Raw genomic sequence first — 68,012 nt, forward strand, 5'->3', positions numbered from 1 at the left:
CACCGGGCTAAGGTCAAGGTGTGGGCACAGGGCCAGTTCCCGGGAGGCTCCACGGGAGAGTCTGTTCCCACAGAAGCCAAACTGGATGGGCAACAGCCCAGAGATTAGCAACAAGGAGCCACCGCCAGCGCAAGCGGCTCGAGGAGAGGCTCAAGCAGAGGCCACCGGGAGCAGGCAGGCCCACAGGAGGCTCACGAGGACGAGGGAGGGCCCAGAGAAGAGCCAGCAGCTCCCACCTGCTGCGGGCAGGGACCGGCCGACTGTGTTGGGCCCAAATGGGCAGCGACCCACACACCAGGCCAGGAGCATCAGCCACTGGAGGGGCGTCTGAGAGCCGTTTTACGTCCTGAATCCTTCTGTGCATGGCAAGATGTATTAGTCATAATAATTAAAGTAGATATGCCCCCACCATGCCAGAGTTTCCAAAGCCGTGTGACCGAGAGAGACTGCACGAGGGGACCAATTGCTCACCATCCTGGGCCACGTCCTTTGCTCTGTGACTGTGGGGTTCGTTCCCTGAGGCAGGCTTCCTTCTCCACCAGGACTCACCTGGACAAGCAGTGAGGTGGGGAGATGGCTGTGCCCGTGTCAGCCCTCACGCTTGGGCCGGCCTGCCCCAGACACAGGTTGGGCCCAGCCTAGCTGGCGGTGACACTCGCACCGAGGCGTCTTGCCTCGTCCTGCTGGGACGACATCCGCCACCTCGGGGAAAGGAGGTTCCAGAGGAAGCATTGGCAAGGCTTTTGAGTATCAGAATCCTCCACTTTTGAATTTGGAAAGAACAGTCCAGTTCCTATGGAGATGCGAGGAGTGGCTCCTACACGAGCAAAGCTTCCCTGCCACGCCCTCGCCCGGGGGCTAAATTGAGTTCTCCCCAGGGAAGGAGGTGGCAGGAGGGAGTCAGGAAACCAGCTGGGAGTAGGTCCACACAGGGGTCCCTGAGAAAGGCTGACCAGGGCCCACCCCTCCACGGTCTGAGTTCAGCTGGTAAAGACGACAGAAGACCGGAGGGCCCGTGGACGGAGAGTGGGGTGGAGGGCGCCTCGGGTCTCAGAAGAGCCCTGGGGCAGGCGGCGTGGGCACTGTCCGTCTGCCGTGTGTTTCGTTAGTATCTGGCAGGGTTTCTGAACCTTGACACTGTTGACATTCGCTCATTCTCTGGGGTGGGGCATCTTGGGCACTATAGGTGCCGAGCAGTGTCCCTGGCCCCACCCATCCCATGCCAGGAGCACCCCCAGTCTTGACAACCACAGATGTCCCCAGACGTCACCCCGTGTCCCTGGGGGCAGGGTCACCTCCAAGTGAGAAAGACCGATGTGCAGGCAAGTCTTGGTGTGGACGTCCCACCAGCTGGCCTGCAGGACCAAGTGCATGCCACCTGCTCTTGTCTGCAACAGCGAAACACTCTTTGCTCACATCTAAGTCGCTTTGACTCTGAAAAGGCCAAACCCTGGGGTCTGAATTCTCTGGCTCTAGTGAGGGGAGTCTATCTCTTTCCCACAGCGGCAAGACCCCCAAATGAGGAATGGCTGAGGGTCCAGGCAGAGAGATTTCTTGAGCACCAGCAGGTTGTGGATGAGGTGACTATTTACTCCCGTAACTCCCGTAGCGGGGAAAGGGCCTGGAGTTGCAGGGAGAGCCAGACCGCAATGGCCTAGAGCATTTGGGATTTTGGCTTCACGGCTGCAGCAGAGACCCAGAAGGGTAGCGGCTTCCTATTATGAAACAGAAGTTTGTTTCCTTCTTGCAGAAGTCTGGCATGTGCAGTCCACGCCCAGTCCAAGATAGAAGCAGGGGTGGTGTTTTTTAATTTGTTAGCGTCGAGTAGCATCTCTCCAGTGTGGAGCTGGGTGGGTTTTCACAGCCGACCACACCGAGGGGCCAGCCCCAGCCCGGGAGCAGACCCTCCCCTCTCTGCCCTCCCAGCCCCACCCCCCACGAGAGCAGCCACTGTCCTGGCTACTGACAGCATAGATTAATTTTGCCTGGTTTTGAACTTTATATAAACAGAATTTTTTATATATTTATATTCTTTTCTGTCTGCCTTCTTAAACTCAAAATATGCTCGTGGAATTCATCCACATTCACTCTGACTGCTAGGGGGTATTCTGTGGGTATGCCAGGACGTGCTTGCCGTCCGACTGTGGGCAGGAGTGTGGCAGTGCCCAGGTCTTGCACCTCCTCACTTTTGAAGGCGCGGCCCGGAAGGGTGCAACACACTCGTGAGCCCTCCTTGGCTGAGGGAGGCTGGGAAAGGTAGTCTCTGTGAGACGTGCACCCTGGGCAGTTGCAGAGAGGGCTTCTGAGCTGGAGGGTCTGTTTTCAGCCTAAAGAGCCCGTCTCTTGGGAACAGCCCAGTGCTCTTGGAGGAGAGGCTGGGATGAGCCCCAGCACCCAGAGGGGGGTCTCTCAGGTCCGGGGGCACATTCAGACCCTGGGATCCCGGCAGGAAGACCACCTGGGCAGAGTGAGGCAGGGCCTGGCTGCATGCCAGGGAGAGACCTTCTCCATCCTTGCTGTATGGCTGGTCCTGCTCGGTGTCCTGTCTGTCCCACTGGACCTTGGGGACCACTTCTGCTCTCTGGGCTCTACCGTCCTCAAACCTGTGCCTTTGTCTCCCTCTATCACCTCCGGGCTTGGTGGAGCCCTGGACCCAGAGCCAGCTCCCAGCTCTGAGCGTCTCCGTCACTGGGCAGCAAATGTGCAACTCGGCACTGCCACCCAGGCCAGCCTGGGGCAGATGTCATCGGCCAATTCCTAATGGCCACACTGCTCTCTCTGAGCCTTGACAAGGACGCAGAATCCTCCCCACCCTTTGCAGAGGCCCAGCAAGCTGAGCATCCCCAGGGAACTGCACCCTGTGGGATCTCCGGGGCAGCACTGTCTCCAAGCCTGGTGGAGGCTCCTGGCGCCCCCACCCTTCCCCCAGGTACCTTTACCCTGGGCTGGTGCCCGGCCCTGCTGCTCTGGCTGCCAGCATCTGTTGCCATGGCACCTGCTCGGGTACCAGGGCCCTTGCCAGTGGGACACATCGGAGCAGCTGGTGAGATTGGAATATAGACAGTGAATTAGATGAGTATGGATGTGAAATTTCCCAATCTTGATAACTGCATCAAGGTTATAAAAGAGAATCCTGATTTTAGAAAACATACAGTGATGTGTTCAGTGGTGAATGGGCATCACACATCCAACATGGCCTTAAGTGGTTCAGAAAATGCACATAAACATAAACACGTATACAGTATATAGGCCATAGATACAGGGTTAGGTACAGACACCTAATATGACAGAACACAGGGGGCAAAATCCATCCCATTGGTGGATCTGGGTAGAGTCTGTGGGAGCTCCTGGTACCGACCTTGCAATTTTTCAGTGAGGTGGAAATTGTGTCAATACTAAAGGCTAAGTGACAACAAGCTCCAAAGCACAGTCCTGGTCCTGGGCCAGCCCTACTTCTGCCTCCCTGCCCCCCCCTCCCCTCCCAGCAGAGACCTCAACTCTGTAGGTCTGGACAGCCCAGAATTCAACATGACCAGTTCCAGGGGGCAGCTGGAAATGGAGGGCATAGCGGGGTGAATCGTGTCACCCCCAAGCATGTTTAAGCCCCGACTCCCGGTGCCTGTGAATGGGAACTTACTTGGGAATGGGGTCTTTACAGAGGTGATTAGTGAAGACCAGGTCACACTGGAGCAGGGTGGCCCCAACACAGTGACTGGTGTCCTCGTAAGAAGAACAGAGACAGACACAGGAGAGACGGCCATGTGTAGACCAATGAATGACAGCATGAGTGACGACGTGGCCACAAGCCACAGGAGGCAGAGGGTCACCGGCAACCACCAGAAGCCGGGAAGAGGGCACAGAACAGTCTTCCTCGGCCTCTGGAGGGACCCAGCCCTGCCACACGTTTCTACTTTTTGAGCCTCGGGTTGTGGTCCTTTGGAGACTCCTACAGAGGTGTCTGGGCAGGGAGAAGGTGCTGTTCCCACTCCGCCCCCGAGGAGGGTCCAAAGCTTCTGGAGAAGGTAGCCGTGGGAGGCACAGCCGTCCACTCATGCAGACGCTGAGCACCGACTGTGTGCCACGCCCTGGGGACCCAGCTGTGACCAAAATCAACAAAAAGCCCTGCCCTCCAGGAGCCGAGGTCTTCGTGGGGAAGATGAGAGGGTCACAGAGTGTGACAGCAGGGAGAACACAGTGGGGACGAGATGAGAGATGGTTGGGGGCAGAGTTAAATCAGAGAGGCTTCTCAGGAAGGGGCTTTGAGCCACGATGTGTGGGGAAGTGGCTTTAAGGTGATGGGGACAGCGAAGGCCTGGAGGGGCAGCCGGGAGGCCCTGAGCCCAGTGGGGCGGTGAGGAGGTCAGCACAGACCCCATGCGGGGGCCTGTGGCTCTTCAGGACGCCCTGCCGCACCAGTGTTGGGGTGGCCACGTGCTGCCCCAGGGCAGCTCACTCTGGGCTTGCGGTGGCCACCCGCCCGCTCCGTGGGGGCCCTGCCTGGTCGCAGGGCATGTGTGCAGTGGGCACGTGGAGCGCCACGGGGCCCTGTTGCACGTGCCATGTAATTTGAGGATTGCTCACCCATCGGCCTGCCCTTATTACTACACAATTAAAACGCTTGAGGCGGAGGATGACTCAGTTAAAAATAGCCCTTCCTGTCAGCGGGAGAGAGCCCGTGAGTGTGAGTGGGTGTGAGGGCCCAGGGCGTGGTCTGCCGTTGCCTCTGACGGTGGGAGGCCTGCCCCTGCCCCCACGTTGCTGGCTTCTCAGAAAAATGCAGCATCTTAGCCTGCGGATCATCATTCACTGAGTAATTCATTCGGCAGGAACTTGGTGAATGGCGACCGTGTGCCAAGTGCTGTTCCAGGCCTGGGAAGACAGCAGGAGGTGGCGCGGGGGGCGGGGAGAGGAAGGCACTTCGGATGGAGGCCGCAGGGCTCTCTGAGGGGAGGCCCTGAGGGTGTCCGGCATGCGGACCTGCAAAGGCCCTGAGATGCCCCCACTTGGTGTGCAGAGGGAACAGCAGGAGGCCCACGGGGCTGGGGCAGCATGAGGAGCAGAGGGCAGGGAGGTGACAGGGCAGGGCCGGCAGGGCCTTGTGGGGATGGGACAACGTGAGTTTTCACTGAGAAGGAAGTGGGAGCCATGGAGGGCTGTAGGCAGAGCAGGATTTCACCTGACTTGGAGCTGACAGGCACCCTCTGGCGGCTGCAGACCATGGGCAGCACCAGGAGACCAGGGGGCAGGTCTCCGGACAGGGCCAGTCCAGACGGAATGGGTGATGAGCATGGTGGGAGGATGGGGGGAGGATGGGGGCAAGGGTGATGGGATGGGTGACAGGAAGGGTGACTGGTCCCACCCAGGTGGGGGCTGCCGAGAGGGTGAGAAATTTGTGGATTCTGGGACACTTTTTTCATATTATTAATTGAAGTATAATTTTTATACATAAAGTTCACAAATCATTAAGTGTATGGAGATCAGTGACCTCTTTCATTGTATATGTTACATAAAGTAATAGTAACCATTTTAAATTGTCAAATCAGTGTCATTTAATGCCTTCACAGTATTTACAACCACTACTTCTCTCTAGTTCCAAAACATTCTTATTACCCCAAAAGAAAACCTAGTCCCCATCAGCAGTCACTCCCCATCCCCTGCCCAGCCCCTGCCACCCACAAATCCATGTCCCCTCTCTGTGGAGCTGCCTGTTCTGGACATTTCATATAAATGGAGTCTCACGCTGTGTGTCCTTCTGTGTCTGGCGTCTCCCACTGACACGATGTCCTCAAGGTCCATCCACAGGCCTGTGTCAGAGCCTCGTCCCTTTTCAGGGCTAAGTGATGTTCCACCAATAAACCACATTGTGGTTTATCTGGTTATCCGTTGATGAACATTTGGGCTGCTTCCACCTTTTGGCTATTGTGAATAGTGCTGCTGTGAATATTAATACACAGGTGTTTGTTTGAATAAAGTTTTCAACTCTCTTGAGTATACCTAGGTGTAGAATTGCTGGGTCATATGGCAATTCTGTGTTTAACTTTTTTGTGTGTGTGAGACAGGGTCTCACTCTGTCACCCAGGCTGGAATGCAGTGGCGTCATCACAGCTCACTGCAACCTCCAACTCCTGGGTTCAAGCGACCCTCCTGCCTCAGCCTCCCGAATAGCTGGGACTACAGGAGCCACCACATCCTGCTAGTTTTTCTATTTTTAGTAGAGACGGGGGTCTCGCTCTTGCTCAGGCTGGTCTTGAACTCCTGGCCTCAAGTGATCCTCCCGGCTCCATCTCTCAGAGTGCTGGGAGCACAGGTGTGAGCCACCTTGCCCAGCCTATTTAACATCCTGAGAGCTGGCAGACTTTTCCACAGCAGCTGCACCTGTCACAGTCCCAGTTCCCGCCCCCCCCCCCCCGCCCCGCATCCCCGACACTTGATGTTTCCCATACTCTATGGCAGCCACCCCCGTGGGTGCAAAGTGGCACCTTGCTGTAGTTTCAACCTGCATTTCCCTAATGAGGAGTGATGTCAAGCAGGTTTTCATGTGCTTCTTGGCCATTTGTGTGTCTCCCTTGGAGAAAAGCCTTTTGCTCGTTTTTTAATTGGGTTGTTTGTCATTTTGTTGCTGAGCTGTAAGAATGTTTCATGTATTCTGGATACTTGACCCTCATGAGTTCAATGAACATTTGTAAATAAACTCACCACAGCAACCTCCACCCAGATGACAGTGTTGGCTGTGACACCCCAGGGGCCCTCCTGGTCACTCTCCCAGGTGGCTGCCGTCCTGACTTCCGCTGCTGTCAATTCATGTTGCCTGTTCTTGAACGTCTCATGAATGGGGCTGTGTGCACAAGAACGAAAGCGTGTTCTTTCGCGTCAGCTTCTTCCCTCCACACTGAGTGGAGGTTGCTCATGTTGCCTCGTGCTGTGGTTCGACCTTCTCACTGCTGGGAAGGATCTGGGTGTGTTTGGAAGGCAGAGACTTCTAGGTTTGTGGGAGACGGAGTGGGGCTGAGAGAGGGGAGCCAGCAGGTCCCCCGCCCCTCATCACACACGCCTAACCCCAAAACATCCCAGAGGTTCTACAGCCCCAGTCTCTTCCAAATGCATCTCCCTCACCTCTGCCCACCCGGCGCCAGGCACCCATCTCGCTCGCCAGCCACACCAGCAGTCCCCTCCTGTCCTCTGCCACTCCCAAGGGCTCTCCAAGGGCAGAGCTTCCAGGACTCAGACTGGGAACCCCCAACCCTATTAATGAGAAACAGCTGTCTCCTGTGCTGTGGGTTTGGTCAGTCGGGAGTGTGGGCACAGGATGGCCGTCCCTGCTCCACGAGGTCTGGGCGTCCACAGGAAGATGGCAAGGCCCGGGCTCCCTGGTCTGCCAGCAGTACCTGCCTCTCTGGGCCCATTTCCTTTCATGACCTGGTCTTGGAAGTAGCACAGCGTCACCCAGCCCTCCTACTGCAGGGAGCAGGCTCACCCCCACCGCGTCCAGGGTCCACCTCTCTCTGCAGAGATCTGGGCTCTGGAGAGAGAGGGACAAGGACTGTCACCCCCAGGACACCTCTGAGATCTCAGGATTGACTTCTACCTCGAGGCTCAGAACATACCTGCCACATGAAAGACGAGCAGCCAATGCATGTTGGGTGCTTACTGTGTACAACCGCCTTGCTGTGTACTTTACATTCCTAACCTCATTTCATCCTCAGGTTAAGAAAAATTATCTAAAACTTGGAAAGGAGCAAAAATCTCATTGTATTTGCATGTTTGCATGCCCTTTTTTTTTTTTTTTTTTTTTTTTTGAGACAGGGTCTTGCTCTCACCCAGGCTGGAGTGCAGTGGTGTCATCATAGCTCACTGCAGCCTCCAACTCCTGAGCTCAATGGATCCTCCTGCCTCAGCCTCCTTAGTAGCTGGGACTACAGGCACAAACCACCATGCCTGGCTAATTTTGCTATTTTTAGTAGAGACGGGGTCTCATTCTTGCTCAGGCTGGTCTCGAATTTCTGGCCTCAAGAGATCCTCCCGCCTCAGCCTCCCAGAGCAATGGAATTACAGGTGTGAGCCTCTGCGCCAGACCTCATTGCACGCCCTCTCAGTGTCATAGACTGTGGTCCCTGCACCTGGGCACTGTGGACACTGGGGCCAGATCATTCTCCAGTGGGGCATCCTGGGCTCTGCACCCCCAGCCCCCACCCATCCCACACCAGGAGCACCCCTGAGCCCAGTTGTAACAACCACAGATGTCCCCAGAGTTCACCCAGGGTCCCCTGAGGGCAGAATCGCCCAGAAGAGAACTGTCCCAGGAGGCTCTTGCCCCGGCTCCGAGGGGGAGAAGGTAACCGGAAGGACTCCGTCCCCAGGCCACAGCGTCTGCTCTTGCTCACCTGCACTCGGCGTTCTACACACAGCTTTCCTCTTCTCCGTGATCGTCAGACTCCAGCCTGGTCCTCAGTAAACGCCTAGATAAATAAACCTGTGCTGTGTGGTGGCTGGATGCTGTGAATGTTTTGGAAATTCTATTTTGCCATCACCCAAAGCCCAGAGGAGAGTGCACACTTAGCACCTCATGTTATACACGGGGAAACTGAGGCTGGGGGAGCCCACCCAGGGTGCTTGGTGGGGAGTGTGAGGAGCCAGTTGTCTTTCTGATTTGAGCAGTGAGGAGGGAGCTCTCTGTGGCTCGGCTGGGAGCCAGGCAGGAGGGAAAGTGGGACTAGCAGGCTTCGGGGGCTGGGCCACAGGCAAAGGGTGGCCTTATTCGGGGGCTTTGGGGTGACAGGAGTGAGAGAGAGGGGTGCCTGGGGGGTGTCGTATGTCACCATGGCAACTCGGGCAACCCCCCCCCCAGTGGGGGAGGGGCTCTGAAGCCTGGGGGCCTGGAGTGAACCAGGCTGAAAGGAGCAGAGGGCACAGTGCACAAAAGGGCCCCCACTCCGATGCCCTCAGCACACGCAGGGGTCCCGAGACCACCTTCTGCTCTGATCACCTGTTGGGACTCCCAGGACCCAGAGAAAGCTGCTGTCCTCACAGCTGCAGTTCATGACGGGGCCCAGGGAAGAGCGTGTGAGGCAGAGTCCAGGAGAAGCCCAGGGGGTCGGGAACCACACGACTCCCAGGGAGGCCGGCAGCCAGGAGGCTCGGGCCAGCTCCGGGGTCCAGAGTGCTGCTGGGCCTCCCTCACGCAGGCGTGATCGGCAACTGATTGCCGCAGGGCTGTCTCAGTCAGGGTGGCTGCCCCAAGTCACACAGCGGTCTCGCTGCCATGGCCGTCCCTCCCTAGACCAGGAGCCAGAGCCTGGTCAGACCCCTCTCTGTGCAGGAGAGAGCCCTCCACACTCGTAGCCGTCCAGCCAGGCCCTACCAGCAACCAGGACTGACCCAGCCCCACCAGCAGGCTGGAGGATTCAGGGTGCCAGAGAGGAAACTGAGTCACAGGGAAGAATCTGCACCCAGGGCTGGCAGAGTACAGCTCCACCCACACATGGAGCCACGGGCAGCCCTGTGACCTGAGGCAGGGCCATTTGCTCCCCGTGCCTCAGTTTCCCCAGCTGCAAATGGGGCTTGGCAGTGCCTTGGTGAGAATTCAGTGCGTCGTCCTACACGCCCACCCGATACAGGCCTAATAAACAGGCCCCACATTGTGTGTGCAGTGTCATACATAGCCCTCAGGGACGGCTGGCAGCACCTGCATTGTACAGTACTGTGAGCTGCAGCCCAGGAGCTGGGGGACCCCCAGGCGCTTGCCTGAGTGGGGAGGGGAGGGATTGGACCCTCTGGGGAGGGGGCATACATCAGTCTGCTCCCTCCTACTCCTTTTATTGAAGTCATTTTTCTCTTCCCTCCACGCAGAAGACCTGAGAAGAAAATAAAAGCTTAATTGAATCCCACGTTGAGGAGTGGTTCAGAGAAGACCTTACTCTAGCTGGAAAGAGGGGGGTGTAGGCGAGGGTGGGGTGGGGTGGGGGCTGGGGAGCTCCACCCGAGGGGTCTGACGGCACCGATGGAATCGCATTGCTTCCCTCCACCGTGTTGTCTGTCTGAGCCTGCGGGTCCAGCTCTACCTCGAACCAGCCCTCCAGCCTCAGCACAGAAGGAGCCTGAGACCCAGAGAAATCATGCGGCCTGCCTGAGGCCACACCGCCAAGTGCAAAATCAGGCTTGGATCCCACCCTCCAATGGTCCCCTCCTGTGGCAGTTAGGGTTTCAAGCCCCGAGAATGAAGCTGCCGGGAGGCAGGCACCGCAAAAGCAAAGGTAGGGGTCCCGGGAAGGGTGGGTGGGTTGCAGTGTGGGGGCCATAGGGAGCCATGGAAGGTTTCAGAGCAGGGAAGCAGGTGAATGCAGGGCCCAGGTTTGGACAGGCAGGAAGGCTGAGGCTGTGGCAAAGTGGGATGGAGACCCAGGATCAGGGCTGGGCTTTGGGACCCCTATCCTTCACCTCTGGAACACCCCTGCTGCCCCAATGCCCCTCCTCTCCCTTCCTCAGGCTTATTGCAGGAGCCATACAGCTCTCCTTGGTTAACTCCTGATGGGGGGCTCACTTCCTCTCTCTGGCCACCTTCCCAGCTCTGCGGGATGCACAAGCCCAGGCCTCAGGGCCTCCCTTTTCTGTTTGTCTTTCCCACAATAAACCAGGGCACCCTCAGCAGAGGTACTCCTCCTCCCTCAGACTGGGACACCCTGGGTCAGAGCTCTTCCTCCTCCCTCCCTCAGGCTAGAGACTCACTGTACCAGTGTCTTTTGGCTGCCAATATATATATTTTTTTAAAAAGTCAAACTGGCTTGAGCAAGAAGGGACTTTACTGCCCTCCTCCCCAGCTGGTGAGCTGTTATGAACTTCAGGCACAGCTGGATCCAGGTGCCCACAGTGTCACCAGGCATCTGACCCCTCATTCCCTGGCTCTGCTGTTCCTGTGCTGGCTCCATTCTGAAAAGGGGGGCATTGTTTTGTAATTTGCACTGTAGGTGCCCCTGCTTGTGCTGACCCTGGATGCCATGGCCTCCTGAGGGTGGGAAGGCTCCGGAGGGCACCCAGGCTGGGAGGCGAGAATGCTGGCACGTGCCCGCGCCCCCTTCATTGCACAAAACCTGCTCGGGCCGAGCACTCTGTGGCACCGGGATGCTGCGGGTGCAAGCAACAGGCGTGCTCTGCTTGGGACGGACAGCAGCGGCAGCATGTGACAACAGCAGGGAACGGATGGGTGTCTGGCTTCATCTGGGTGGGGCTGCCCTGAAGAAGGGGCGGTGGGCACAGTGGAGACACCGCGGGCGAGGCGTTCCCAGACAAGGATCAGCTTGGAGGGTGGAAGGAGGAGGGAATGGGGCCTTTCGGCATTTGGAGGACTCGGGGCAGCCGCAGCCAGACACAGGCACACGCGTGGGACACACAGGCACACGCAAGCATGTGCACAGTTACATCTGTATGCATAGCTCACACAGTTACACAGGTACACACACATATGCACATCCACATGAATATGCACATACACATACGTGCACAAACCTGGCAACACACACGGCTACACTCGTGTGCATGCAGGCACTCACATGGTTATACATGCACTGTTACACACTCACACACACATAATCACACTAACATGCACACACACACTGCAAACACGCAGAGGCACATGGTTATGTGTGCGAACCTATCTGGCACATGCATACACACCGACACACACTCGAGCACACATGCAGGCGCACACAGGCAGCCCAGTGACGAGTGGCTGGTGGGGAGAGGCGAGAAGGCGCCCGGTTGCCTTGGCAACACATCCTGGGACCCAACCAGGCCTCATTAGCGCAGCTCATCTGGTGGGCTGTCAGCGGGCGGGGGGCTGTTCAGACCCCAACTCTGCACAAAGGCTCCTGGAGCCCTGACAGTCTGGGCCCTGTAGGGACACAGGCAGAGAAAACAGCCCAGTCTGGCTCACAGCAGGGAGACAGGCCCTGTCCTGGGGGCCCACGGGGGAGACGGGTCCTGGCGGTGGAAGTTCGTGATGGAGGTTAGGACAGCACCCTGCACCCAGACCTGCGAATAAACGTGAGCCATGCTAGTCACGGGGTCTGGGGTCTTGCCCGCCACCCCACCTCCATCCCAACCAAGAGAGTCTAAGGGGTGAGAAAGGACTTTGCCGACCTTGAAGGCTCCCCACCGTCCTCCCCAGAATTCACGGCAAACTCCTCTTGTTATTAAACAGCCAGGCAAGCAGACCTCCACCCCCTCATTCCCGAAACACCTTTATTGCACTAAAAACAGCATTTATAAACAAACACATTGGGGAGGTGTCTTAAAGATTTATCCACAGTCAACGGCAAACACCAAGATATCAAACACTGCAGGGGTATGTGAAATGCGGGACCTCCCGGAGAGCAGGGCTGGCAGAGACAGGGAGGTGGAGGTGGTGCCAAGTTCTAACTCCATGCAGAGCCCCTCCGTTTCCGCCTCCCCCAGGCTGACACGCTGTAGCCCTGGATGCTCCCAGGGTCCAGAGAAAAGAGGGAGCACCACAGCGCCAGGCACAGAGGGGGGCCCAGATCCGAGGGCCCCTCCTTCCAAATCTTCAGGGGGTGCAGGTGCATCTCACCAGGCGTGCAGCAGGGACAGCTTCCTCAGTCCTGAGGGATCAGCTCCTTCACCCTCCCCCGGCGGAAGGCAGAAATCTACTCAGGAGGAATGCAGTGTGACAAAGGGGGTGACAGCTGCACCGGCAGGGACACCCCAGGACGCCACGGTGTGCCTGGCGCATTAGGCCAGGCCGGCAGCCCAGGAGAGGTGCAGGGTCTGGCCTGGCCGAGCCCCTGCTTTGAATTATACCATTTCTGATTCATTCTGAGCTGGAAAATCCCCACAAAAATCATTCACAGACCCACATAACCAACACACCCAGCAGCATGAAAAGCCACAAGCAGGGTCCCCCCAGCTGTCCTTTCATGACCCCACCTGCCAGCACCCAAACCTAGTTACACACTCGGCATCCATCATGGGGGCACTCCCAAGCCACCAAGGGTGCCAGGCAGCAGGGCGGACGGGGAGGCCCGGCATGGCAGCCCCAGGTGGGACGGACAGGGAGTTTGGGCTGCTCTCTGGGCACCTGTGAGCAAGACCCTCAGTCGGGGTAGCTCCAGACGCAGCAGTGAGAGGAGCCAAGCAGGCCTGCACATGAAATCAGGCAGAGACAGCACTGGAGGAAAACAGCGACCCAAGAGCTGCCGCGCTCCCCAGCCGACCAGAGCAAGTTGCTCTCATCTTCTCTTCCAAGACTCCCTCTGCTCAGAGCTTGGCAGCCGCTGCTCCCTCCTTCTCCACCTTTGTCTGGGCAGGTACGTTGCCCTCAGGGATGGGTGAACACCCTCCTCTGACCTCTCTCAGCTTGGCCCGGGGGCACGGGTGCCTCCCGAAGCCTTGGAGACATGCTCTCCCAGGGCACCTGGCTGGGACAGTGGCAGCAAGGCTGTGGGGAGGACGACATTTGGCAAGGAAGGGAAGGAACCACGAACTGCAGCTTCTCCATCCTGCCTGGCCTCAGCCCCTTGCACAGATTCCCGGGCCCCTGAGAACCTCTTTCCAGAACTCTGAGTCAAGGGGCAAGATGGTGTCGAGGGACAAAGGAGGGTGTTTAGCCCTGCAAAGTGGCTCTTCCTCTTCCCCAGAAACCCCTCTCTTCTTCCTCCTCCTCTGAAAAAATTAATTCATGAAAAGGAATATTCCGGTGACCCAGGAAAGCCCCACATCAGTTGCAGCATCAGGGCCGAGCCTAGCCTGAGTTTGGACCCACCTCCCCACTCCAGCCCAGGACCCAGGATGGGTGTGCAGTGGAGGTGGGGGACCGTCCCTGGGGCAGGCAGCCCTACAGGAACGGCAGCAGGGAGGTCAGAGGCAGCTCCTCCTCCCCGAGCAGCGTGTCCCGTTTGAGGCTGCTGCCTTTGTTGACCACCTTGATCCTGAGAGCCAGCTTTCGGACACTGGCCGGCCCCAGGCCGTCGAAGAAGAAGTCCTCGTTGAAGACCGGGTTGCGGCTGTTCTTGATGATGGTGCTGCGCTGCTTCTGCAGCTTGCCGGGCACGAGGCACAGGCCCACGCAGCAGTTGATGCTGCGGGCATCGCAGAGGCGGTCGTACAGGCCCTCGGCGGCCAGCAGGCGAACCCGCAGGCGGGCATGGGCTGCCTCGTACTCTGCCAGTAGCCGCACGCTGCCCCTCGGGCCCATCCGAATGGTGTGCTCCCTGCGGGGCGTCTGGCCGGACTCGGGGCCTGGCTCCGGGGTGGCCCGGCGGGTCAGGCGGCGCCGGATCCCAGGGCTGGTGTCTGGCGTGCTGTCATCGGCTGACAGGGAGCCGTGGCGGCCGACTGAGTGCTTGAGCTGGCTCACCTTGGCCTGGCTGTCCTGGGCAAAGCCCTTGAGCAGCGACACAGAGCGGGAGAGCAGAGGGGACCCGAAAGGGGAGGACTCGGCCGAGGACCCAGTGTCACTCTCCCCACCACTGAAGTAGCGGCTGGGGCTCATGAGAGCCCCGCCAGCCTCCCTGGACCCCCCATCAGCCCCGTTGGCCTTGGCCCCAGCCCGACGGCGCCCGGTGCCTGGGGAGCCCACCTGGGCCAGGGCCCCATGCTCACTGTGGAACAGAGACTCCTTTCGACGAGTGTGGGGGCTCTCAGCCAGCGTGGCAAAGCCATAGGACGTCTGGGCCTTCGGCACTGAGGGCAGGGACATGGCGCCCTGGGCCTGGGGGTCAGCGTTGGTGGCCTCCTCGGATGGCCAGTCCTCCGCGCTCTCAATCTGGATCACGTGCCGGGTGGCTGCCTTCAGCAGGCTCTTGCTCTCGGCTGCCAGCTTGGCCGGCAGTCGGGGGCTCCGGGGGGCACGGCAGGGCGAGGCAGAGGCCAGGTTCTGTTCTGACGTGGACGGGCCCAGCGTGGCCTGTCCCTCAGCCTCTGTGGGGCCCGAGGGCAGCTTGGGGGGGATGAAAAAGTCGGGGATCTTGTCGGGTGTCAGCACGTTGCTGTACAGGGGCCCTTTGGAGGCCTTGTCCCCCGACTCGCCCCCCACACCCCGGGTGGCACCGTTTTCCCCAGTCCCCCGAAGCCGCTCCAAGAACCACATGTTGGTTTTTCTCATGGGGGCGGCAGGCAAGAGTCCAGGAAGGGCTGCAGCGTCTGGGAAGAGAAGCAGGGGGTCAGGGGCCCTGGGGCCTGGCTGCGGGGTGGGGGAGGCACTGGCCAGTGCCCTGGCCAGCAGGGGCCAGGCTGGGCCCAGGACAGGGGCGGGGCAGGTTCACTGTTTCCTTCCTGGAGAGATGGCACTTAACTTCTGAGCACCCAGCCATTGAGGCAGGGGTGCCGGTGCTCTAACTCCTAGGGGAGCTCCTCAGGGAGGAAGCCCCTCTTCACCCCCCCACCCCGTTTTGAGGATCTCGCATCCCAAAGGGTTCCCCACTCAGTCCCAAGGGAGGACACCCGGGGTGTGGGTGGGCCCCCAGGGCTTCCCAACTCCGCCCCCCAAGCTCCCACCCACCTGTGGCTCTTCCCTGGACCTGGGGACCAGGCACTCGGGTGGGGAAGGGAGGGGCATCGAGTCTGGGGGCTGGCAGCCGGCGAGCTGACCCCCCCCACTCCCCCCACGGACTCGGATTCGGTGGGGGTGGGGTCCCCGCAGCCCCCGCGAACGGGGCGGGTCCCTGGACTCACCCACCCGGGCGACGGCCCAAAGCTGCGGGCGCTCCCGCGGGCTCAGGGGTCTGGGCGCGGGGCTGGCGCGGGGCTGGCGCGGGGCGGCCGGCTCCGACGCGGACGGGCGGCAGCAGCGCAGTCGGACTCATTCACCCGCGGCCGCGGGAAGCCGCCCAGCTCCGCCGCCGCCGCCGCCGTATTCCTCCTAGTACGGCCGCGCGCTCCGCCCCCGGGCCCGGCGGGGAGTCGCCGGAAGGGGCTTCGCGGGCCGGGCGGCGGGGCACGGGCGGAGCGGCGCCCGGGGATGCGGGCCAGGCCTGGCGCGGGCCCCCACCGACCCCTGCCCGGCGCACGGGAGCAGGGCCGTAGCCCCCCTTGCTGCCGGCCGCTTTTCGTCGTCGGCCCCGTTCCCGACCCACGAAACAGAATACAATCCCAGCGATAATAAGCGCAGCTGGGTTTATTGCCCAGGTTCTTCCCTGCGCGTCTCTGACTTTAAGGACCCGGACCCGGGCAGGCAGACAGGGCCCGCTGACACCCCAGCTGTGGCTGAGGAAGGTGAGGGCCACACAGCCCAGACGCCCGCAGTGGACATCCTCTCAGCAGAGTCCCCTAGGAGCTGCTCCTTCATTCCAGGGACCCACATTCACTGAGCGTCCACCCAGCGCTGGACAGTGACCCGGGCGCCGAGGCCCCGAGGGAGGGAGGGATGCAGCCCCTGCCCTGGTGATGCCCACAGAGGACACAGGGCCATCACACAACTGTAGTCGTGGGGCTCCCAGGACAGAAATACAACAGGACACGTGACGGGGGACGGGGGCAAGGGAGAGGGCACCATGCAATCCACAGATGGAGAAATCAAGACAGCCCAGGCCCAGGCTCCCTGCAGCTCCTGAGACCACAGGGTCCCTCCGCAGCTTGAGCCCCGCTCCTGCCAGCTGCAGGAGGCCCTGTCAGCCCAGCCCTCACTGCATTCTGGATGTCACCCTCCCTCTAGCCTGTCCTCTCTCCTGGAACCCAAGGCCGACCAGTCCCCGTCCAGTCTCAGCTTGTAAGGGGCCAGCAAGATGACGTGTTGCTAGGACCAACCCTGGGCTGGCAGACGCCTGGCACTTTATTAAATTATCGATTGTCCAGGAACCTCCCACGTTCCGGAAACATCCCCAAGTCGCTGAGATGGGGGCTGGGACAAGTGAGTGCTGGCGCAGCTGCAGAGGAGGGGTGCAGGCAGGTGAGGGGTAGCTGGGCCACCCTCGGAGTGGGGGGCCAGGGTCCTACTGGCCAGAGGGGGAGCATGGCTCAGAGCAGCTGTGACTCCCCCAGGGGCCGTCTCAGCTTTGTCCACCGAGCAAACTCATAAACCCTGCTTTGTGCCGGGCAACCACAGCACAGCCCCACAGTCCCACAGGGGAGGCAGACTGAGGAACCCACCGCTTGACTGCTGCCCCAGGGCACCTGGGCAGGCCTGAGCCCCAACCTCAGCTATGTGAAGAATGCCCTCAGGCAACTGCGTGGTGGGTGTCCCCTGCCCTGGCTGGGCCCCACTGCTTGGAGAGGAAGGATCGTGGAGGTCTTGTCCCCGAGCTGTTCCCGACGCCCAAGTCAGGCAAGTTGGGGGCTCCAATAAATGTTTGCCAGACCGACAGAGAGCACTACAATGGGAACGGTGACTCCTAGAACAGTGCTCTTTCCTGCAGCAAGCAGCTCGAGGCCTGAGGTGGAGGGAGGGCCTTGGGCCGCTGAGCCACCTTTTGCCACTGCACAGTGGCAGGGATGGAAGGACGGCTCCGGCTGCAGAGGGCAGTTCTTCTGATGAGCAGCCCAGCCTGGGTGTTGAGGTCCACTCCCCACCACCCCTGCCCAGCTGGGTGCAGGCCCTCGCCCCCAGCTAGGGTGGGGAGAAGGCCCCAGGTGTGTGTGCAGTTTTCATACTGAGCAATTGGACGCTCCTCTGGAGCTGCTCAGTGGGGCTGGAACCCTGGGCCAGTAGACCCTGCTGTATGACTGCAGGCAAACACCCAGGTCTTTCTGTGCCTCCAGCTCCTCATCGGTCCAGGCACAGAGACAGTCCCTGCATCCCAGCATCCCATGTGTTTCCTGTCTGCAAAAGCGCAACCGGCGAGGTAAGTGTTGGTAAGGGGAAGGTCTCAGCTTGGGGAGGCTCTTGCCGGCCTTGAAGTGAATCCCAGACCCAGACCCCCTGACCCCCCACAGCCTAGCTCAGCCAGCCCTACCCCTGACCCCAGCCCCCATCACATTCAGGGGCTGGGGAAACTGAGGCCCGGAGGATACTCCCCATCCTGGGTGGGGCGGTGACAGGGAGGCCTGTCCTTCCAGTGGGTTGGCTCTTCTGCCTCCCTCTGCAGCAGCCCTGGCAGCAGTCCCCCAGGGCCACCCCTGTACCCTGAGCTGCAGCCTTCCTGGAATTCCATCAGAGACTGGGGAGGCTCAAGCTAGAGGGACCGGCGGTATCAACCAGAGCCCCTCCCAGCCTGAGTTGTGCGCTTCATGCTGAGTGACCTCATCCTCAGTCCCCCCCAGGTGGGGGCTCAGCAGGAGGGGTGCCTCCCGGGAGCCAGGCCTGAATCCTAGGCAGCCCCAGGGTAACAGGCTTGCAGGAAGTACAGGAAGGTGGTTTCAAGCAAAAAGTGCTTTAAAGGGGACGATGGGACCCGGTCACAACTCTGCCACCTCCCGGTGGTGTGGTCTCGGACAAATCACTTCCTCTCTGTGAGCCTCTGTTTCCTTACCTACAACACAGGGCGAATCTGAGCACCCTGTGTTCATGTGGGTCTTAGCCCACATCCCAGCAGAGTGCCAGGTAAACGGGGGCTCCAAAGAGGACAGAGTGTGGGGGGAGCCTGGGCCTTGGAGGACCCAGAGCTGTGAATTTGTGAATGAATGAGGTGCATTGAGATACCTCTCTGGCCCAACATTTCTGGAATCTGACACTTCTCCACACTCCCCTGGCCCAGGGCCTCCCCTCAGCCCTCCCCATTCCTGTCCTGTCCCCAGCAGCAGCAGCATAATCTCATCTCACTGTGAATGCACACACACACCCCCTGGCCCTGCCAGCTCTCCCTGACAGGGAGCCTCATCCCTGCTCTGCTCTGATCTCACCTGACACTGGGCCACTTCTGCTCCCTGACCATGCTGGGCGCCACACCACAGAGCCTTTGCACATGCCTTCTCCTCTGCCCAGAACTCTCCCCTCTTCACCTGGGGCCCATCCTCTGATTACTACAGCCCCTGTGTCATTTCCACAAAGAAACTCTCCCGGATTGCCTGGGATCTCTAAGCTCCAGCACTGACTTTTCACAGCTGTCATACATTTAGTGGTGATTTGCTGATTAATATCACTTGACTGTTAACTCCACAACAGCAGGTCTGTGGTGATCACTGTTGCATCCTGGCTGCCTACCAGAGGTCCTGGCAGATAAGCGGTACCCAGTGCAGGCATCCTAAAGGTGCTGGGGGTGTGGGGGTGGGTAGATGGATGGATGGATGGAAGATGGATGGGTGGGTGGATGAATGGATGGATGGATAGATGGGTGGATGGATGGATGGGTGAGTGGCTCTCAGTCTCCATGTCTCTGAAATAAGAGACATGTCATCAAAGTCCCCTTCCAGCCCTGCCTTCTGAAGGCTCTGTCCTAGGTAAGGGCAGACCAGAGTAGTTCTACTCTCCACACCCTTTCCAGACATATCCCTAGGGGAATGGGGAGGGGCCGCTGACTGCAGACAACACTCCCCCAGGGACCCAGACCTGGGCACCTCTGCCCTCAGCCTGGGCAGATGTGGCTGGCAGGATGTGGCAGGCAGGGGCACCTCTTGGGAAAGATGCTGCCGTGTTCATGGGAGGAGTCAGGGAGGGTCCTGGGGAGAACTGGGGGTCTCTGGGAGCCAGAGGCTCAGAAGCAACACGAGGGCAGGTCTAAGGAATAGAAGTTGGGGGGCTTGAGAGTGAGGCTGGGTGTGGGAGGAAGTCAGGGCACTGAGCGATGTCCCGACAAAGGAACGGGACAAGGGGAGACTGAGGAGGCTGGGCTCAGGGGCTGGTTCAGGGCATCTTGGGGAAGAAAACAGGGAGCGTTTGTCAGATACAGCGCGTGTCTGGAAAGAGCGGTTTGTGCACTCAGGAGATAAATGAGGGTGTCTCCAAAGTGAGGCTGGGGATGTGTTTAGCAGGGGGCTGACATGTGCTTTATCTCGGGATCAGACAGCGGTGTCTGAGGGAGGTGGGGCGATTCTGGGCAGAGGGGCCCCACTCCCCGCCCAGCACGGGCACACCTCCCTTTCTCCATATCCAGGCCCCCGGGGAGGCCAAATCAGGGTCCCGCAAGCCCCTCCTGGGAGACTCATCCTGGCCCCCAGCCCTGTGAGGGCCCCTAAGTGTGCGGGTGGGCTCACGCTCCTATGGTCACTCCCAAGTTTAATTACAAACAGATTCAAATGTCCAGTCCAGGTCAACAGCTGGGGGGCACAGCCCGGGCAGGCAGCTATGTCCTTCCTCCTGCTCATGGCTGCCCCCGTCTCAGCTGTCTTGAGCGGCCCAGCTGCCCCGTCGTCCTGGGCAAGCACAAGGCTGCCCCACCTCAGAGTCTGCCCTGGCCTGAGAGCCCCAAAGCACCTTAATTCTCCCCACGAAGAGACAACTGTGCACCCAGTTTCTCAGGTGGGAAAAGTAAGCCCAGCTGGGATAGGAATTGGTTTCCACTGCGGGGAACTGGGAACCCTCACGCTCCAGGGCTGTAGCCTCGGTCCAGCTGGGGCGAGATGGGGCCCAGAGGCCAGGGCTTCGGCACGGTGGCTGCTCCGCTCTGTGTTCTGCAATGGCGAGAAGAGGCTCTGTCTTTGGCATGTGCGCCCTCACTCCGGGCAGAGGGTGGGCGGCCGGGGATCCAGCGAGAGGAGGGCTCCTGGGCCCCCAAAATCCCAGCCTGGTGCCCAGGGCCGGCTGGAGAAAGGAAGATTCCAGAGGCTCGTGTGGAGGAAGGAGAGACAGCGGCGGTTTCGGCCTGACCAGGGCCTGAGAGAAGGGCTGAGAGCTGCAAGGCCGCGGCACAGCAGGAGCCAGGGCTGGGAACATCACCTGCGGGCAGAGACGGGCTGCGGTCAGGGCCAAGGCAGTGGCCAGGGCCCTGGGTTCCAGTGTCACCCACACCGCTCTTCTGCCTCCTTGGGACCAGCGGGCTGTAATCTCCACGAGCTCTAAACCTCAGTTTCGGGCAGCACAGCCCCAGGGTGGAGCAGCCAGGGCTCCGGTCCAGGCCTCCCCTGCTCTTGCTGTGTGATCCAGGGCAATGCTGCAACCTCCCTGTGCTATTTCCTCCTCTGCAAACAAAGCCAGCAGGCTAAGCCCAGCGCCTGTCTCAGAACCAAAGGGCTGCGCACATGCCTGTGCCAGCGGGTATCATTACTGCCTTCGGTGTTATTTCTGGGCCCCAGATATCTTGCAGTCACTCAGCCCTACCTGTTCCTCCCCAGCACTAAAACCTCTCCTCTGCCTTGGCTCACACACCAGCCCTCTCCAGCGATGCCCACCGCTCCTCCAGGGTTGCCAGCCTCCTCTGGGAAGGAAGACCCAGCACCCAGCAGCTGGGGTCCATGAAGGTCAGGTAATTTCATCACCAGTTAATCAGAGTTGCCCTGAGTGCCCAGCAATTCCACTCTGAGGCATGTGCCCACCCAGGCACAGTGAGAGCACATGTCCACACAGACATGTGCACGTGCACATTCATGGCAGCATGATTCCAAATAGCCAAAAAGTGGAAACAACCCAAGTGTCCATGGATTGATGAATGGACAACCACAGTGTGGTCCATCCACACACTGGAATATCACTCAGCCACGAACAGGAACGAGGCTCTGACACAGGCCACAGCGTGGATGGACCTTGAGGACATTGTGCTCAGTGAGAGACACCAGACACAGAAGGACACACAGTGTGTGACTCCATTTATATGAAATGTCCAGAACAGGCAACTGTGGGGAAGGGCTGGGGACGGACTGCTGATGGGGACAGACTTCCTTTTGGGGTGATGGAATGTTCTGGAATTAGAGAGAGGTGGTGGTTGCACATTGTGAAGGTGCTAAATGCCACTGAATATGTGAATCGTGTCTCAGTTTTTAAAATGAGGAAAGAATCTGGCAAGGGGGCACACGCAAGGAGCCCTCAGGGGCCCGCAACACACCTCACTCAGGGCTCCCGCGTGACCACGCCACGCAGGTGCAGCTCACTCTCGGCAGCCACGATGGGCTGCCCGTTCTGCAGGTGGTAGTCAATCAGGTGGCTGATGCTCTCGAACAGCACGTCCTTCGTCCGCACCTGCACAACCAAGACTCAGCGTCACCAGCTTGTCCGAGAGGCAAATGCTCGAACCTTCCCGGGACACACTGACTGGGAAATGTGCGTTAACAAGCTCTCCAGGTGCTTCTGACGCACACCCAAGTCTGAGAGCCACTGCATCAGAGGGTTCCAGAACCTTGGATGGACACAGGCTCAGAACTACCAGGATGGGGCCTCCAGAAAGATAAGTCCAGGTCTTAACCCCCAGAGCCTGTGAATGTGACCTTATTTAGAATAAACATCTTTGAAGGTGTCATCAAGTTAAGGATCTCAAGATGAGAGCATCTTGGATTACCCAGGTGGTGTCCTTACAGGAAGAGAGAAATTTAAACATGGAGACACGTGGGGACGAGGCCGTGCGAAGGCTGAGGCAGAGACTGGAGCAGTGTTGTCACAAGCCAAGAAACACCAAGGACCCCAGGCCACCACCAGAGGCTGGAGAGAGGGCTGGGACAGATCCTCCCTCAGGGGCTACAGGAGGAACCAGCCCTGCCTACACCTTGATTGTGGACTTCTGGCCTGCAGAACTGGGAGAGACTAAATCTCTGCTGTTTTAAGCCACTTAGTTTGTGGCCATTTGGTAGGGCAGCCCTGGGAAACAAACACACCCCTGAAATCCTGGAGAGGCAGACCCCAAACCCAGAATCCCCAAATCCCAAAGCCGTGAGCATCTTGGAATGAGAACCTCTCAGCATCCCTGAGTGCCAGAACTGGGTGCAAGCATCTCGTGATGATGCCAGACCCACTGGGCACATACCACTTGGGAACAGGGTGAAGTGCACATTGCTAGCCCCCGAGGCAAAACCACCTAATTCCATGGCACTGGGGACCTGGGAATCTGCACTTTAACACCGTATTGGTGGGAGGGCTATGAGAGCCTGGGATCTAATCCCAGGGGTCCAATTAACGGAGTGGGAATCCGGCCTAGGGAAGAACGGATACCTCACACGCCGGGCCAGAGGTTAGGCAGAGGGACCTGAAACAGGGCAGAGATGGCAGCAGCGGGGAGAATGGACAGCCTCCCCGGCGGCAGTGCCTGGGCCGGGCCGGGCCTGAGTGTGCTTTGTACACAGACAACACGCAGGCACCTGAACCTTGTTCTGAGGATTCAGTTGTTCTGAGGCAGAAAAGCATTTTGTAAACTCTGAGAAAGCTCCAAGCCCCAAGCACCTGCCCACCTGGGAAATAACCCGGGAAGCTTAAGGCCCTTGGACGCTGAAAAATGTTTCATAAACCCAGGAACTCCTTGTAAATTGGAAAATGCTTTGTAAACCCTAAAACGCTTCAGAAACTGGTGATTTCTAAAGCTGATTGGCTCAAAGCAACGGTAAGACGCACCACTATTGTATGCACCAGGAGGACAGAGGGGAGAGAAACCTCCCTATTAAATAATGATGCAGTTCAAAGATGCAATTGGTGGTTTAAAAAAAAAGTCCAGATTTCGGAGATGTCCACAGGGAGGTGTACATCTCAGAATTGAAGCAATTCGGTAACTTGAAGACCCTAAAACTCCTTTAAATTGAAACATGGTTTGTAAACCCTAAAACACATCAGCAACTGAAAACACCGTGTTTATCCCTCAAATACAGCACTGTTTGCAAGATGCATTAGTGGTAACTGCGAGAGGGAAAGTGCGTCTCACGATGGATGAAATCTGGTATTTTGTAAGCCCTGAAAGGCCTTGAAATTGGAAAATGTTTTGTAAACCTCAAAATGCTTTACAGGCTGGGAAATCTTTTGTAAACCCTAGAACTCTTTTTAAGCAGGAAAGTGCTTTGTGATGTAATTCCCCTAGTCAAGGGGAACAGGATCTGCACACACAGAAGGCTTTGTCATCTAGAAAGGGCTTCATCAACCCCGAGGTCCCCCGCCCACCTGTGCCCACCTTACCACGCCCTCGGGGTCCACCAGCAGCAGGTGCTTGGGCTGCCCAGCGTGCATGCCTGTGAGCACATACTGCCCAGGGTTGGTGACGCTGTCACGTACGAGGAAGTCCCCATCAGCTCGAAGCAGCCTCTCTGCCGCCCGCCGGCTCATCCGGCCGTGGTACCAGGGCTCCTGCCGCAGCTGCTCCTCCGTGGGGGCCACGGGGGCCCGGCGGGTGGGGGGGCTGGGCCACCGGTCCTCCAAGGGAAGAGGGGTTACCGTCGTGCCCGCTGCCACCGAGCACTCGTGCAACTTCAGGGCGTCCTCAAAGGGTCCTGCAGGCGAGGACAGGAGTGTGGGGTGGGGGCAGGATTGGAGCCTGGTGGGAAGGGAGGAGCGGGCAGGAGGAATGGGGCAGTCACTGGTGAACGTCCGACCCATGCTGACTGTGACCTGCTGTGCGCCAGGCCTCCCGTTAAGCTCAGCCGAGGGACATGCTGTGTGCTCACCGCTCACTCTCGGCCTCGCTTCGTGGTCTTACCGGTTCATTTAATTATTCAAGATAGTCTTGGATTTTCTAAGAACTTACAAAGAATGACTGCATTTCTTTCTTTCCCATGTTTACACGTCTTTCTTTTTCTTGTCTTGCTACATTGGCCTCTGGCTCCATTATCTTTTTTTATCGCATTGGCCAAGACCTCCAGTACAGCCCTACGCACCATGGGGACGGCAGGCACGGCTTTCTTGTCCCAACTCTAGCAGTGATGCCATCCTTGCTCTGCCGCGGGCTAAGGCTCCCAGTGGTGCCCCCGCAACAGGGGACAGGACACTGCCCCTCTGAGCCTCGGTGCCCTCATTGTAAAACGGGGCGTTTCTGGAGGTGGGAAGGGGCACAGTTCAGACACCCCAAGTGCCAGAGCCCTGGCCCTGGCTTGGGTGCCTCCTTCAGCCCTGGGCCCCCCAGGACCCCCCCTCCTGACGCAGGCTAAGCCCTGGCAACCAGGCCAGCCCAGAGGCTCCTCTCACCCTCCCAGGCAGCGGCTGCTCCCAGGGACTTTAATGGGGGACAGCCAGGAAGTGACTTCCTCCTCTGGGGCTGCTGGGCTGTCTGGCCACCCAGGGGGATGGCCTGCCTGCCCAGAAGTACAGCCCCAGCCCTCCTTTCCCATCCAAGGGTTGCTGTGAGGCACCAGAGGGCCCAGCTCTTAGCCCCGTGCCTGGTACACAGTAGGCGCTCAATAGGCACTTAGCTCCCGGTCATTATTGCAATAAGGAGAAGTCGCATTGCCAGGTGTGGGGGAGGGAGCTTTGCAAACTTCGTGAAGGAAGACTTTTGGGGATAGGGGCCACCCCAGCCAGACGAGGGAGCTCAGCCAGAGGCCCCCCCTCAGACAGGGCCTCCCACCAGAATAGGCCGGGCTCCCCCGCCCTGTCGACGTGGGACATGTCCAGGGGAGAAGGTTGTGCCTCGGCCCTCAGACTGGGGATCCCACAGGGAGACCACAGGGTTGCATGGTGAGGCCCCCCGGCTGGGCTGCCCCACATACGCATGTCAAACAGGTCCTTCTTGGGGCTGTCCTCAGGCTCTGGGGCGTCCAGACCCTGGGTGTTGACGTACAGGTGTCCCTCGTAGACCCGGGGGCCCCTCGCATCCGCCTGCACGTAGCCATCCCCCGGCGGGGCTGTGGGCGACAAGCAGGGGTGTGGGGTCCACGGGGGAGCCACACTGGCCCCGTGGTAGCAGGCCCCCCTGCACACCACGTGGCGTGCCTCACACCAGGCATGAGGCGCCCCACAGCACCCCAGCCGGGGACACGGCAGACACCGTGTGCGGTTGGGGGCTGCGGGTACCAGACCCCGACACCCAGGCAGGAAGGTGGCCCCAGGGCCAGAGCTTCCTACTGTTTATGTTAAATCTCCACGGTTAAAAAATAATAACAATAGCTCTGCTCTCCCTGTAATTATGTGATCAACATGATGCGTGGTTGGGTCATTTCTTCTATCTGTTCTATTTTAGGTTTGCCTTCTTTTCTCTTTTTTTAATGTTATTTTTGAATATGTAAAGCAGTGACACGGCTCAAAAGCCACTGCTGCTACGAGGCACCTGTGGAGGAGTTGTGCCCGGGTCCACCCTGAGCCACATCCCAATTCTGCTGGGTCCTGACCGAATGGCCTCTGCCCTGACAAAGGGTGTGACCCTACACGGATGCTAATGCTGCGCCAGCCCTGGTGGCTGATGGGAGCCGGGGGTTCAGCCCGGCCTTCCCAGCCTGCTGGGAAAGGTGCAGATTCTCTCAGCCTCCTGTGGTCAGGAACCTGCTGCAGGAGTCGGAGTGGGCGAGAAGACACTGCGTGGGGCAGATGGCAGCAGGGGTTCCCGGACATAAGCGCGGGGGCACTGACGTGTCGGTAGGAGTTCTTGGCCAGAGAATTGGGAAAGGCATGACGGGAAGTGAGAACAGGACACACTGGTGAGCCCTGGGGTTTCGGGAACAGCCACCATCCCGGAGCAGAAGCAGCAGGACCAGACTGCAGCTTGGTGCCTCGGGGGCACTTGATGGATGGGCTTTCTTTAACCACAGGCATCGAGAGCCAGTGGCGTCTCTGAGGCTTGGCAGTGAAATGCCCAGATTGTTTGGGCAGGTCTAAAAAAAGCTCAACACAGATGTTAGCAAGGCTGTTAGGAAACAGGCAGCCGCAGGCGGAGCTGGTGGGAGAAGCAGCCAGCACGGCTGCCTCAGGGAGTGGATTAGCAGCCCCCAGTCACGTGGCCAGGGTCAGTGCAGCAACCCAGCAGTTCCGCACTCCTGGGGGCTTGAGGGGCTCTGCCGCTACGTTGTGTAGCAGTGGCCCTATGTGGCAGGAAGATGGAGGGGTCCTAAATGCCCGTTAAGAGGGGACCACAAGGCCGAGCGCAGTGGCTCACGCCTGTAATCCTAGCATTCTGTGAGGCCGAGGCGGGAGGATCGCTCAAGGTCAGGAGTTCAAGACCAGCCTGAGCAAGAGTGAGACCCCCCCCCGCCCCATCTCTACTAAAAAAATAGAAAGAAATTAGCTGGACAACTAAAAATATATAGAAAAAATTAGCCGGGCATGGCGGCACATGCCTGTAGTCCCAGCTACTCGGGAGGCTGAGGCAGGAAGATCACTTGAGCCAAGGGGTTTGAGGTTGCTGTGAGCTAGGCTGACGCCATGGCACTCTAGCCTGGGCAACAGAATGAGACTCTGTCTCAAAAAAAAAACAAAAAGAGGGGACCACAGAGGTAAGCAGACTGCAGGGGTGGGGACAGCACCCAGCTGTGCAAGAGGCACCGACACAGTGGGAACCCCAGAGGGATCAAGGGAACAATGCCCACAGCATGGTGCCTCCCATCTGTGTAACAGGACACATGAACCAGCTGGCATGGTAGCAGCACCTGCAGTCCCAGCTACTCGGAGGCTGAGGCAGGAGGATTGCTTGAGCCCAGGAGTTCGAGGCTACAGTGAGCTGTGTTGGAGCCTGTGAACAGCCACTGCACTCCAGCTTGGGCCACAGAGAGAGACCCCATCTCTAAAAAAAGTAAAGTTCTGCCGGGCACAGTAGCTCACACCTGTAATCCCAGTACTCTGGGAGGCTGAGGCGGGAGGATCACTTGAGCCCAGGAGTTTGAGACCAGCCTGAGCAAGAGTGAAACCCCGTTTCTACTAAAAATAGAAAACTTAGCCAGGTGCAGTGACATGCCTGTACTCCCAGCTACTCGGGAGGCTGAGGCAGGAGGATCGCTTGAGCCCAGGAGTTGGAGGCTGCTGTTAGCTAGGCTGACACCATGGCTCTCCAGCTTGGGTGACAGATCAAGACTCTGTCTCAAAAAAAAAAAAAAAGAAAGAAAGAAGGAAGCTGGTGGCTAAAATCTCAGCAGAGTGCGAGGAGCAAACACAAGCTCATAGGTGAAAGTGAAGGAAGGCAGAGGGGAAAGTGTGAGGGGAGGAGACGCAGAGGCCCCAAGCCCACCCTACCTGTACCCACAGGCCCCAGGTCCCACGACAGGCTGCGGGCATCTCTCTGAGCAGGAGATGTGCCCTGGAAAAAGAGCAACATGAGGTCCCCTTGGTACATGCAAACCCCTCTTCCTGGTCCAGCACCCCCAATCTCCCACCCCAGTCCTCCTGGAGACCTACAACGAATGGGGGGCTCCCTGGCTCTCAAGCTACCTGTGGTATTGCCCTCCCTGGGCAGCCTCCTCTGCCTCCTCGCCACTCCAGAAGGCAGTTTGCACCCTCCTGCCGTCTTGCACACTCTGTTCCCTCTGCCTGGATGCCCTTCCCTGCACTGCCCCCCTGGGCACCCTGCAAAGCCAGCTCCCTGTTGGACATTCTCGTTACTTCCACGGTAGTCCCTTTCCTGGCCACGATCAAAGCACTGCTGTAAGTACTTATTGGATGTCTGAGGGTGGGAATCGTGTCTGAAATGCTACCACTGTCAACCATGTCCAGAATGGGCCCAGTAGGCAGATGGAGCCCATCTGTGAGTCTCTGTGAGTGACGGACCAGGGGTGGGAGCGGGGCCCCTCCTGTAGCTCAGGGAGAGCCGCAGCAGCAGGCAAGCTGGGGGTGAGGCCCCAGGGACCAGCCACTAGAGGCATCCCCCCACGAGGGTGGCAAAGCTGACCTGGCCGAGGGCCCCGAGGGCGCAGGGCTGCGTCAGCGCCAGCCTGGAGTCCACCAGCCCGCCCAGCGGCGGCTCCTTGCCAGGGATGCTGTTGTAGTAATTGTGTTCCGAGGCCTCATCCTCATCCCCCCAGGCCGACTCCTCCTGCCCAGTCAGCCTGGGGACAGAGAGCAGTGCCGGTAGCACAGGGAGGCCCAGCACTGAGGGTGGCCGGGGGTAGGGTAGGAAGAGCCCAGGGATCTCCAGGGGGCACTGGGGCCTGCGGCATGAGCTTCTGGGAGGAGAAGACTTGAGTTTGAATCTCCACCCCACCCCCCACCTATCAGCTGAGTGTTCCTGCCAGGAAATGCTTCTTAAAACAGTAACGGGGTCCTCTATTTCCTCATCTGTAAAATGGGATATTGCACACTTTTCAGAGCTTTTGCACAAATTAACAACAGTTCCTCAATTAAGCTACTCTGCACTCCTTTCTGCCCACCTCCTCCCCACCGGGCAGCCAAGACCACGATACACGGTTTACAGGCAGAACCAGGCTGTCCTGGGGTTGGGGTGGGGGCAATACCCTCGCCCTCTGGCCCTGCAATGGCAGTTCGTAGAAATTTATCCTACGGTGCTCACTCAGGCAAGCGAGGTTCCTGAGAGCAAAGCAGGGAGGAGCAACATCCCAGCTACAGCAGGTGGACGCACTGTCCGCGAGGCACATGCGTGCCTGTGTAAAGGGCATGGCGCCACCTCACCTGGGTGGGCAGCAGGGACGAGGCTCACGCTGTCCACATGCGAGTTCTTACTGTTTGAATTTCTGCTCGTGGGCATAACTTGGATTTCTTTTTTTTTTTTTTGAGATAGAGTTTCGCTCTGTTACCCGGGCTAGAGTGCTGTGGCGTCAGCCTAGCTCACAGCAACCTCAAACTCCTGGGCTCAATCGATCCTCCTGCCTCAGCCTCCCAAGTAGTTGGGACTACAGGCATGCACCACCATGCCCGGCTGATTTTTTCTATATATTTTTAGTTGTCCAGATAATTTCTTTCTATTTTTAGTAGAGACGGGGTCTCGCTCTTGCTCAGGCTGGTCTCGAACTCCTGAATTCAAACTATCCTCCCGTCTCAGCCTCCCAGAGTGCTAGGATTATAGGCATGAGCCACTGTGCCTGGCCATAACTTGGATTTCTGATACTTAACAGATACTTAAATAGCTCTTTCTCCGGAGCAGGGGGCTCAAATCCAGCCCCAAGCTAAGAATGGCTTTTATACTTTTAAATTATAAATAAACATCCAAAGAATAATATTTTGCGACCTGTGAAAGTTACATGAAGTTCAAATTTCTGTGTTTATAAATAAAGTTTTATCAGCACCCAGCCACGTCAGTCATTCATTTACCCATCTTCTGTGGCCAGAGGGAGACATCAGCAACATGGCTAGGGAGGGTTAGGGTCCCCTGTCCTGGGAGGTGGGGGTCGCTTTCATCCCAGTTTTACAGATGAGGAAACGGATCCTCTGGTTGAGTGATGTTCTCAGGGGCCCAGAGGGAGCAGGGACTTGAGACTGAGACTCAGGCCTGGAGGAGACGGAGCCGGGCTCTGCCTTGGGCAGGGCAGAGAGTACCCAGGTCTGTCTCTGGGAGATGGAGGGGCAGGTCTGGTTACCTGTCTGGGGGCACGGCGGCCGTGGGGGGGCTGTGCAGGTACTGTTTGAAGCGCAGCTCGAAGGCTTGGCCGACAGTGCTGATGACGCTCTGTGCGAGGCCCTCACAGCACTCCAGGATGTGGCAGGCTGGGGGGGTCAGGCAGCATCGCGTGGCTTGCTCCCCCCAGCCACAGGGCCCCCCCGGCCTGCCCAGGGGCCTCACCTCTCTGGTTGACGGGGTCCTTGGCGACGTAGGCCACGTAATCCGTCATGTCCTGGGGGGAGAGGGGGCGGGGGCCCACTGGACCCGCCTGGGTCGCCTGTCCGGGACTCCAGACCACCCCCACCACCAAGGCAGGGGGACGGGGCCTCGGGGGTGGGCAGAGGGTACCACAGGCAGGATCTCAGGGGATGAGGGGCTGCGAATCTACCCACCCACCCTGCTCCTGGCCTTACCGTGTCTCCGCCGGACGCGAAGGAGATGGACGGCATGTGATGGCTGGCAATGACCTGTGTGGCGGGACACATGTGGTCAAGGCCACAGCTGGCCCAGGGCCACAGGGAGGGGACGAGGGTTGTGGGATGTGGAGAGGGACACGGCCCCTGACTGGTGCTGTGGCAGCAGGTCCGGTGTCAGCCCAGACGACCAAGAAGGAGTCTGGCTGGATGTGGAGGCCCCAGCGGGACAGGACAGGGGCCTGAGAATTATGTGGGCTCCATCTGAGGTCACACAGCCACATGAGAAAGAAGCCACCCCACCGTGAACACCCTCGACATGCACCCACCCCGACACTCACACGGACACATGAGCCAGCACCCTCCATCATACAGTCCCCAAGCAGCCATGGAGGGGCCCACCCCACACTCCTGCCTCCCTCGCCCACCTGCCAGTGGCCCCTGTGGGCTCATTTGCATGCACATTTGCATACTTTGCCTGGCCCCACCTCCTTTACTGCCCCTCACTCACATCCCTCCAGGACCTGAGAGCACACCAGGTGTCCCCATCACCAGCCAAGCCCCCGTCCCTTCCAGGAAACATCCACTCCTCAGCCCCAGGGACCCTCCCTCCTTTCTTGACCCTTGCCAGGGAGGAGGGTCCTCTGGGAGCCTCCGTGTCAGTCGGGGTGACCAGTCTACACCTCGCAGGCACGATGCAGAGACGGAAACCACGTACGTGGACACAGCCCACAGCCGCTCGCCGCCAGCTCCATCAGCCTCCTCTCTGGAGCCCTGACTTCCCCTCGCCACCCGCCAGCCCCCACACCAGCCTTGGGGTGCTGCCTAGCATGCCCCAGGACCCCATGCTCCCTGGATAAACCCCAACCCCTCACGGTGGCCCCGCCACCTTCTCCGATGGCACCTCCATGGCTCTGCCACCAGACCTGGACCAGGTCCTGTCCTACTCTTCTCGCGGCACCAGCACCGCTGCCTCAGCAAACTCCCCGGGACACCCCTTCCAAGTCCAGGCACCCTACGAACAAACGCTCTCAGCAACCTCGCTCCCAGCAGAGCTCCCAGCCATCATGCGGGTGTGAGGTCTGTGTCCCCAGCCTCCCATATTCCCGTTCACTGACCAGGCAGACAGTTGGGTGTTGGGGGTTGGGCATCTCTTTGTCTCCCACTGCCAGCCCTGCACCGGTTCAAGCTGTTCCACAAGACCTCTAACACCCAGTGCTCCAAATCCCACCTGCCGGGGTGCTCCTGGGGTAACTTGCCTATTGCCCCCAATTTTCCACCCTGGGAGCCATGCCCTTGACGTGTGGTTTCCAGCCCCTCCCACAAAAAGGGGCAGTGCACACTCCCAGTAGCATGCGACAGGAGCAGGTGCCTGGCACAGCTGGGCCTCCAGGGGCCTCTCAGGGCTCTGCCGGTGCCATGAAGGAAGATGCTGGAGCTGGTGCTGCCGGGGGGAGGGGCAGTGCCACCCACCAAGTCCCGCCCTGATCTGCCAACGCCAGCCTGCCCACAGACACACAAGCTGAGTGAATACTGTCGCCGCGCTGCTGTAGGTTTGGGGTTGTTTTGTTATGCGCGTGTGCCTTGCTAGCCAATACAACCCCAGCCCAGGCCTCTGTTCAATCCCAGACTAGAAAGCCAACCACTGACGGATTGAAATGAGATGTTTCAGTGCCCCACCGCACCTGGGACACAGACAGGTCCAGAGCACGTGGACGGCCCTCCCACAGCCTGTTCTCCCTCTGTGCCTGCCCTGGGCTTATGCTACTCCGCCAGCAGCTTCTGCCAGGAACCCAGCAGCACCCAAAATGCTCCTTTGCCCTCACAGAGAACACACTGGCAGAGCCTGTCAGTGTTGCCTCTTAAATTTATCGAGAATCTGGCCACCTTTCCACACACTCAGGCGCCACCATGGGTTCCTGGACACAGCCGCAACCCCCACAACCACTGCTCCACTGACCCCTGTCAATCAATGTCAAATACGGATCAGACCACATCACTTCACGGCCTGAAACTTGCCAGGATAACTGTGCCCCACTGGGTAGACCCTAAACTCCTCACCCCGGTCTGTGCTAACTCCTTCCATAGAGACACGCCTCCTCTGCCTGAGATTCCCTCCCCTCTCCTCCTCACCACCTCCCAGAAGCCCTCCTTGATGTCCCACCTAGGACATGGTGCCCTACCTGGGCTCAGGACAACCTTCACCTGGCCTCATAGTGCTGCTTGGTGTAATTACTCCCTCATCTCTGCAATTAAGGTTTTGTGTTTGTTTCCACCTGAAGACTGGAAGCTAGTGTCTCTCCCCCGGGTGCTGTGGACATCCGTGGCTGGGCCATTCTCTGAGTGGGGCTGTGCTGGGCACGGCAGGGTGCTGAGCAGTGTCCCTGGCCTCCACCCACCCTGCCAGGAGCTCCCTGGCTGTGCCCACTGTGGGGGTGGCATGGCCTGCGCAGGAGACCCTGGGCTGAGCTCTACAAGGGTGGCGGTGGTGCCCTCTGCTCCCAGCTCTCAGTGGGGCCTCAGCACACACTTCTGGATAAACACGTTCACACGGGCACCCACGTGCTGCACGTGGCCCTGTGCCCACCACCACCTTCCCGGCTTCACCTCAGGGTGAGTCCAAATACTCCTGGACCATCCCAGGAAGGGCTGGGGGAGCTGAGGGAGGAGTCGTGGTGGCAGCACCCACCTGGCGCGTGGCAGGCACAGAGAGGTTGAGGCCGTCGATGGAGATGTTGATGGAGATGCTCATGCCCGCGAAGCGCAGGTTGCTCTTGCCCAGGATGGAGGCCAGGGCCTTGTTGGGGGCCTGGGGTGGGTGAGCACAGAGAGGGCCAGCCATGTGGGGCGGGACCACAGGGGGCCCCCAGGATGGCCATGATACCCCCCACTGACTCTGACTGCACCCACCAGCCCCACTTGGGGACCACAGCCCCTCACTCACCTTCTTCTTCCAGGAGCCCCGGACACCGGGCACGGCCTCATGGAGTCGATTGATGGCTTCCCTGGGGTTAGAAGTGGGGAGTGGTCAGGCAGGGAGCTTGGGGAGAGCAGGGGGCTCAGAGAGAGGCAGGAGCCTGAGACAAGAGGGGGTTAGGCGGTGGGAACTAGGAGAGGAAGGGGGTTCAGAGAGGCAAGGAGTCTAGGGGGAAGTTCAAAGAAGGGTGGGGATTAGGGAGGGGAGGAGGGGAGAGGCAGAGGAGGGAGCTGGCACCAGCCCACCCACTTGCACCCTACAGACAGCTCCATTCTGCACCAGCAGATGGCCCCGCCCCTGCACCCTGCAGGCAGCCCCGCCCACTTTGCACCATGCAGGTGGCCCTGCCCCTGGCCCCACCCCTGCACCCTGCAGGCAGCCCCGCCTACTTTGCACCAGTGCAGAGGGCAACGCCCCTGTCCCACCCCCCAGCCAGTATAGGTGGCCCCACCCCCTGTACCCTCTTTCTTTCCCAGTGACCAGGACATCCCTGGGCCTCAGCCAGCACCAGAGATGCAGGGTCAGGTCCGGGAACTGGATACAGGGAGCAGAAGGCCCCAAGCCTGACCCCATCCTGGGTCAGCCCAGCTGCGGCTCAGGAGGGATGAGCTCTGCTCTCAGCAGCGGCAGGAACTGACCCCAAGTGGTGTAAGAGACAGTCTGAGGAACCGCGGTCCCAAGAGCAGCCTGATTCCTAAGAATCCCCAAAAAGTGGAAACAGCCCAGGTATCCACGGACAGATGATGGACACTCACAACGTGGTCCATCCACACAGTGGAACATCACTCAGCCATGAAAAGGGACGAGGCTCTGACACAGACCACAGTGTGGAGGGACCTTGAGGACGTCGTGCTCACTGAGAGATGCCAGACACAGAAGGACACACAGTGTGTGACTCCATTTATATGAAACGTCCAGAACAGGCAGATCCACAGAGAAAGGACATGGATTCGTGGGTGCCAGAGGCTGGGGGGGGGGGTGACTGCTGATGGGGACAGAATATCCTTTTGGGGGTGATTAAATGTTCTGGAATTAGATAGAGGTGGTGGTTGCACAACTCTGTGAAAATACTAAAAAGTATTGAATTGTACGCTTCAAATGGGTGAATTGTATCTCACATATTCACATACAAACTAGTTTTTTAAGCCTATGGTGAATGGAATAAGCCAGTTTTTACATGAAAAAAGATGTTGGTCTCTTCCCTGCTTAAGCCCTGGCCATATCCAGGACTCTTCATGACTGTTCCGGGCAGCTGGGAGCACTGGGAGGCCACTGTGCCTTCTGCCATACCCCCAGGGTCCAGAGGGAAGCAGCCAGCACCTGCTGGCCCGGGCCTTCCCCACACCCCTCCTGAAGCCAGCACAACTCTGCGGAAGACTGAAGTCTGGGGTGCGTGGGTGACCCTGATGCATACAGCGGGGTCAGAGCAGGGCCAAGGGCAGCGCCCACCCAGCCGCCTCCCAACCGTGCAGCGCTGCTCCCCAACCCTGCAAGTGGGCCACATGTCCCCTTGCCCACTCCCGCCACCCCTCATGACGCAGCACATCAGCCCTGCGAAGCCTCACCTGGTCACCTGGGTGCGAGTGTTAAAATCGAGGGAGCGCATGGAGCGGAGGACCTCGATGCAGCCCATGTACTAAGGGAAAAGAGAGAACAAGGCGTCAGAGGCAGGTCCGAAGCACTGCCCAGAAGAACCCTTCTTGGATGAGCCTTTACCTCCTCGCCCACCCTGGGGTCAAGCCTTTCTGCTAAGCCTTGACAACTCCAGCCAGTTGCCCCAGGGCCTTTGCACCTGCCCCTGACCTTCCCCACCTCTTTGTGCTACTGGTTCCTCCCCGCTTCAGGCCCAACTTCAATATCGCCTGTCAGAGCCACCTCCAATGACTGACTTTTGCTATTCTGTTTTTCCAGAGCCTGGTTCTCTCCTCGCAGGCTCTACTGTGTCTGTTCCTTTAACCATCTGGCTTCTTTAAGGGTCTTGTTCTGTTCCACGGGAACCTAAGCCAAGCCACACGGGGCAGTGGCGATTTTGCTCACTCCTATGTCCCCCGGGCTCAGCCCGGGCTGGCAAACGGTGAGGACAGAGGCCGTCTGGCCTACAAAGACAAGCTGTCCACCATCTGACCCTTCACGGGGAATTTGCCGACTCGTGGTCCGGACAACCATGTGCATGGAAAGTCACTCACAGTCTCAGAGAGACAGTGCTGGGGGACAAGAGGGCAGAGAAGCGCCCAGCAAAGCTCCAGGACCTGCTTCAATGCTGCAGGGCAGGAGGGGCGAGGGCCCCAGTGCCCTTCCAAGTCTGGTGTCCTGCTGGGGCAGGGGCAGGGGATGGGGAGTGACCGCTGATAGGGACAGGTTTCCTACGGAGGTCATGAGAAAGTTCTGGAACTAGATAAAGGCAGTGGTTGCACAATATTGTGAATGTACTAAATGCCACTGAATTTTTCTAATGCGAATTTTACCTCAGATTTTTAAAAAATGATAAACACACAAATGCTTTGACTATGCAACTCTATTTTTAGGACTTTATCCCACAGATACACCAGCTTGTGGGCTACAGGTGTGTGTACAAGTGACTGTGTGGGTTTGGTCCAGGCTCCACCCTCCCAGCCCAGGCGACTTCCACCTCCCCACTACTTTCCCTGACTTCAGCCACTGGGTCCCACCTCCATAACCTCTGCCATATCTGCATAGATATCATTTATTAATACTTAATATTTTTCTTTTAAGTAAACTTCACTTATAAAAATAACTGAGCTTATTTTTAATGGAAATTGCAAGAAGCAGCTCAAATGTCCATCAGTGGATGATGGATAAGCACACGTGGCCCATCCACACATGGAACATCATTCGACCATGACAAGGGACGAGGTTCTGACACCGGCCACAGCGTGGATGGACCTTGAAGACATCATGCTCAGTGAGAGATGCCAGACACAGAAGGACACACAGTGTGAGACTCCATTTATATGAAACGTCCAGAACAGGCAGATCCACAGAGTTGGGACATGGATTCGTGGTCACCAGTGGCTGGGGAGGGGGCGGGAAGTGACTGCTTAATGGGATGGGATTTCTTCCACAATGATGAAAATGTCCTGGAATTAGATAGCAGTGAGGGTTGCACAACTCTGAGAATACACTAAAAACACTGAATTATACGGTTTAAATGGGTAAATTTTATGGCATGTGAATTATATCTCAATTTCTAAAAATTTATATGAGAAAAAAAGGAAACTACATATTGTCACTATAACCCCCTGTTTTGATGCCTACCACTGGTTTCCCAGTAACCATTAAAATAAAAAGTGTCCATTCACACAAAAATCGTAAGTTTTTTCTAAAACAAATCAGTGAAAGTTGGTTGAGAACCAGGCTATTTGCACAGTCTCAAATCTCTCTGTCTTGACAACATCCAAGAACAGACAAAAGCAAACCATGGTGCAGGGGCTGGGGTGGTGGCAACCTCTGTGGGCAGTGCCAGCCAGGAGGGCCCCGGGCAGCCGCGCCTGGGCGTGGCTCCCAGGCAGCAGAGCAAAGCATCCAGGAGCCGCACACTTGAGATCTCCCTGTGCACTTCACTGTAAGTATGTTATCCCTCTGCCTGCCAAGTCCCCACAGATACCTCCTAATTACAAAGGAAACAAGTGGTACCTTTATGAGGGAGAAATGTCACCTTATCAAGTTTGTGTGTTTCCTGGGGCTGCCGTAACAAATGATCACAAATTGGGGGCCTTAAAGCGACAGGGATCCATCCTCTCCCAGTCCTGGAGCCCTGAAGGCTGAGAACAGCTGTGGGCAGGGCCACGCTCCCAACCAGAGCTCCAGGGGAGCCTCCTTCCTCCCCCAGCTCCTGTAGCTCCAGGCATCCCTTGGCCATCCCTGTGGCCGTGTCACTCCAGTCTCTGCCTCCATCTTCACACAGCCATGTCCTCTGTGTCTGTGTCCAAATTTCCCTCTTCTTTTTTTTTTTTTAGACGGAGTCTCTCTGTGTTGCCCAGGCTAGAGTGCCGTGGCTTCAGCGTAGCTCACAGCAACCTCAAACTCCTGGGCTCAAGCGATCCTCCTGCCTCAGCCTCCCAGAGTAGCTGGGACTACAGGCACCCCACGACGCCCAGCTAATTTTTCTATTTTTAGTAGAGACTGGGGGGGTCTCACTCTTGCTCAGGCTGGTCTCGAACTCCTGACCTCAAGCAATCTTCCCACCTCGGCCTCCCAGAGTGCTAGGATTACAGGTGTGAGCCATCACACCCAGCTCAAATTTCCCATCTTCTTGTAAGGACACCAGCCACTGGATCAGGCCCTGCCCCACTCTAGCATGACCTCATTTTAACTAATTCCACCTACAAAGGCACTTTTCCCAAATAAGGTCAAATTCTGAAGTTTGAGGTGAACATAAGTTTAGGGGGACACTGTTCACCCCAGGACACCAGCTGATCAAAGTTTCCAGCACCAGACACCCTGGGCCTCCTGACATGCTGACCGGGAAGGACGGCACCCTCCGAGCTTCCCGCTGTGCACTCTTCACCAACGCCAGCCTCGGGCAGCCCACAGAAAGACGGAGGGACTGTCACAGCCAAGTACAACGTCGGACAGGGAATCAAAGCTGCTCTGAAGGGACATTATTGGGAAAATCAGTTACATTTAGATACGGGCTGAAAATTCGGTAGCAGTATTGTAATAATTATAAATTTCCTGATTTTGCTAATTATACTGTAATTATGTAAGAGAGAACCCTTGTCCTTAGAACATATATTCTGACATGTTTGAGGGTGAAGGGGGCCCATGGCTGCAACTTTTTTTCAATTGTTCATCAATAATAATAACAGTAATAACAATTTACCCAGAGAGAATGACACATTCAACGTGGCAAGACGTCAGTAGTGGTGAATCTAGATAACCAACACAAAGGAATTCCTTGTACTAGTGGGTTTTGGGGTAACTTTTCATCTTGATAGAATTTCAGACTTACAAAAACTAAACAGAGGGAGTGTCACATTGATGCCACACTGTCCCCAAGGACTTCAGAATGTTCTCCTGGACTTCATGTATGGGAAAAGCCTTTCGTGAATATCACGCCTTGAACTTAACTCCATCTTACCCATAACATGAGATATTAGGGCATTTTTGATTGTTTACTTTTTTCTTGTGGTAAAATACACATAACATAAAATTTACCATCTCATTATGTTTAAGTGCACAGTTCACCGGCATTAAGCACACTCACATTGCTATACAACCATCATCACCCTCCATCTCCAGAACTTTCTCATCTTCCCAAACTGAAGCTCTGTCCCCATGAAACACTGACTCCCCAACCCCTCCCCAGCCCCTGGCACCCACCATCCTGCTTCCTGTCTCTGTGGCTCTGATGACTCCAGGGACCTCCTGTGAGTGGAATCACACAGGATGTGTCCTTCTGTGTCTGGCGTCTCTCACTGAGCACGATGTCCTCAAGGTGCATCCACGCTGTAGCCTTTGTCTGAGCCTCGTCCCTTTTCCTGGCTGAGTGATGTTCCAGTGTGGATGGAACCACGTGGGTTGATCCAGTCATCTGCCCACGGACACTTGGGCTGCTTCCACCTTTTGGCTGCTGTGAATAGTGCTGCTCTGAACATGGGGGTGCAACTACCTCTTTGAGTCCCTGCTTTCAGTTCTTTGGGGTACATACACAGAAGTGAAATCGCTGGGTCCTATGGTAATTCTATGTTTAACTTTTTGGTATGGTTTTAATATACACTGAATTTAATGGAACTATTCTGTAAATTGACAGGAGGCTTTATTTTGTGTCGTTCACTCTTTCAGCCACCACTTCCTATGCAGTGACTCAGGTCGTGGTGTCCGAGTTGCTGGAATAACACCTGCTCCACTTGTGGCCGTCACACGAATCAAGACCTTCGTGAAGATACAAGCTCTGTGTGTGATTCTAGGAGAGTAAAGCCTGCACACTTATGCACTGAAATAAGTTATCATGAATTGATGTCATTGTGTTTCTGCTTTTATCACAGCTGGGACATCACGCTGATTTGGGGGGAATCAATGTGTAGGTAGGTGCTATAGATAGATTTGGATTTTATTTCAGGTGTGGAGGGTTACAAAATGTTTGTTATAAATAAGCAGTGGTTAATCCAACAGGATTGCAAACAATTGACATTAGCTGGAGGTTCTCAACCCTGAGCGAGCATCAGATCACTTGGTGGGCACAGATTTCGGGCTACTCCCAGAGTCTCTGATCCAGCAGGTGTGGGGTGGAGCCCAAGAACCTGCATCTGCAACCAGCTCCCAAATGTCCCTGGTGCTGCTGGCCTGGGGACCACACCCTGCTCATCACTGGTTTCAGCCAGTTTGGTGGCCCCTGCCAGGAGTGGAGTTTGCCATTTCCAGCCAACGGGGTGTGGGAATGGGGGAGAGAACACTTGCCTTGCGTGTCTCTTTAAATTTAACTTAAAATTAAGTAAAATTAAGAATTTACCCCCTCGGTTGCATAAGCCCCATCTCAAGTCCTAGTAGCCACACGTGAGCAGCAGCCGCCCTGCCGGACAGCCAGACACGGGAAGTCCTACGGGCAGTGCTGCTCTGGGGAAGGTCAGTGGCAGTTCCGGCCAGTGGGACCTGAGGGGAGCCAGCTGGGCTTCCCAGGAAAGGCATCCTCACTCATCAAAGGAGATGCAGAGAGAAAGGGCTGTGTTCTGCAGGACCACAGCCGCCGTCTTTGGCCAGGACAGGAGCGGATTCAAGGCAGAGCAGAGGCGCCAAGCACGGCATCTGAGTCTCCTGTGCTGCCCCAGCAAATTACCATAAACCAGGTGGCTCAAAACAGCAGAAACCAGTCCTCTCACAGGTCTGGTGGCCAGAAGTCCAAGATCAAGGTGTGGGCAGGGCGATGCTCTGTCCGGAGGCTCCAGGGGTGGGTCCTTCCTACCCCTCCCAGGTAGTGGTGGTGGCTGGCAGCCCTCTGTGCCCCTCAGCACGTGGCTACACCACTCGGATCTCTGCCTGTGTCCTCACAGGGCCTGCGTGTCTTCACTCAGCCTTCTTACAAGGACACTCGTCACTAGCTCAGGGCCCACCCTACTCCAGAATGACCTCATCTCAACCAGTGACATCCGCAGAGACCCCATTTCCAAGTAAGGTCTCATTCTGAGGCTCTGGGTGGCATGAGTAAGGGGACACTGTTCACCCCAGGACAGACAGCAACAACCTGGATCCGTGAAGTCATCAAGCCACTGACCTAGGGGGTTTTCTCCCAAGAGACAGTCAACCTCTCTTCACCTCTGAGCCGCTCTGAGCCAGGTGTGTGGTGACCCACAGCCGAAGGCACCACGAGGGCCAGGACCTTTGCACTTGCGGCTCCCCTGCCTGGAACTCTTCTTCCAATCATTTCATGTCTGTGGCTTCCGCAGCTTTGGGGCTCAGTTCAAACGTTACCTCCTGAGATGTCTCCCCTGACCACTCCAGTCTCCTGCGCTGACGTCACACGATTTTACCTTAGCAGAGTCCCCACAATCCCTGCTATTTCCCCATTTGTTCTCTTACTTATTTACTGCCTGTCTCTCCCACTGGAATCTAATCCCCTTGAGAGGAGGAACCAGATCTTTCTCCCTTTCTACTTGTGGTCTGTACCCGACAGGCATGGGCCTACATTGATGAAAAACATCACAGTTATCATAACCCAACATCCTGAATGCTAACAACACTAGTGTCTGAATTCTTGACCTTCCAAATCCCACATCCATAGCTGATGGCCTAGCGTGACTTGCCCTGGAGGGATGTGGTATGAAGGAAGCCCCTGGCATCCTCCACGAAACATTCCTCCAACAATGCATCCAGTCAAGCCTGGAGAACAAACTGACGGGACACAAGAGGACAGGACAAAAGAGCAAGCCAACAGCACCGCCAGAAAACAGACCCAGAATGTGAGGCACCTGGACCTTAAAGTCTACACAGACCCAGGGAATCAAGGCGGGCTCTGGCTCAGCAGGTCTGGGTGCGGCCTGAGGCTCTGCATGTCCAACAGCATCCCAGATGGTTCCTTCCATGCTCCGGCCCCGACCACGAAGGTGGGAATGAGTGTCTGCAGCCAGCTTCTTTCTGGTGGCCCACGGCAGTCTGGGGTGTTCCTTGGCATGTGGCTGCAGCACCCCCGTCTCTGCCTCTGCCTTCTCACGGCCACCTCCTCTGTGTGTCTGTGTCCAAATGTCTCTCTTCTTACAAAGACACCGATCATCAGATTAGGACCCTCCCCAATCCCGCAAGACCTCACCTTAACTTGATTTCATCTGCAATGATCCTATTTCCAAATAAGGTCACCTTCATGGATTTTGCACATGGATTTTGGAGGGACACTACTCAACCCAGTGTAGCGTGAGGGGGACAAGGGGTGTTGGGGGACTGTTCTAGAAAATGCAAAGACATAACAACCAAACGCAAACACATAAACTTTCATGACCCTGGTCCCAGAGCAACAGCTGGGGAGATGTGAATACTGCCTGATGTTGAACGGGCATTTTGAGATCATGGATCGTTTTCCTAGTGCAGTAATGAACTGTAGTTGTAGGAAAACAGCTCTCTCGGAAGGCCAGAGGGAGTACTGAATGGTGGGCCCAGTACACCTGTAGTTTTCTTTCAAATGGTTTACCGTATATGGTGCTACATACATTGAGCAGAGGTGAATATTCACCGACCTAGGTGGAGGTGCACCGGCGATCCACTCGCCCAGCTTTTCTGTATGTTTGAAAAGGTTCATAATAAAAACCCGGGATAAATAAAGGCCCGTTTCTTTAGCCACATTCGAAGCCCCTGTAGTCCCACGCCGGGAATCCCGAGGTCTGTCTGGGCGCGGCCCCTTTCCAAACACCCCTTCCCGCGCCCCCGTCTCGGGCCAAGGTCCCAGGTCCCCATTCTGTCGTCTGTGATGGAGCTTTTCCCGGGGACTCCGGGCGGCAGACGCCCCTTCCTGTCCTCACTCCTGGACTCTCCTGCCCAACCGGGATGGTGGGGGGAGCGAGTGCTCGACCTGCGCATGCGTGTCCCTGTCCCACCTGCCGCCCTCTCCCCGCTCCTCCCCACGTGACGCCGTGGGAACCTGGACCCCAGCGCCTCCCGGGTGGGGGCGGCCGCCGAGCGCAGAGTGGAGATGGGGGTCCGAGGTGGTGGGGACGGGAGGGAAGCTGGGGAGGGGACTCCTGGCTCTCGGAATCCCAGAGAAAAAGTGGGGGAGAGGAGCCCCAGGCCGCGAGAGTGGGGAGGACAGGACGCGCGAGTCCCGGCCGGTGCACTCACCCGCACGATGTAGGAGACCCCGGGCCCCAGGACCCGAGCGTCGGGGTGCAGCCAGCCGTGTGCCGGCTTGTGAATGAAGCTGCCTTTGCGGATCCATTCGGCGGCCCCGGCGTCTGGGGGCGCGGCCGCCCCCCGAGCGCCCCGTGGCCCCCGTGCCCCCGCGGCCCGACAGCGGCTGAGCGCCGGCAGGGGACAGGGCGCGGCGCAGCGCGGCTCGCAGGCGCCCAGGACAGCGGCCGCCAGCGCCGGGACGCCCGCCGGGCCTGCGGGCTCCGGCTGGGGGTCGGCGACCCCAGCAGCTTCAGCCGCCCGCGCCGCCGCGGGGCCGCGGCCCAGGAAGCTGCCCGGGGCCGCGAACTTCCACTGCGGCATGCGCGGCAGCAGCGCACAGAAGGTGGTGGGCGCCTCGGGCTCGGGGGGCGCGGGGGGCGCGCGCCCGCCGGGACCCTGCGTCATGGCCGCGGCCGCCCGACCGAGCCCGACCGGGCGCTGCGCCTGGCGCGGAGGAGGCCCTCCCGCTCCCTCCCGCTCCTCCCCGCCCCCGGTCCGGTGATGTCATCCGCCCGGCCCAGCGCGCAGCCGCGGGGGGCTGCGCCCCTGGGACCCCGGCCCTCCTTGTCTCGGCGTCTGGCCGGGAGGCTGGGGAAACTGAGGCCCTCTGAGGGCATCGGGCGCGGGCCCGGAACCGGCAGCCAAGGAGGGAGCGAGGTTTCGAACCCGGGACCCCGTCAGCGACCCTCCCCACTTTGCACACCTCCACCCCCGCCCGCCGCCCAAGTTCCTAGAAGGGCAGGGCTGGGCGAGGCTTGGAAATCGCCTGTTCCTTCCTAGTGACTGATGGGGAACCTGAGGCCCGGGAGGGGCGGAGGCGCGGCCACGGAAGGAGAGAACCCCAAACCCTAAGCTCAGCCCCTTTCTCTCTACTGGTCCCGCCGGAAGGTTTCTCGAGATCATGCCCTACTCTATTTCCTAATGAGGAAACTGAGGCCTGGGGAGGGGAAGGGACGTGCCAAGGGCGCACAGCGGAGGGAGGCTCAGAGGCAGGAGTACGGGGTCTGGGGCGGTCCCTCCTCTGTTGCTTGTCCTGGGCTCCAGCTCCTCAGGCTGTAGCCCGGGGGAGCCGGCTGGTGGGTCACGGACCCCCCCTCATTCATTTCTGGGGAGCCCTGTCCGGCATTAGCTCAGCGGAGCTCTTGGGCCCGGTTGTCCGTTGTCTTCAGTCTCATCGTCTCTGAGACTGGCCTCCCCGCTGGGCCTCAAGGGTTGGGTCCTTCTGCGCCGGGAAACGGGGTGTCACGTTCCCCTCGGACCCAGCCTCCTGGCTTCCGTCTTGGCCAGGTCCCCCCTCCCCGGCCCTGCCCCGCCCCAGCAGGGCTGACTGCCGGGAAACAAAGGGAGGGGGCCAGGAGGCCTGGCAGGTGGGGAGGGAGGGGCAAGGCTGCTGGAGCCGGATCGATAAATCAGAGAAATGAGATCACGGCTGGCGCCGCGGGAGGAGGGGGGGCCGGGAGGGGGCGCGCACGGCCGCGATTGGCCTGCGGGGATGCCGCGGCGAGTGTCAGGCGGTGATGGCTATTGTGTGTCCCGAGAGGAGCGGTGGAGGGCGTGGCCCCATGCCCGGGCGTGGGTGTGACATTCGTCTGGTCAGGAGCCGCATCTGGACTTGTGCGTGTGGTCTCCACCGCAGGCTGTGGCCATGTGGGCCGTATGAAGTTTGGGTCTTGTGCCTAGTATGTGCGGGTCTGGGTGCAGGCCCAGGTATATGGGGGGGGGGGGGTCCAGGTGCGTGCTCAGGTGTGTGTGGAGGGTCCAGGTTCACGTCCACCTGGCTGGGGAAAGGGGAGTGTGTTCAGGTTTGGCAGCCCCAGGCTGAGGCAATGGGGTGAGGACAGAGCTGAGCCCACTGCCACCCCCAGCAGTGCCTCCTCCGTGGAGGCCCTGTGGCAGCCTCTGTCCCTCCCGAGCTCCTGGATTAAGGTCTCTCTGGATGTGTAGGGTGTAGGCCTAGGTGCTATCCATTGGTCCCATGGCACTATCAGTATGTTTCCTTCGTGTCCCCAGGAAAGAGTGACAATAATGGAGCCCAATGGCCAGGGGTCAAATCCTGGCATCAGACTGGCATGGGAACTCATAGCATGCCCTGGGACAAATGTCCAGTCTCTCTGCAGCTCCATATTTTTCCATCAACATCACCTGCGTCCTGAGTTCCTATGAAGCTCAGATGATCTTTATCAATATCTGGAACATGGTAGGCACCTACCTACTTATTACAGATATCAGAACACACCAAACTCCTATACATCCTTCAAAACCCAGCTTCAACGTTCCCTCTTCCAGGAAGCCTATCTGGCTACCCAGACTCAAAACCCTGGCTCCACCTCTGGCCTCCCCCTGCCCTAGGTCCCTCCTCTGGTCCCATCCAGCACCCCCAGGGGCTGGAGTGTTGTGGGTCTGGTTCTGGAAGGCAGTGTTCAGGTCTCTTTTCTGTACCATGAATAGACACATTAAGTGAACCAGCATGTGTGATGCTGACAGCTCTTAGGCCAAGGAGAGGTTTATTGGCAAGCAACTCTAGGGTGTGAAGTTTGGAGGGCAGGGGCCTCAGGGCTGCTGCCAGCCTGAGTTCAGGCTGGGACCAGTCCCGGCAGCCACACTTCCATGAGAAACAGGGAAGACCCAAGTGTGGCAGAAACCCGAGCTGTGATGAGGACCCAGGCCCTGGTGGGGCTGGACGCCGAGTTCTAGGACACAGGAAGCTCCGTCTCCGGCCAGCTACTGGGGAGGGCTGGAGGGTGTCCCTTTCCCTGCCTGGCCTGGCCTGGCATGACCAGGAGAGAAGAAATTGGGGCACTGGAAGGAGACTCACCCTGCACCCTGCACAGGGCCACGGGGTCACAGCCCCTAGGGACTGGAGGAATCAGGTGACCCAGAAGGACCTCCGAACAGTCAGAAAAGGGGAAGGAAGAAGGCTCCTTTCCCCAGCACCCTCCTGGCTCCTCTGAGCCCCTCCAGCCAAAGCCAGGCCCCAGGAGAGGCCTGCCCACACCCCCCTTCGCAGCTCAGGAAACTGAGACTTGGCCCAGGAGAGGCAGCCGGCAGCCTGTGCCCCACAGGCCATCAGGGTGTGGTGGCGGCGGCCATGGTGGAGGCCCGTTTGCAGTGGCGAATACCCATGGTGTACGCTGGCGCCCTGGCTTTGTTCACAGTGACCTGCTCAGGGCTGTGGGTGCCGGGGCCGGGTGTCTCCTGCAGGGGCCGTGGGGCACGAGGCCGCCCCAACATGGTGTAGGCGGGCTGGCGCTGACGGTAGGTGTCAGGGTCCGGGCTGTTGTACTGGCCTGGGCCTGGTATCTCAGCAGGATCCTGCGGGGGACGAGCAGGGGGCGTGCGGCCCGCCACTGTGTAGCTGGGGCTGCTGGGCTTGGTGAAGATCTGTGAGCCCCAGAGGGGGGGCATGGTGTAGGCGTTGGGGGCAGGGACCGAGGTATCCAGGGGCTTCGGGCGGAGGCGGGAGCCCAGGGTGAAAGCTGGGGCAGTCCGGTGACGCATAGGGGGTGCCTTCTCTGGGCTGTAGGCCCCAGGGCCTGGTGTCACCTCCAGACCTGAGAGAGTGGGGAAGGAAGGTCCTCACCTGCTCAAAGGCCTGGCATGGCTCCCACTTGCCCACTTGCATCCTGGAGCTCATGACGCTTCCCAGCAGCCCTGGGGCCTTCCTCTCCCTCCCCAGCCTCCGTGCACACAGACAGTTTTCCAGGCCTCCAGCACTGTGCCCAAGCTCAACCCTCAGCCTTCCACTTCCCATCCCATGCCTTCCCCGTGCCATCCTTCCAGGCAGAGCCCTTCCCAGGATACCCCTGGCCTAGGACTTCCTGTCTCCAGACATGACCACACTGAGGTGGGATGGTCCACGCCTGGGTCTCACTCCACCACTAGCTCTCATAAAATACAGAGAAGGTCAAATCCACTCCAGCTCCCCAGCAGGCAACTTAATACATGTTTGTCTGAGTGGACGGGTAAACAGGATGGGTGAGAGAGTGAGGAGTGAACGGGTAGATGAAAGGATCCGTGAATGTATAGACAGATGGGTGAATGGAAAGATCAGTTGGTGGGTAGAAGGAAGGAAGGATTCATGGATGAATGGATGAGTGGGTGGGTGGATGGGTAGAAAGAGAATGGATGGATGGAGGATAGGTGGATGGGTGGGTGGATGGATGTATGGATGGATGAGTGGATGAGTGGGTGGGTGGATGAAATGATTATGGATGGATTCATGGATGGGCCTATTGGTGGCCTATTGGGTGCAGTGGAAAAGTTGAAGGATGGATAAATGGAATGATAAGTGATAAATCAATGGATCAATGCATGAACTGGATGATGGACAGGTGGCTAGGTTGTGAGCAGGGAGATGGGTGAATGGATGAATGGATGGGCCAGGGCACAGACGAGTAGATGGGCAACAGGTCACAAGGGAGAGGGTGGGTGGATGGGAGATTGGAATCAGTGGTGGAGTCAGCGCCGTGGGTGTGAGTGAGCTGGTGGGAGGCTGGAAGGAGATTGCCGAGGTTTGCCACAGTCCCCACCACACCCTTTCGTCTCCTGACACCGAGGCCAGCTGCCCTGGTGGCACCACATATGCATGGGATCATCATGATCCTGGCCCACTTCATGCCTCTGAGTTCTCCCAGGCCCCATGGGGACTAGAGTTGTGGCCGCTCCTCTGAGTCGCTCGGATTTTATCATTCCAGAGACTCTGGAGTTCTAAGAACTCTAGGACAAGAGGGAAAGGGAGGACAGGGCGGAAGGGCTGCTGGGACCCCGAAAGGCAAGTCCTCGTGTGTCTTCACAGCTCAGATACTCACCCCGACACTTGCCCCGGCCTTGCATGGAGTAGGCAGGGGTGCAGCTGCGGCCAAAGCGGGTGATCTTCGGGTCCAAGAAGTAGACTGGCCCTGGGCTGGCATCCTGAGGGGGGGCTGGGAGAGGAGCCCCGAGTCCTGAGGGCCCTTCTGAAGATGGAGCCTGCCCTGGCGCCCACCTCTGCGCCCCTCCTATCCCCGAGGCGCTTCCCCCAGTCCAAACGCCACCCCAGCCCCAGACGTGGAGGTTGGTGCCCTGTCAGGGTGGGCTGGGCCTCTGCATGGACTTTGTCCTCGAAATCAAAGCGATTCCTTTGTGCAACTGCTCTGCTGGGGGCCAGAGAACCAGCCCTGGGTTTGTGAGGAGCCCGTAAAGCAAGAGTAACTAAGCTCTGAGTTGAGGTCTGAGGGGGCCTTCGGCGCATGGGCTTGCTGGCACGTGACATGCTCAAGAGAGAGGCTCTACGCTGGACCTCCCTTCAATCCCAGCAGGGCCTCTTACGAGCTTGCATCCTTGGGCAAGTGATTTAGCCCGTCTGAGCCTCTTTCTCCTCAACAGGGGGTTGAGAAAATTAAAACGGGAGATGCACCATGGAAGAGAGTGGTCCCAGTCACTATGGTCACGGTTATTGCTATGTTCAAGCATACTCGGATACATATGTGTGTGCATCCGTGTACAGTGGATTTGACAAGTATTGATTGGCTTACATGCCACACTAAATGCATACAAGAGCAAGCCACTGGTGAGGGATAACATGCCACCCAACCTTGATCCTGGCCTCATTATGTCCACAGTGTGTGAGTACGGCTCCAGGCATGGCCCTGGGCACACCCGCCACGGCTAGTATTGTGCTCCTGCTGCGGCCCCCTAACTGGCTGCCCCCAACAGTGGTCAGCGACCTTAACGACACCGGAGCCCTCCTAGACTGATGGGGGAGGGATCTATTTTAGCCCCTTCCCCAACCCCAGGGCAGATATGATGACCCTCGGGATCGGAAGTGGCAGAGGAAACTCTGTCAGAGTCTCACGGCAGCTTCACCGGTTCCTGGGCCACACTCGCACACGGACTCGCTTCTCACCATAACCCAACCAGGGAGGTGCTGTTTTTGCCCCTGTTTCTCAGAAGTGAAAACAGGTTCCACGAGCTCACCCAGCAAGGACATGGCAATTGGGACTCCACGTGCTAAGCCCTGATTCTTAACCTCTGTCCTGCGCCACGGAATGTTCCAGCCTTTTCTTCTGCCCGCACCAACCCTCAGCTCCACGCCCCACAACAAATGAACACATCCCAGCTGACAATGACATTTCCCACCTTGAGGCCTTAGCTTATGCAGCAGGCTCTACCTGGAGCGCTTTTCTTCTCCTGGGGGCTCCACCAAACTCCTACTCATCCTACAAAACCCAGATCCCACGCTCCACTTCCAAGAAGTCTACCCTGGGCCCTCAGCAAAGCTTGTGCTATCCCCCCTCCACCTGACTCCCCAGGCTGTCTCTATCCCTCTGCCCCAGGAAGTGTCCTGAGACTGGGATTTGAACCTGGGTACCCAGGTCTGTCTGTGCCACAGGCTAAATTCTTAACCTCTTCCTGGTGCCAGAGGTGACGCTAATGCCTTCGTTGCCTTCTGAGCCCTTGCAGCCTCCAGAGTCTTGTTTCAGTCTGATCTGGGATTTTGCTGATTCTGAAGACTGAGGAGAGGCTGTTGGCCCTGCCCCTCCCTAGCCAGCCCCTCCCAACAGGCTTCTGTCCACTCCTCTCAAACTCCCTATATGGGACCCTCCCAGCCACCACCCTGACCACCCAGGCCTTGGAGCAGCTCAGGGAAACAGAGCCATGAGATTTTTAAGCACTGAGACGAAAGGCACTTGCCTTTCAGTGGAAGCTCAGGGAAGCCCCCGCCACCACCACCTGCCCACCCGCCCTCAGCCTTACCCTCACTGGGCCTCCGGACAAGCGAGTAGGCAGGACTGGCCACCCTGGTGCAGTCATGGTTGATGTATCCCACGGTGGACGGCAGGATGTAGAAGCCTGGCCCAGAGCCTGAAACCCAGAGCCCGCAACCCAGAGCCCTTGGGTCACAGCCGGGGCCCTGGCACACCAAGGGGTTGGGGGAAGCAGCCCTAGGCCCAAACCTTGAGCCTTGGCCTGGGCCCCCACGCTCCATCCATGGTGGGGTGGAGGATGGCATGAGGCTGGGTGCCCAGGGGACAAAGTATGACACCCGCATTGTGAGTCAAACTTGAATCACAGAGTGGGAGGGGGCTGGGCCGCCTCCCTCCTTGGGGCACAGATGGGAAGGAGGCCAGGCAGAGATCCATGTCACAGATGGGGAAACTGAGGCCCAGGCACAGAGATCCATGTCACAGATGGGGAAACTGAGGCACGGGGCAAGGCCCTGAGGCTCCACAGTTACCATATCTCCCCAGCAGAACAGCTCCACACACTCCCAGCCTCTCTGCCGCTTCACATTTTCCAAGGCACTTATCACCAACTATTACACTGGAAACATTTCTCACTTGTTTTACTTCCCTGTCTCTCCTCCAGGACCTTTGCTGCTCTGCTCACTACCCTCAGCATCCAGAAAGGTGCCTGGTCCTCAAAAGACTCGGCTCTTGTTGAGTGGAAACCCTATGTCCACACCCATCCTACGGGACGGAAAACTGAGGTTTGGGGGAAGGCAGGGGCTTGTCTGAAACTCCTGCCTCCTGCTGGGCTCCCAGAAGCCGCAGGAGGGGAGAGTGGGGCAGGATAGGGTCCCACACCCATGGCCACCCAGCCCCCACAGCTGGCACGCACCATTCTCCAGGGTGACCATCCCACAGGACTTCCTCAGGCCGGTCTCCAGAATCTGGGCCTCTGTCACCCGCCGGCCCAGGGGCACTGTGGTCGGCCGTGGAGCAGGGTCGCAGCTGAGGGTCCCCATGGTGAGCAGGTGCGGGGCTGCAGGCAGTATCTAGGCACCTGGTGCTGTCTCCTCGGGGACGACAGCTCTGGCGGCCACAGGCCCAGGCACCGGCCCCAACCTTCACGGCCTCTGCCTGTGTTGGCAGAGCCCTGGCCTCACCACACCCTCCCACGCCACAACCACACAGACCGCCCCTTGTCCCTCGGCAGGGAGTCTTGGGGCCTGGCCTGAGCCAGGCTGGTCGGCCGGACACTGGCCTGGAAGTGGGGCCAGGATCGAGTGTCGGCCAGGTGGCTGGATGATCCAGGAAAGAATCCGGTGTCAGCAGAGCAGGTCCCCTGGGAACCAGAGCTGCAAACACGACACCCGCAGCCTCACAGCAGGAGGGCCTGGAGAGGTCATCGGTGGATGGCCCCATTTCTACAGCTGGGGAAATTGAGGCACAGCCCACGGTCTTACAGCAAGCTGGCAACCTTGGGAGTTGCACCCCTGGGCCAAGCGGCATTCATTCACTCATTCCATTATTCAGTCATCCAAAAAGCACGTATTGAGCACCCACTGGGTACCAAGCTCTGTTTGGGGTGGTGATGTTCTCAGGAGGGGAGAGAGAAAATAAACAATAAATGCAATATTAATGTATATTAGAAGGTGTCAAATGTGATGGAAAATATAGAGTAGGTCAGGCTGCGAATTCGTATGAACCACAATGAGAGGGTGAGACTTGCGCAAAGTTCTGAAGGACGCGATCGGGGAGCCATGCAGACATCAAGAGAAGAGCATTTCAGGATGAAGGAAGGGCCTGTGCAAAGGCCCTAGGGTAGGGGCAAGGACAGAGAGAAGGTGAGGGCAGTCCTCCAGAACACCCCACTGCCTCCCAGAAGCCTACGAAGATTTACACCATAAATGAATTATTTCTGACTTCACTGAAGGCTACCACTATGTCAGGCTCCAAGAAGGGGTTTGGGGAAACTTTGCTGAATGAAATTCAAATTCCTGTCTCTTCCATAGAATCCTTGTTTGTTTTTCGTATTGTTGGAAACTTTTGCAATGTAATTTTTAACAGGTTTATTGAGATGTACTTCATACAATTCATCCTGCAATGTAATTTTGATGCATTGCATAATTTTTCAAAACTTTTTAATCAAAATGTTATAGTCAGCCAGGCACGGTGGCTCACGCCTGTAATCCTAGCACTCTAGGAGGCCGAGGCAGGAGGATTGCTTGAGGTCAGGAGTTCAAGACCAGCCTGAGCAAGAGCAAGACCCCGTCTCTACTAAAAACAGAAAAAAAAATTAGCCAGTCAACTAAAAATAGAAACAAAAAATTAGCCAGGCATGGTGGCTCGAGCCTGTAGTCCCAGCTACTTGGGAGGCTGAGGCAGGAGGATCCCTTGAGCCCGGGAGTTTGAGGTTGCTGTGTGCAAGGCTGACGCCACGGCACTCACTCTAGCCTGGGCAACAAAGCAAGACTCTGTCTCCAAAAAAAAAAAAATGTTATAGTTCATGTGAAAGGTCATAAAACAAGTCTTAGTAAGTGTCAAAAATTTGAAACTTACAGAGTATATTATCTGACAACAAAGGAATAAAGTGAGAAATCAATAATAATAAGATATCCAGAATCCCTTCAAAAATATTTAGAAATTAAACAACATAATTCTGAATTAACCCACACATCAAAGTAGTAATCACAAGGGAAATTAGAAAAGTTTCAAACCAAATGATTATGAGGGCCGGGTGCAGTGGTTCATGCCTGTAATCCCAGCACTCTGGGAGGCTGAGGCAGGAGGATCACTTGAGCTCAGGGGTTCAAGACCAGCCTGAGCAAGAGTGAGACCCTGTCTCTACTAAAAATAGAAAAATTAGCCAGGCGTCATGGCACACCTGTAGTCCCAGCTACTTGGGAGGCTGAGGCAAGAGGATCACTTGACCCCAGGAGTTGGAGTCTGCAGTGAGTTAGGGTGACGCCACGGCACTCTAGCCCAGGCAACAGAACAAGGCTCTGTCTCAAAAAAAAAACAAAAAAACCAAATGATGAAAACTCAGCAAACCAAAATGTGTAGGGGTGCAGCTAAAGCAGTGCTTACAGGGGAAATGATAGCTTTAAGTCCTTATATTAGAAAATAAGAAAGATTTTAACATCAATAACCTGATTTTCCACCTAAGAAGCTAGAAAAACAAGAGTAAGTAGAAGGAAGGAAGATCATAAAGATAACAGTAGAAATCCATGAAATAGAAAACTACAGAAATAGTCAACAAAGCCCCCCCTCCCAAAAAACCTGGTTCTTTCAAAGATTGAACATATTTGATAAATCTTTAGCTAGATTGATCAAGAAAAAACTGAGGAAGAACACATGTCACAGCACCAGGAATGAAAGAGGGACATCACTACAGACCCCACACATGTTAAAGGGATAATATGGTCTAAGTGAAGCCACGAAAAGAAAAATTCTCATTTCTCTTATACAAATGAGATATCTTTTTCTGAGCACTTACTATGTCCCATATACTCCATTTCAGTGCTCAAGCGCTTCCCATACATCATCTTGTTTAATTATCACAGTATCTCATTGAGGGAGATATAACCGGAAACCCTCATCTGTTGTTCAAAAGGGGAAACCGAGACTCAGGAAGGAAAGTGATGTGCACAGGATCCCTTGGTAACTCATCAACAGAGCAAGGACTCTAACCCAGGACTCTCTGACTCAGATTTTTGATCAAAGCTTAGGGTTCAGTGCTTTTTGGCTCAAATCCCAGCTCAGCTTTCTGGGAATACTTAAAATCCTCTTGTAGATTCCTGTAGCCCTTGGTATAAAATCTAAGCTTTCGCCATGGCACACGAGGCCCTGCAAGGCCTTGTCCCCACTTCCTCTCTGCCCGCCCCTCTGCTCCTCACCCCCTGCTAACTCCACTCAGCCCACAGCAGCCTGCTTCCTACTCCTAGAAACCCCTAAGATGTTCCCCACCTGACGGCCTCCACCTGGGATGCCTTTGCCATCAGTCAACCCACGGCAGGCGCCTTCCTCAGTCACCCAGGGACCCGGCTTGCAAGCCTATCACCGCCTGACACTGGGCAAGCCATTCGCTTGTTTCCAGAGGAACCACAGGAGAGATGTGCACTCAGGAGGGGGGCAGAGAGAGGGACCGAATACCCCCAACCTCTCTTTCTCCCCCTGCCAATCAGTGCCACCTATTGGCCAAAACCTGCTGGGAAGCACAGGAGCCCAGAGATACCACCGCTTCCGTCAGCCTCGGACACCCAGGACCAGGCAGACAGAGGGAACAAGTGTCTAGAAGTTGTTCCCTGAACCCCGTCCCACTCCTTGTCCAGGTTACCAGGGCAGGGCCACATCCAGATGACCACAGAGTGCAGACAGACACACTGGATCCAGCCAGGACTCGGCCTCAATTGACTCAGTTTCCCCTCTGTGACATGGGCTATGACACCAGCCTCCCCCACAGGAACAGAATACTACATCCAGGTTCCAGCCAGGACTTGGGACCCCCTGCCTCAGTTTCCCCACTGAGACATGGAAAAGAACCAAAAGCAAACACAGGGAACAGGATGGAATGGGCTGCCACTCCGACAGAGCGCAGCTTTGGGGACACTAAGGGCCAGCAACCTCACTGGACCGAGCTCAGCCCCGCTCCAGCTCGCGAGCACCCTGACTAATCACACCAGACTCTATTGGCTCTTTCAGTTTTTAGCTAAGAGGTTTCCACCCTCTGCCAAGTAAAGGGCTTGTAAATGAGATGCAAATTAATTCAAAGCACATGCAAATGAGCCACGTTTCCAATCCAGTCTGATTCATTGACAGAAAAGAGCAAATCAGATAAATAGAAAAAGGAAGTCAACACCACAGTGAGAGACCAAGGCCCCCCATCCCCACTCTGCCTGCCCAGCTGCAGGTCCCGCAGGCACGTCCCCTCCCCAGCCTCAGTATCCTCAGAGGAAGCTGCAGGGGTTGAGCGTGAAAAACGGGATGCGGTCGGTGCTCCCGACATGACAGCTCCTGTCACAACTAGGAATTCAGCCAGTGTTTATTTGGTGCTGTGAAAACAGGAGTGAGCAAAGCACACAAATGCCCTGTCCTCACTTTTTGTCAAGACAGGTGGTCAAATAAGTGCATTGGAGAAAAAACAAGGCAAAGCGGGGGTCGCATGAGAGTCTGGATTTCGGAATGGGGTGGTCAGGGCAAGCCTCACTGAGAGGCCACATTCCAGCAGAGACCTGAAGAAGGCGGTGCAGGAGGAGCTCTGGGGGATGTGGGGAGGACGTTCTCGGTGTGGGGCACAGCCTGTGCAAAGGCCCGGAGCATTTGCACACCAGGCCGTGCCTGCTGTGTAAATGAAGAGCAAGGAGGCCCATGGGGCTCACAGTGTGAGTGAGGGGGGGAGGGGAGAGCAGGGAGAGGGCGGTGCAGGCCCTGCAGAGCCTCAAGGGCCTCGGGGAGGACTTGGGCCTCAGAAAGCAGGACGGGAGGGATGACAGGAGGATGATGAGGAAGATGATAGGATGGATGACAAGGAAGATGATAGGATGGATGACGAGGAGGATGACAGAAGGATGACAAGGAGGATCACGGGGAGGATGTTGAGCTGGACGATGGGCCCGTCCTGAGTGGTCGTATGCAATTGTGAGCAGGGGGGATCCTGGGTACGTTGTTAAGGTCACATCAGCAGGTTTTGCCAGCAGGTCTGATGTGGGAGGTGAGGGAGCCAGAGGAGCTGAGTTTGAGGGCAGGATTTTTAGCCTGATAACCTGGAAGAATTGAGCTGTCCTTAACTGAGAAGTGGAAGATGTGTAAAGGGCAGGTTTTAGGGGAAGATCTAGCGTTCTCCCTCGGAAGTGTGGATTTGAGGCTGCCATGGGTGATGTATAATGGAGACATCAGGTGGGCACCGGGGTGTGCAGGTCTAGGGTTGTTAGTTTCCACTTATGCTGCATAGCAAACGCCCATACACTTAGTGACTGAAAACAACACACACATTTACTACCTCACAGCTTCTGTGGGTCTGTGCACAGCATAACTGTGTCCCCTGATCAGTCTGCAATGATGGTTCTATTCAGGGCCAGGATCCCATCTGGAGGCTCAACGGGAATGACCTACCACCCAGATCTCCCAGGTGTTGGCTGAGTTCATTTCCTTGTTGCTGTGGGACTGGGCCCCTCCGGGTGGCTGCTGGCTAGAAGCCACTCTCAGCTTCTTACCACATGCTCATCTCTTCAAAGCCAGCCAAGGAGAAAGTCTCTAGAGCAATCCACGGACCTAGAGTTGATATATTATATTTATGAATAACTGTCATGGTGGGCAGGTGTTCCCACTGACAGTCCCAGACCCCTCTTCCTCTTCTCAGCTCCCTTCGTCCTTCCCTGGATTCTCGGTTCCCCTTTCACTCCATGGAAAGAATATTACCGTGCAGAGATCTCAAGGAAGGGCATACCAGGCAGGGGGCACAGCCCTACAAGGGCCTTGAGGAGGCCCATGCGGCTGGAGCAGCACCAGCGAGGGGAGGGCCAGGGGTCACAGGGCAGGTCATGCAGTGCCCTGTGGACATGGCGAGCAAGGCAGGAGCCACAGGAGGGTCTGGAGCAGAGGAAGGCTACCACAAGGAATGGACTGAGGGTGGGAAGGTGGAGGTGGGGATGCTGGCTGGGAGGCAACTGCCCGGCCCAGGTGAGCAACACGGGGCCCAGGCTAAGGTGGCTCCCTGTGGTGGTCAGAGGTGGGCGGATTCTGGACCTGGTCTGGAGGGAGAATTCACAAGACTTTCTCTGGGGGTGAAGGGGGTGTTAGAGAGAGGGAGGGGTCAAGAATGGCCCCAAGGCTTGACCTGAACCTCTGGAGGGACTGATTCGACCTTAGGGCAGAGGAGGAACACCTGCTGACCTACTGAGTCGTCTACTGACCTGCTGTGCTATGCTTCTCCACATAACAGGTGCACACACAGATGCACACATGGCACACAGGCGGACAGACACACAGATGCACACATGCTCACAGACAGGGGCAGGCGCCATGCCTGTCCTGTCCCCATTGAATCCTGGGTGTCCAGAACATCACCTGCTCAGAAGAGGTGCACAGTGAGTAAATGCTGAAGAAATGAATGGCGTGCATGTCAATAATAATTGATGTGATTGTTGTCGTTGCTGCTGCTGTTGATCCAATCCTTTTCTAAAACACATCCCAGGCTGAAGGCAGGGATGTAGTGGCTGGGAGGCAAGTCCCAGGAGGCTGCATTTCTCGGATAACCTGTTGTTTTCCGAGTCCCTGGCACACAGCAGCAGCAGGAGTGGAGGCGGGTGTTCGCGATGATGCCTCCCCATCCAGTGGTGTCTCATGCTCTGCCCTCCCGGCGGCGGGCAGCCAGGATCTGTCACTTCCCACCTCCCTGGGGTGCTTGCCTTTGTCTTTTGCGCAGCGGCCAGCCCCCTGACTCAGACTCACGTGCCTCTTCGGCCTGCCTGCCCCTTTGTTCTGCAGGAACTCCAACAAGGAAACTTTGTTCTTCCCCTGAGGACGCAGAGAACCTACCAGGCACCCCTCCTTTCTCCATCCCAGAAAGAGCCGCTGTCTCCTCAAAGGACAGTGAGGACAGGATGAGCTCTCATGCTCTGCTGGGCACCCAGCCATGCCTGGCAAGTCCCCATTTTACAGACGAGGACATTGAGGCTCAGAGAAAGTAAGAGCTTGTACTGCAAGGTTTGGGGGACTGGACAGGGGTCCCAGCAGGCTCTGCTGTAGCCTACAAAGTCCTACACACCTCGCTCCTTTCTCCCCTCTCTGGTTGTATTGGTCCCTCTGCTGCAGCCCCTCCCACCTCCTTATGCACCAGACAGCGCCAGCCTCATGGCTTTGCACTCACTGTGTCTTCTACCTGGTACACACTTTCCCAGGTGGTTGCTGCTAATTCCCTTCCCCTCCTGCAAATCTCTCCATCTTAATGATTTCCTCTGAGCACTGATTTAATTCTACAACTTCCTTGTCCCCATACCACCACTCCACCTCCCCTCTTTCCTTTTCCCACAGCATTTTTCACCACTTACTTGTTGCATGGTCGTGGGCTGGACCTGATTCACACCAGCTTGTGAGAGCTGACTGTGAAATTTTGGGGAATTTTGTGAGCTGTCAACGGAAGAGAACCCAAACTTTAAAAAATAAAGAGGTTTATTCTGAGCCAAATACGTGCAACCATGGTCCGGAAAGCCACGCCCAAGAACCCTTGAGCAAGTGGTCTCACCGTGGCTGGGTTACGGTTTGGTTTTATACATTTTAGGGGGACAGGAATTTCACATAAAATCATAAATCAGTACACAGAAGGAGTACATTGGCTTGGCCCAAAAAGGCAGGACATCTAGACTCGGGGGGGCTGATAGATTATAGGTGGGTTTAAGTATTGTTTGATTTGTAATTGGTTAAAGAAATGAAGCTTTCCCTAAAGGCTTGGAATGTTTTAAGTTAAGATGTCTGTTAATCAGACAAGCCACAGGACATACACCCAGGCTCAAGTGATCTGTTAAGTAAATTGATGACCTGCAGGTGTGGTTTAACCTTTGCCTTGCATGGCCGTTGGACTGTTAATGATTTTGTATCTGCTTACAAAGAATAAAGCCAAAAGCAACAGGGCATAACTAGGCGTGTCTGACCTCCCTTCTCAGCTTTAAGGTTTTCTGGAGGGCTCCCATTGGCCAAGAAGGGGTTCATTGGGGGGGTGGGATTTAAGATTTTAGTTTAGTTTACATGACTGGCGTTATGTTGGCGGTTTGCAATCGGCCGTGATTATTTACACCATGGGAATCAGCGTGTGCTACAAATCAGGGCTTTTTGCCTCGACGCACCCCTGCCTTTTTATTATGCTTAGGGTCTATGGTCTCTCTTCCTCTCCTCTCCATTAGAAGGCAAGCTCTTTGAGGCAAGGGCTTGCCCACTTGCACTCTGCTGCCTCCCTGGCACCTAGAGCAATGTTTTGCATACAGTAGGCACTGGATAAGTACTTGTTGAGCTGATGAATGACCCTCGTCCCCAGCGACTGCTCTCAGACCTTATGACACCTGGGCCCTGATCTCTGGCACCATCCTGCCAGTCCCAGGAACGTCCTCCAAACCCTTAAATAAAGCTTTCGCGTCCCCTACGCCTTAATCCCAGGCCCCGACCCCGCACGCCCGCATCCTCGCGACAGGACCAGGTTACCGTCTTCCCGGCCCTTGGGCAACGCGACCTGACTCCCTGACAACAGGGCTCCAGCCTTGGCAATGCGGTCCCGCTGCCTAGCAACCGCGGCTGCCCCGGCAACACTACGCAAGCCGCGGGTGAGGCCGCAGGGCTCTGGGCTTCGACCCGGCGCCAGCGACGGCCTCGCGCGTTCGGCCGGCGCGCGTCTGCGGAGCCACTGTCCCCGGGGCGCGGCCGCGGGGCGCCTACTCTGGCGGCGCCGGGCAGGCCCCACACGCAAAGGCGGCCAGAGCCCCGCGAGTGAAACGGGAGGCCTCCGGGGATCCCGCACTGCCTCCCGCGGACACCGTCGCCCGCCCGAACACGCTCAGACCCCACGGACCGGCCGCCGCGGCGAGCCCGGCGGACCCGGGGCTAGAGAGGCCCCGCCGGTGCGCGGTGCTTTGTGGGCCTCAGGCCCCCGCTCCGCGCCTCGCGGCATGGCGGGAAGTGGAGTCTCGCGGCGGCGCGGGGGCTGCCGGGAGCTGGGGGGGGGGGTACGCGTGCAGCGGCGGCGCGGAGGAAGACGTTGCTGAGCCGCGCCCCTGCTGTCCTAGTAGGTGGTCACCAGGTACCGCAGCGCCGCCAGCGCCGAGCGCGGCCCGACGGGGCGGCCCCTCTGCGCTGGCCGGCGCCCCCGGGCTCGCCTCGGACGCTGAGCCCCGGTCCGGTTCCCTCCCCGCAGAACCAGCTGCCTTGATCCACCCACCCCAATCCACCTTGGCTGGGCTCCGAAGTGGCCCCTCTTCTCCAGACCTTAGCTCCAGGCCTCACTGTGCCCGAAACAAGATCCTGGGCAGAGACACCCCCCCACCTGGCGGTCTAGTCTGGTCTGGCGGTGCCGGTGACCCCTACCCCCGCCATTCCTCCTTACACTCAGGCCGCCTCTTGCGTCTCACCTCCCCCACCACCGCCCCCACCGCAGTTTCCCAACAATTCAGACCGTTGGCTCCTGCTCTGGGGGGCCGCCCTGAGCCCTGCAGGTGCTGAGCAGCGCCCCTGGCCTCCACCCAGCCCATGCCAGGAGCAGCCCCCAGTGTGACAACCACAGATGTCCCCAGACAAAGCTGCGCAGTGTACCCTTGGGGGCAGAACTGATATCCCCTCCCCCCACTGAGACCCATCCTCCTGACTCCTTAAGAACAAAGAGGATGGGCCGGGCATGGTGGCTCACGCCTGTAATCCTAGCACTCTGGGAGGCCGAGGCCAGAGGATTGCTTGAGCTCAGGAATTTGAGACCAGCCTGAGCAAGAGCGAGACCCTGTCTCTACTAAAAATAGAAATAAATTAGCTGGACAACTAAAAATATGTAGAAAAAAATTAGCTGGGCATGGCGGCACATGCCTGTAGTCCCAGCTACTTGGGAGGCTGAGACAGAGGGATTGCTTGAGCCCAGGAGTTTGAAGTTGCTGTGAGCTAGGCTGATGCCACAGCACTCTAGCCTGGGCAACAGAGTGAGACTCTGTCTCAAAAAAAAAAAAAAAAAATTAAAAAACAACATAGAGGATGGAGGATTGGGAGAATGTGCCATTGGGATTTCCAGGTCTCAGCCCTGGGTTAGAGAAGCGGTCCCCAAACCTTTTTGGCACCAGGGATCAGTTTCATGAAACAATTTTTCTGTGGGCAGGTGCTAGGGAGGGAGGCAGAGCTCAGGCAGTGATGTGAGTGATGGGGAGCGGCTGTAAGTACAGATGAAGCTTCCCTAGTTCACCTGTAGCTCACCTTCTGTGCACCCCTCCCCATTCCTAAGTTTCATGGAAGACAATTTTTCCAGTCCCTAACTGGCCATGGACTGGTACCGGAAGTTGAGGGTCCATAGGGTCAGAGAATGAGAGTCGTCCTTAGAGGCTGTCTGCCTAGAGGTAAGAAACCTCCCAGCCAAGATGCTGCAGCTACTGCCTGAACTGCCGGCTCAGGGAGCTCCGCACCTAACTAAAGGGAACGTCTCTACTTTGTGTTCAAAACAGATCACAGGCCAGGCATGGTGGCTCATGCCTATAATCCTAGCACTGAGAGGCCCAGGTGGGAGGATCAATTGAGGTCAGGAGTTCAAGAACAGCCTGAACAAGAGCAAGAACCTGTCTCTACTAAAAGCAGAAAAAAGAAATTAGCTCAGTGCGGTGGTGCACACTTGTAGTCCCAGCTTCTGGGTAGGCTGGAGGATCACTTGAGCCCAGGAGTTTGAAGTTGCTGTGAGCTAAGCTGATGCTGGCACTCTAGCTCAGGCCACAGAATGAGACTCTGTCTTGAAAAAAAAAAAAAGACGGATCACAAACAGTCCCATGCAGGGTGCTGTTGAGAAGCCAGAGCCACTGTCCACTAGAAATAGAATGTGAGGTTCACACCTCACATCCCATGGCCATGTTAACAAAAGGAAAAGAAGTGGGTGATACAAATTAAATAAAATAAATCTTATGAAATACAAAACAAAGTGTATCTTATTTAATGCAGTATGTCTAAAATATTTCAACACATAATCAATATTTGATAAGTATTAATAAGTATTAAGATCATTTACATTCCTTCTTCACACTGTATTCAAGCCACAGTGTGTGCTTTATGCTTACATGTACATTGGGATGCTTAATTTTCCCTGGGAATATTTCATCTATACTTAAGATTTCCTAAAGTTCTAGTTGAAAAAGTAGTTTCACAAACCCAAGTTGTTCCACACGGTTTCTAATAACTGAGCTAAGAGTTGGTTTCTGTTGAAATTTGCATTAGAAATTACATTTCTCATGGCCAGTGGCCCTGTGTGGCGGGCGGCTCTGTCCCACAGAGTGTGGGGAAGGAGAGCCTGCTGTTTCCCACTGAATCCCCTCTTGGGTACCTGCCCTGTGTGGATAACTTGCAGGCCTCATCCCAGGAGGCCTCCCGCACCTAGGGGGTGGATAAGTCTGTGGTTGGGGGGGAGTGCCTGCCCCCAACCCCTGCTGTGTCGTTTCATGCCAGAATTTTTATCTAATGAAATGAAATATTGCCCCTGAGAAGTGGAGGCCGCTCTGCAGGGACCCTGACTGGCAAGGTACAGAGGCCCCTGGCCCTGGCTGCCCCTCCAGCCGACTGGTTCCTCCTCCTTGGGGCCCTGAGTGCCGGAGCACAGCCCAGAAGAAGGGCCAGGCAGCCCAGGCCAACGCCCAAACCAATCCCTGACACAGCTCGGGGACCCGGCACGGTGGGGCAGAGCATGCAAGGAGTGGTCTGGGAGGGGACCTGCGCTGCCCCCTGAGTAGGGTCCTGAGGGGAGGAGCTGGCTCAGGTCACAGTGGTTGCAGGGACATTGCTTTGGGGGCTTAAGGGGTCCCTTCGCCTGCCATGTGGCCAACGAGACAACGGGTGCTAGGGCAGAGCAGGGACTCTCAGGCAGTTTAGGAGAGATGGTGGCAGCGCAGACCAGAGTCCAGTCCCGGCAGAGAGGCCCCTCTGCGTCCGCAGCCTTGGCACAGAGCCCAGGCCCGTCGGGGACCTACGGGTTAGCCTTTCCGAACTCTGAATTCGTCGCCGCCATTTCCACATCGTGATGCCCTCCCCTCCTCATAGAAAACCGAAAGCTCGTTGCACTCTGGTCTGCACTGCCGGGGGACCAGCGGTGACTCCCTGCTCAGACGCAACGTGTGCCTGAGCTGCCCGCGGTGAGAGAGCGGCCGGAGGACGGCAGGGCGGATGGATGGCGGGCGGAACGCGGGCTGGACTGGGACCCGCAGGGCCAGCACGTCGCAGGAAGCACGCCCGGCCCGGCCCGGCCCCACCCCCCGCAGCCCCGCCCCTGCCCACTCTCCCCGCAGCCCGCGGTCGTCCCCCAACGCCCTTCATCTCCTGGGACTGTGCCGCGCTCCTCGCGCGCCTGGTCGCCTTTCCATCCCGGAGCACAACCGCCTGCCCTGCGCCCACAAGACATCCCCGAGGTCCCCAAGAAGCCCACACAGGTCCCCGCCAGGCCCCCGGCGGCTGCAGGAGCTGCTGCAGGAGGACAGCAGCGTGTGAGGGTGCGAGCGCCTGGCCACAGGAGCCGGTCTCCCTCCCGGAGGCCTGAGGTCAGGGGTTAAGGTTAGGGTTAGGGTTAGGGCCAGTCGTCCAATGGACCGGGCCCACCCAGCCCACCGGCTCCTATTCAGGTGCCCCCAGCCAGGATGGTGAGCCCACTGATGACACCACACACCTGGAGTCCTGCCTGCCCAGCCTCCTCTCCCCTGGACAGAGGCGGTACCCCCAAAACCAGCTCTCACCAGGATGTGCCTACCTGCTCCACAGGGCGAGGTGGAGGCCCCCCATCCCCTCCTGATCAGCTCAGGTGGGGCTGCCAGTGTCGGGTCACCAGCCCAACCAGCCACTCTGCTGGGACATCCCCTGGGGCTGGACATCCAGTTTCCTCCTGTCTGCTGGGCCTGAGCCCTCTGTCCGCAGCCCAGTGCTGTCCCCAGGGAGGTGGGTCACCCTGAGGACCCACAACCGGACCAGCCCCATCCCCGGACCAGCCCCATCCCAGGTGCAGCAGGTGTGGGCAGCTGGGCCAGCCTGCGGGAAGAGCCTGCTCAGACCAAGGACTTCTCCGGGGTGAGCCGGACCTGCCTAACCCTAACCCTCCCAGCCAGGCTTCCACCTCAGCCTCCAGGAGCCTGTCCTTGACACTGCTAAAGTCTTAGATTTCAGGCCATTCAGCAGAGTCCTTGGCGGGCAGGGACAGAGGAGGCCACCTGCCCACATGGCCTCCTCCACCTCACTGCCCTCTCGTCAGACCCACCCAGGGCCAGGCCAGCCTGAAGCCCCCACAGCTCTGATGGCCCCAAGAAGGCCACAGGGCCACACTCTGTTTTACCAAACTACATTCCCAGAGAAAGAAAGACAAACAAGCCCACCAAGTTTTCATAGGACATCCCATGTGGCTGACTTGGATCCTCTCCCACCACACTCCCCACGTCACCCAGCTGTGATTTCAGGGACCAGCAGAGACAGGAAGGGCCAAAGGACTGGAAAGGCAGTGTCCTGGGCTGGTGGGTCCCTGCTGTCCCTGGGCCCTCCTGCTCTAGGACATTCTGTGCGGGGATGGGGGTGCCTGTCAGGTGTTCTGGATGGGAGCCCCCCCACGTATTTATTCAATGACCCTTTCCTTTTGCAGCCCCCATCTCCATCTCCTTCCTCCCCCACCCTCCTTGAGACCCACTGGGCACGGCCTGACGGAAGCCCCAGGTCTGGGGTCCTTGGGCCAAGTTTGTCAGGTTGCCCTGACAGGCCCTGACAACCAGGCCCTGCCCTCATGGGGCTCCCAGCCCACCCCAAAGAAAGCCTCGAGGACCCAAAACTGACCAGTGGGTGACAGCGAGGGCTGTGTCAGGGGCCCTGGGCATGCTCAGCTCCTGGACACCCTGGCGGAGTCCCCTCCTCCTTTCCCTCTTAGAGCAATGTAATCATCTGGAACATTCCTCCTCTGTGGATGGGGAGACCAGGATGTGGGGTCTGAGGGGTGGGGGAGGGCTGGGACCCTCCAAGGGAAGGAGGCTTCCTGCCGAGGACTTCCTCTGGGGCGGGACAATGCCGGGAAGGGACTGATGCCCTGGGGAGGGGGTGCTGTAGGAAGCCAGGGCTCAGTCTCCCAAGAACAAAAGGAATGTGACCAGCGGGGCGTGGTGGCTCACGCCTGTAATTCTAGCACTCTGGGAGGCCGAGGCAGGAGGATCACTCAAGGTCATGAGTTCGAGATCAGCCTGAGCAAGAGCGAGACCCCATCTCTAATAAAAATAGAAAGAAATTAACCAGACAACTAAAAATATATAGAAAAAATTAGCTAGGCATGGTGGCGCATGCCTGTAGTCCCAGCTACTCGGGAGGCTGAGGCAGGAGGATTGCTTGAGCCCAGGAGTTTGAGGTTGCTGTGAGCTAGGCTGATGCCACAGCACTCTAGCCCAGGCAACAGAGCGAGACTCTGTCTCAAAAAAAAAAGGGATGTGACTGGTACTGGCAGAAGATGCAGTGCAGTCCCTGCTGGTGCTCAGCCTTGCTGTGTGCCCAGGACTCAGATGCCCTTCCGGGGTCCTCCCAGATCTCAGACTTCTGTCCCACCTCTGTCCCTCTCTCTATATCTCTCTCTGTCCCTCTGTCTCTTTGTCTCTGTCTCTGTCTCTATCTCTCTGTCTCTGTTTCTCTCCATCTCTCTATCTCTATCTCTCTGTCCCTCTGTCTCTGTCTCTCTTTGTCTCTATCTCTGTGTCTTTATCTCTCTGTCCCTCTGTCTCTATCTCTGTCTCTATTTGTCTCTGTCTCTGTGTCTCTGTTTATCTTTCTCTGTTTCTGGGTCTATCTCTCTGTCCCTCTGTCTCTCTGTCTCTCTCTGTCTCTGGGTCTATCTCTCTGTCTCTCTGTGTCTATCTCTCTGTCCCTCTGTCTCTCCCTGTCTCTGTTTCTGTCTCTCTTTGTCTCTCTATCTGTCTCTCTCTGTCTATGTCCCCCCTTCCCCACCTCTGGACAGAACCTCCCTCCTGTGTTCAGCCCACCTGTCCCTCCCTTGGGTGGCTGCCCTGACACCCCCCCTGCTGTGCACCCCCAGACCCCACATGTCTCTGAATGTGCAGGTTCTGGTCATCCAGGTAGAGTGTTCAGATGACACCATGAGTGACCAGAGGGTGGAGGCAGGGCCCGGGAGAGGTGGGGACACAGCCCTGGCAAGGGCCCTCAGCCCGCCTGGCGCCCAGTGACCCCTCCCCAGCTGCCTGGCAGGCTGTGGGGGCGGGAGGAAGCAGGGTCAGAGGCTGAGAAGTGGCCCATTCACCAGGCTCGCTGCCCCCTGCCCGGGTTAAGAGCCCAGCTTCCCGGGAAGGCCCAGCACCTCCGGCCTGGGGAGGGCCACACCTTTGAGTGTGCCTTCCTGAGAGGCCTTTCCGGGCACAGGCAGGAGGGAGGCTAGGCCCAAGGGAGACACTGCAGGAAGTTCACAGACATGGACCCTCACCTCACTGGGCCTTGGTTTCCTCCTTCTGCTCTGAGCCGCTCTGGGCCTCAGTTTCCCTCCTCTGGTCCCAGCCCCCCCTCTGGTCTGTTTCTGCCTCTGGCAGAAAAGAGGCTGAGAAGACAAAGGCTGGCAACACGTAGAAACCCCGTCTGCTGGCTGCGTGTCTTATTCCACAGCCAGGGAAACTGAGGCAAAAACAGGCACACCCTGAGGTGAGCAGAGGCCAAACCAGAACTGCTCCGTTCTTTTCTTCCTAGGTGCCTGCTGTGTAGGTGGTCTGGGGTCAGGGTGGGGGCCACTGCAGATAAGGTCCCCCTCCCCAAGTAGAGGGAGACAGTGACCTCATTACCTGGAGAAACTACAATGGGGCGGGGGAGGTGGCTGCAGAGGACCCTGAGAGACTGTTTGGGCAGAGACTGGGCAGGGAGAGGGAACAGCCTGTGCAAAGGCCCTGGGGCCCAGGAAGGGGACTGATTGTGCAGGGCTCCCTGCTGTCAGGAGCTTGGACTTTTCTCCTTTGCCCCCCAGGCAGTCTTGCAGGTATCAGCGTGCTCACAGGGGTGTTCCCAAGGCCATTCTGGGTGCCTGGTGGTGAACAAGCCCTGAAGGGAGCCCAGTGAGACGGGGACCAGTGTGAGGGCCTGGAAGAAAGTGTGGGTGGATTCAGGAGTGTTTGGAAGGTGAGGTTCCCAGGACTCGCTAGTGGCAGCTGTGAGTTGGGCCCGGCCGGGGTTCCCTCCGGACCCCTCTCGGGGTCCCCAGACGTGGGTCTCTGTGCAGAGCTGGAAACGAGGCTGCCTCCACCCCGGGGCTGCCCCTGCGGGTGTGATGGGGCGGGAGAGATGGGTACCGAGATGAGGGTGACTTTTCCCAGGTCTTGGAGGGCCTCACAGCTCCATGAGGAGACCCCACCCCACACGACACTGCCCGGCAGCTGCAGAGCAGGACACAGCTGCCCGGGAAAGTGAAAGCCTCGATCTGATCCGCTTCCATTCCCCGACCCCGACCCTCACCCGAGTCCTCGTCTTCCGATTCCAAGCGAGGCCTGGAACAGGTCCAAACCTGCGCGCCCGCCCGTCCTGACCTCAGCCCGGCCCGCCCACCCCACTTTTGGCCCCCAGCCCCTGACTCTCTGCCGCCTCCGGGGTCGGGGGTCAGGCCGGGAAAGCCCCCCGGGAATCCCCCGGGGCACCGCTATTTAAGCTGCGGGCCCGCGGGCAGAGGAGGGACAGCATGCGACGGGGCGGGGCGGTCCTGCTGGGTCTGTGCCTGGGCCTCCTGCGGCCCGGCCGCGGTGAGCGGAGCAGGGGCGGGGGGCCAGGGCACGGAGACAGCTTGGCAAAGAGGAAGGGGCTCGGAGAGGGGCTGGGGGCTCGCAGGGGCCAGCGGTGAAAGAGGAGGGTGGGGGCTCTGTGCCGCCGTCTGCCCCGCAGGGAAACAGGCTCCAGGCGGCCGGGGGTGGGGAGGGCCAAGGCATAGGCGGGGACCGGGCGGGGGCCCAGGCCAGGGGTCTGCGGTGGGGGCGGGGCTCAGGGAAGGTGGGGGCGGGGGTCCGCGAGTAGTGTCTGGGCAGCGCGGCCTCGAGGAGTGACCGCCGCTTCGGCCCCAGGCCAGCCCCTGCAGGTGGAGCCCCCGGAGCCGGTGGTGGCCGTGGCCCTGGGCGCGTCGCTGCAGTTCACCTGCCGCCTGGCCTGCGCGGGCTCCGGGGCGGCCGCGGTGCAGTGGCGGGGCCTGGACACCAGCCTGGGAGAGGTGCAGTCGGACTCGCGCCGCAGCGTGCTCACCGTGCGCAACGCCTCGCTGTCTGCGGCGGGCCCCCACGTGTGCGTGGGCTCCTGCGGGGACCAAACCTTCCAGAAGACTGTGCAGCTCGTGGTGTATGGTGAGGCGCATCCCTCCTCGCCGCCTTACCTCTACTCAAGGCTCCTTCCCTAGGAGCCTTCCGGATTGCCCACCCCGGCCCTTCTCCAAGCCTGGGTCGAAGCTCAGTCCCCACCAGGCCCCTGGCCTTCACTGCCCCCCAGGCCCTGCCCAACCTTCCAGGGCTGGCCCTGGACCCCTCCCCTGCTCCTCACAATCTGGCCGAGGGGGTGTGGTTGCTGAGTCTGCACAAACTGTTCCCTCTTCCTGTTCAGCAGCTCAGCCCCAGCCTCCCACCCTCCATCCACAGCCTTCCCGGACCAGCTGAGCGTCTCCCCAGCGACCCTGGTGCCTGGGGTGGACCGGGAGGTGGCCTGC

At 57.8% G+C, this 68,012-nt stretch overlaps 4 protein-coding genes across 6 annotated transcripts in view; 1 reads left to right on the forward strand and 3 right to left on the reverse strand.

Annotated features, from left to right (window-relative positions):
• Positions 1-13,814: 13,814 nt before the first annotated feature.
• On the reverse strand, positions 13,815-15,112 carry C2CD4C (C2 calcium dependent domain containing 4C). The gene has a single exon (XM_045542188.1). The coding sequence runs from the start codon at positions 15,110-15,112 to the stop codon at positions 13,844-13,846; it is 1,269 nt and encodes a 422-aa protein (XP_045398144.1). The 3' UTR covers positions 13,815-13,843.
• Positions 15,113-19,839: 4,727 nt separating this feature from the next.
• On the reverse strand, positions 19,840-43,330 carry SHC2 (SHC adaptor protein 2). Of its 3 annotated transcripts, none has more exons than XM_045542195.1 (13): positions 42,864-43,330; positions 35,147-35,217; positions 33,549-33,609; positions 33,294-33,413; positions 30,605-30,658; positions 30,372-30,423; positions 30,169-30,295; positions 28,527-28,683; positions 27,875-27,938; positions 25,426-25,560; positions 23,903-24,213; positions 21,858-21,991; positions 19,840-20,755 (listed from the first exon to the last, which is right to left on the reverse strand). In XM_045542195.1, exons 1-12 carry the CDS (start codon positions 43,317-43,319, stop codon positions 21,863-21,865), a joined length of 1,737 nt encoding a protein of 578 aa, XP_045398151.1. In that variant the 5' UTR covers positions 43,320-43,330; the 3' UTR covers positions 19,840-20,755; positions 21,858-21,862. The 3 variants fall into 3 exon arrangements, with proteins under 3 accessions (XP_045398151.1, XP_045398163.1, XP_045398156.1); XM_045542207.1 differs by lacking the exon at positions 42,864-43,330 and adding an exon at positions 38,925-38,966; XM_045542200.1 differs by lacking the exon at positions 19,840-20,755 and having other exon boundaries at positions 21,864-21,991; positions 23,898-24,213.
• A 2,550-nt stretch (positions 43,331-45,880) lies between these two features.
• ODF3L2 (outer dense fiber of sperm tails 3 like 2) lies at positions 45,881-47,929 on the reverse strand. Its single transcript, XM_045542215.1, has 2 exons — positions 47,723-47,929; positions 45,881-46,465 (listed from the first exon to the last, which is right to left on the reverse strand). The coding sequence occupies exons 1-2, from the start codon at positions 47,745-47,747 to the stop codon at positions 45,981-45,983; spliced, it is 510 nt and encodes a 169-aa protein (XP_045398171.1). The 5' UTR covers positions 47,748-47,929; the 3' UTR covers positions 45,881-45,980.
• A 19,078-nt stretch (positions 47,930-67,007) lies between these two features.
• The window catches only part of MADCAM1 (mucosal vascular addressin cell adhesion molecule 1), a 3,390-nt gene continuing 2,385 nt past the window's right edge, over positions 67,008-68,012 (forward strand). The window contains exons 1-3 of the mRNA XM_045542223.1: positions 67,008-67,083; positions 67,384-67,656; positions 67,945-68,012. The exon at positions 67,945-68,012 is cut by the window's right edge and continues 262 nt beyond it. Coding sequence (XP_045398179.1) covers positions 67,008-67,083; positions 67,384-67,656; positions 67,945-68,012 — 417 coding nt within the window. The remainder of the gene's footprint in view (positions 67,084-67,383; positions 67,657-67,944) is intronic.

Source organism: Lemur catta, chromosome 1, assembly GCF_020740605.2.
Source record: "Lemur catta isolate mLemCat1 chromosome 1, mLemCat1.pri, whole genome shotgun sequence".
Classification (NCBI taxonomy): Eukaryota; Metazoa; Chordata; class Mammalia; order Primates; family Lemuridae; genus Lemur; species Lemur catta.

What these genes read in the sequence shown, in the direction of transcription:
- C2CD4C (XM_045542188.1), bottom strand. Translation starts at nt 15,112, where the DNA reads ATGAGAAAAACCAACATGTGGTTCTTGGAGCGGCTTCGGGGGACTGGG.
- SHC2 (XM_045542195.1), bottom strand. Translation starts at nt 43,319, where the DNA reads ATGACGCAGGGTCCCGGCGGGCGCGCGCCCCCCGCGCCCCCCGAGCCC. An exon ending in TCGCGTCCGGCGGAGACACG is followed by an intron (nt 30,424 to 30,604) that starts GTAAGGCCAGGA and finishes CTCTCCCCCCAG; the next exon opens with GACATGACGGATTACGTGGC. An exon ending in CCCTCGGGGCCCTCGGCCAG is followed by an intron (nt 27,939 to 28,526) that starts GTCAGCTTTGCC and finishes CTCTTTTTCCAG; the next exon opens with GGCACATCTCCTGCTCAGAG.
- ODF3L2 (XM_045542215.1), bottom strand. Translation starts at nt 47,747, where the DNA reads ATGCAAGGCCGGGGCAAGTGTCGGG. An exon ending in AGGCCGGGGCAAGTGTCGGG is followed by an intron (nt 46,466 to 47,722) that starts GTGAGTATCTGA and finishes CCACTCTCTCAG; the next exon opens with GTCTGGAGGTGACACCAGGC.